The sequence below is a fragment of the Macrosteles quadrilineatus genome, unplaced genomic scaffold (assembly GCF_028750875.1).
Source record: "Macrosteles quadrilineatus isolate MER2022 unplaced genomic scaffold, UCM_ALF_1.0 Scaffold_1__1_contigs__length_201487025, whole genome shotgun sequence".
NCBI classification, from domain to species: Eukaryota; Metazoa; Arthropoda; class Insecta; order Hemiptera; family Cicadellidae; genus Macrosteles; species Macrosteles quadrilineatus.
In genome coordinates this window covers 147,244,459-147,316,547 of record NW_026542594.1, presented here as the reverse complement: position 1 = coordinate 147,316,547, position 72,089 = coordinate 147,244,459, and the positions used below count along the sequence as shown (strand labels likewise).

The 72,089-nt window shown below is 34.7% G+C and overlaps 1 protein-coding gene across 2 annotated transcripts; it reads right to left on the bottom strand.

Annotated features, from left to right (window-relative positions):
* Positions 1 to 47,334: 47,334 nt before the first annotated feature.
* On the bottom strand, positions 47,335 to 71,815 carry LOC128986875 (protein krasavietz). Of its 2 annotated transcripts, none has more exons than XM_054407474.1 (11): positions 71,612 to 71,815; positions 59,070 to 59,141; positions 56,322 to 56,498; positions 55,457 to 55,731; positions 53,783 to 53,916; positions 52,149 to 52,251; positions 51,183 to 51,323; positions 49,477 to 49,696; positions 48,867 to 48,989; positions 48,185 to 48,240; positions 47,335 to 47,587 (listed from the first exon to the last, which is right to left on the bottom strand). In XM_054407474.1, exons 2-10 carry the CDS (start codon positions 59,128 to 59,130, stop codon positions 48,212 to 48,214), a joined length of 1,263 nt encoding a protein of 420 aa, XP_054263449.1. In that variant the 5' UTR covers positions 59,131 to 59,141; positions 71,612 to 71,815; the 3' UTR covers positions 47,335 to 47,587; positions 48,185 to 48,211. The 2 variants fall into 2 exon arrangements, with proteins under 2 accessions (XP_054263449.1, XP_054263440.1); XM_054407465.1 differs by having other exon boundaries at positions 71,604 to 71,814.
* Positions 71,816 to 72,089: the final 274 nt, after the last annotated feature.

Below are 72,089 nucleotides of genomic sequence, written 5' to 3'. Positions count from 1 at the left end.
CTGGCTTTATGCTTGTGAGAGTTCGATATTTTACATGAAGTAAATTGACGCCCATTCGGATTAGCGGACACAGCGGCGGCCCAGCACCGAGCTTTACGGGGATTTGTGCCGTGTGATTGTCCTAATGTGGGGCCCACCGACGTCCGCTGTTCCACATTAGAATATATCGTCTAACTGGACATAATTGAGTATCAATTTCTAGGAATATTTATTACATCAATATACCTTTATTGTACACTTTGTATACTAGAGCACGCACATGTAGACTTATGCGGATTAATGAAGTATTGAGATCTCTATTCACACCTACTAATTGCACGCAGTACTGTACAGGGTGTTTATAAAATAATGCAGGGATTTCAAACGGTCGTTGCATGGGGACTATTCAATATAACTAGTTATTTAAACGTAAAATTGAAAGGGAAAAGAACAACGTTTTTTCTCATACTTTGATACGATTCGGAATAATTTAATGAAATTCAGATTTTCATCAATCTTATATGATTGCAAAACTGGAGTATGTACGCTTAGGGCGATCGGCAGGTTTATCTGATGTCTTAACTGAATCTCTTTGGGTACAACGTATCTACAGATAATACCATTAAGTGTTGATTTAGGTATGTTCAACTGAATACTTCGTCGGGCAATCGACCTTTTGAGGCTTCTGATGCAGAATTGTCGGATTTCTTCGACTCCTACCATCACTTGTTTTAGCCGGCCAGGTGAATGTCTTTTCAAAACACTACAGTGTTACCAAACTCATTAAACCATTAAATTTCTTTATGGAGTAGATTTTAATTTATTTTAATTTAGAAATCGATATAAACTTCAATAGACCTATACATTCTGTGCCTTCTGTTGCACCGTATTGCACTGGCGTCAGACGTGTGAGTCGCAATAGCGGCCTACCACCGCGCACATGTTTTTTCGCATGCCAAGGAAAAAGTTTCCTCCCTTGCTAAATGGGAAACAAAACTTAGTTACCTTCAATTTGACGTACAAAACGTTTAGTTTCCTTGAATGGTATCCAATCAATTACCATTTAAAATCCCGGCATTCTTTTATAAACTACATGCCTAAGCACATCATGCTGCTTTTATATTTACCCATGAATAAAAGTCGTTTTTGGAATTGTAGGCCTACTGTAGATATACAACTGATGTTTTAATTTGTAAATATAGTATAGTAAAATGAAAAAAGGTACCACTATTTTTAATTTTGACAACAGTAGTATCAGCTATTATAAGATATTTTGATAAATAGTGAAATGTTTGTTGAGTTTCTGTTATATTATGTTAGTTTGTAGTAAAGAAAATCACAGAAGGAAGCTCGTCAAGATGGGTCGATACTTCGAAATGAGTATTTTTAATAAAATATAAAGATTAGGCCACGAGATTGTTGTCCAGTCCTGACGATGATTGGCGCGCACGCACGACATGCTACTGTACTAGTGACTAGCGACTGGCAATATATCACGAATCTGAGGTCGCAAACCAAGACATTCTGAAACTTTAACAAAAGTTTTTTAATGAGTGCTATTGGATATTTTGCTATTTTATGTTTTGAAAATATACTTGGGAATGGATTGGGGATTTCAAATGTTTATGGAGTTGGACAATAGTATGGAATATTTTATGATAGTATAGGCCATGGGCAGGATTTTTTTTAAGTGGCTAAAAAACCCCCACCATGTTTTTCTTATGGGAAAAAACACTTAAAGTGACTTTAATTGCTATATTTCCCCTATTTTACTTTTACACCTGTGTGGGTCAATAAATGAAACAATTAGCTTTTTAGCTTGATTTTGAATATATATAGGGAATAAATGAGGATTAGTAATATTTATATAAGGTTGGACAATTATATAGGAATATGTAGGCAAAGATCAGGGGTTTTTCTAAAAATTTATCCCCATGTTATTCTGTAAAGGAAAATAAAAGATTCTTTACTTATTTCTTTTGTAAGGAAATATTACTACTTTTTTCCTTACTTAATTGATCATCCCATCAAGTATAAAATCATCTCACACCTCTATGTAATACAATTTAGATATTCCATACAGGTGTGAATACACTAAAAGTTGCCCCGTGGGGTTTGAAAAAAATGAAATTTAATTAATTTAATCAGACAACTGAGGACTAATCACAGAGCTGCGCAGTGGAAGTAAGATGTTGAATTGAGCCCTGGTAATTATATACCCCAGAAATCCGATTTATGGACCGTGAGAGGTCTGATATGTCCTCCTGTAAATACCTTCAATGATCTTATAATGTAACACCTCTTAAAATGCAATATATGGTGAACCAATACTCTGAATGCAAAATGTTCTCTTTATTGAACTTCTATTAAGTATGGCAATGATTCTGTAATAATGAAATAGTTATACCAAACACTGATTTGAACCAATATGTAGTAATTTATCTAATGATAGACAATTGACTAATATTTTATATTATTGCAATTGTTCGGTTAAGTCGATTACCTTGATAAAAGACCAACACAGGAAAATTAATAAAATTGTTGAAAAATAAACTTCATATATTAATCATTCAAATACTTACAATTGTTACATTTATCACAAATAATGCAGGTTTGTTCTACTGGACACTTCTAGGCAAACAATGCAGGTTTGTTGAATTGCTTGTGATTTTTGACCTTCCTTTTTGAATATTGATTGCAGAGCCTCGGGAACCTAGGTTTACTTTATTTAATTTATTTTTAGGCTATCAGGCTTCCCAAAATAGTATTTTTATTAACAACTGGCCAGCTGATTTAAATATGCAAAAGGGGCTATTCGTAGTTCTGTGTATAATACACACTTTATTGCTCAGTGGCAAACTGGGCCAAATCGACTACTGAGTCGATTATTTAATTTGTATTAATAAAATGACTTTTATGGCGTTAATGGAAGCCTATCCTTGTAGCCTCTACTGCAACCCTACCCTTCAACCGGGACTATGCTCTGGTTCAAAAACTGAATTTAATACACAATCAAACACTCTCAGATATCTATATATACTTTGGAAGTGATTTCAGCTCAAATATTTTATGAAAGAACGAAGTTCGTGATAATTATGTGATTAACAGCTTTATGTGACAGACAGATGATAATGTTAAAAATGAAATTAAATGTAAAAATTACAATATAAATTCGATTGATGTGAAAATTTCCTCAAATTATTTATCTAGTAAAATCTACAAATGCATTACAGTATATATTTAAAATAAGTAAATGACACTAAATTGAAACAATGTGACTGAGTTACGTACTAAGACATGAAACCTGCAAGAAACATGATCAAATATGAAATATGGACGGACTGGCTCATCTAATTGATATAAATACAATTTACACAGAACATTTACTCACATACACTGAAGACAATTTGACGACACTTAAACATATAGTTACAACACTGTACTTGGGGATGACTACGTAAAAATGGTCAATTTTGACGAATTTTTCCGGTCGATGTCGGACTCTAAGACTCGATTTGTTAATTAAATTCGTAATATTTAGCAAACGTTGTTTCGCGATTCAAATTTCTATGCACTCCGGAGATCAAACAATTGTTTTTGTCGCCGATATACACGTTACGATTTCCAAAAGTGAGTTTTTGCGAATTGAAAAGAGAATTTAAAGATTTCCGAACATCACCGATAGAAGCCTGGTCCCCAAGCAAGCGACCGTTGGAAAAACTTCTTCGACGTGATTGGCCGTTGTTGCATCCTTGCTTTCGCGCGGGTTCTGTTTGATTTGAATATAATCGGTACAATTCTTATGGGAAAAAACGCTCTAAGTGGGGTATCTTTGTCCTATTCCTTCTACTGCATTGTATAATTAATTATAACTAAATGGTGAAATAAATCTTAAATTGAAGTAAGAATTTGAAAATAAATCAAATCTATGTTTTTTTAGTTGAATAATACATTAGATAAACATATTCCGATGCTTGATGTGAAATCTGTGCGTGCATACCTTCAATTTGAGACATCAATCATGAAAATCGGTAGGTAGAAGAGCTAAACTAACTGGGAAAAGAAAAACCAAATTTAACTCCCCTAAGAAATACATGGGGAGCAAATTTCGTTTACGTATAAGCCAAGTGGGATTACAGATTAATATAATATGCCGATGTTTGATGTGAAATATGTGCATGCATACCTTCAATTTGATACCTCAATCATGAAAATTGGTCAGGTAGAAGAGCCAAACGAACTTGGAAAAGAAAAACCAAATTTGTTTAGCGCTCATTGTCACCGACGTGAACTAGACATGAAAACAAGCTTCGGATTTTACAATGAATGAGAAGTCTACTTGTTACTATTATGGTTGGGGGATAAATTGTATCACAAGTTGAGTTACAATCGAACCTGTGTATTATTTAAACAATAGAGCGTGCTGTGAAACATAACCGATCCAACATGACAACTACATGACGTCATAAAGAGATAACCGATTCATTGCATGTTCGTCATAGTTTTGTGTTTATTTACATATTGTGTTCAAACCTCTATGTATTTTGATGAGCTTTGATCTAGTCACTTTGACCTTACCACGAAGGTGATTTGTGTTTGATTACTTATTTCCAACACGATATAAATACTTTCAAGATAAAATTAGTACTATTTGTTACTACATATGATGTAAACCATGATCGAATAGTGTAATACAAATACAACTGTAACAGTAAACCAGCAAACTAAACCATTTTCAGTTAATTTGTTGCGTTTATATAAAAACAAGTAGGCTATATTATAAGGGAAATTATAAACTACCCGATGTTAACATAAACTCCCAAACATACTATAAGGAATGCCATCAAAATTACTTTTATTATTAGTGGTAAAATTTTATTTTCTTGCCAGGGGATAAGTTTCTAGGGAACTGACTGTCCGGGTCGAACATTTTTGAGCTAAACTTATGAGAGGGAAAAGAATCGAGGCGGTAGAATTTCGCTCCATATCTTCCAAAATATTGTTAGTTCCAATTATCTACAACAATAACAAGACATGTTTCGTTCCATAGTTAATTTATTGGACTCGTATTGTGTAATTTATGTGTTCACGGTCGAAATCTCACACTCCTTAGCTGTGATGAGAAATTTGCCCGGGGGATAAAAATCATGTTATTTGATCATATTAATCAAGCTTGAATCCAATTCTAAATCCAATGCAGGGGTTTATCTTACTAATATTATAAATGTAAAAGTTTGTGTGTTTGTTTGTTTGTTTATTTGAAGTTCAATCACGTATTAACTGCTGGACGGATTGTGCTGAAATTTGGCATGATGATAGCTCACATTCCCGATTAACATATAGGCATATTCTTATCTCAAAAATCCTTTCGTGCTCCGCCCCAGTGGCTCTGTAGTTCCCCATGTTAACCTGATGAGTGGTGCAGTGGTAGAACGGTAGAACATTATGGCTATGGTAGATGTGTAATACTATAGTATAACGTAAATTTAAAGAAGCAAATTTTATCAAACTGTGTCCTCCCCCATTGCAAACGCAAAGCTTGAGTATAACTGCAATAAGCATTTTATACTTATCTGCCAACCCCGTACGAAGGACGGGTACTCTGCTAGTATTCTATAATAATAAAGCTGGAACAATTTTGTTTTTAGATTTCATTCATGATTATATTATTTAGCTACTAAATATGACGTCCATAGCAGCAGAAAGATGATAAAGTGTTTCTGCTCTACAATACTGCAATATTGCAGTCTGTCTGTGTAATATAAGACACCCAAGCGCTCAAACGTATCACTACTGTACCTCACGCCAAGGCAACATACTAGGGAGAAAAATACAGATCGATAGTCTCTATGGTGTAGGGCAAAACAGCAAATAGCGAACACGATACAATAATAACTGCAACATTCCAGGTCATAAAGTATACATCGTAGTGTCACATCAGAAGGCCAATATTGTTTGGCTTCGACGTCGAATTATCCACATCAAAACTGCACGAGCATCATGAAATATTACCCCAGTTCTTTGCTTTATTGGCAATACATGATACAGAATTGCCTAACACAGTTATTATTCTGGATTTACGTCCTATACACGTTTTTAATTTTTTTAATTTTATATACACCGTGTCCCAAAAATAATTGATCAAATCTACAGCTAAATATACGTATTACCAGGGGTCGTTGAAAAGTCAACAATGGTTAATTTTTAAGATGGCATCTTTAGGTCATTTTTTTAGTACCCTTCAACATGATTCAGCTGTTCCATAACTGTTGGCACGTTTGAATTTTCAAAACGTACAGTTGCAATATGGACATAGTGCATAACATTATTTATAGATACGTAATCTGTGGTGTGGGGGTTTGTGAAAGATCGAGTGTATTTCTCGCCGATCTCAAACATAGACAAACTACAAGCAAAGATAAAGCAAAGGGAAGCATTTAAAAAAATATCTTATAAATGAGTTACAATGTGTGGTCAGAGCTGGAACACTGACTTGACTTTCTTGGAGCGAATAATGGAGAAGATGTAGTGTCAGGCGGTGAAACTATGTTGGGAAAGCTAAAAAAGTTAAAGGGAAAAAGTTTATGTAAAGTTGATTTTTGTCTTTAACAAATAAACTGTTCATGCCAGTTTACTTCTCATCCAATCTTTTTGGGACACACAGTATATTGAGTGTCCCACGAAGAGGTTGACATTTTTAATTTATTTACCAGACATTTTGAACAATGTTTGATTCTGACCAATCACGGGTAAAATAAAATAACCAAGTCTTTCAAAAACGCTCATGACTCCTGTTAACAGTTGCTATCGGTGTATAGCGATTGATCGACATTGGTTATTGTCCAATTTATTTTATCTATAATTTTGCACTTTCCTGTAAGGTATTTATTTTGTTTCATGTTGTATGTTGTTTTTTCTGAATCACTGAGATATAATATATATGAGGTTACATTTTAATCGCCAAGTGACCCATGTATTACACATAAATTACATAAATTACATGGGTCACTTGGCGATTAAGGTAATGTAACCTCATATATATTATTTTGTTTACCTGAGTGGTATTTAAAAATCAGTAATAATTTAAATTGGGATTGCATACATATAAACCTGAACAAAAAATCACCATTACTTTGATGCTCTACCATTTTCTTCTAATAGGTCGGAATCAATTGAGACTTGGGGGAGTTTTTTAACAAGTGTTCTGACGTTGTTTAAACACGTTAATTTCACGACATAAATTCTCTCTCTGTTTTATAAGGATAGCAGCGGGGCCAGAAAATAAACAAAGTTATCAGGTAATTTTGTTAGTTTCTCTTTGCGTAAAAGTTGTACAGTTAGTTTTTCACTAAAAATTCATGGTTAGTTAAACTTTTTGCGACATACTTTCCTTTTAGTCAGACTTACAAATAACCATAAAGCATGAATATACATAATATATGTATTTATAAAACTATTTGCCAAATAAAAGAGCGTTTGAATTTTTTTGAATTGTTTAAAAGATTTTCCTTCTTCAAAAACTTTTGCGCCTCTCTTCTTTTCCTACACCTTTCAAAAGAAACAACAAACAAAAGTTAGTTTGTTTCTTTAATGTCATTGGATTCTCACTGGACTAAAACTGAAAACTATACGAGCAAATTTCTCAAAGAAAAGTCTATTAATAATGGTGTTCTCCGCTAGTCACAGAGGACTTTTTGAGATTCAGTAACGCTCAAGTGGGAGACAAAATAACAATATGACTAGCGGTGTCTTTGTTTCCCCGCAGTTGGGTACTACTAGTCACCCATCGAGCGCATCATCAGAAGTGATCTCTGTTTCCTTACTTCCCTGCGACTAGCACATGTTGTAGAGATACAGCTCCACTCCAGAATGGCAATGATGGATGTGAGAGACTCCATGTGCTGGCTACCTCTCCATCAACTCTGTCATGTTCTCATTACACCAGCTTCTAACGAGTCTTACGTTTAGCTATGTTTCTATCGATAAAACAAAACAGTACACCTACAATAAAAGCCTGAAGAATATGTGAAGCAGCTTTTCTTTGAGGTATATATTCTGCTGATATAAGACTGAAATCGATCAATGTAATTTCGATTATGATTGGACAAATTTGTTATCATCATTTAAGGTGGTTACACTGGGATTTATTTATTTAAGTTACAGTACCTTTTACAGCCTTTGTTATTGCAGAAGCTTTTGCGTTTCTCAAATTTATTTCACCGCAGTTTGTGGCATCACCGGGGAGATTTTAGCATGTTCTTATTACAAAAATATCTACACAGAATCATTCGGCACTGCTAGAATTTCCCTGAAGGCGCCACACACACAGGGGGATAATTTATTGGAGAAGACGTAAGAACAAACGCTACAATACAAGGTACTGTAATTAAAATAAATGAACTTATAGTTCTGGCTGCTAGGAAGATAAATACAATCAACTAGGCTACATATTTTAAGCTTAACATGAAAATAAGATTAGTGCGTAATGAATGACATGGCCTTTGTAGCATTGCTAAAGACCAAGACTCTTTGATAAAGTTCATTTCAATGACAAAAAGTTTGAAATTAGCTTTGTGGCAATGGCATAACTTCCTTCAATTCCCAAAAGGTCACCATAGTTGTAAAGGATAACGGTATTTGAACAATTAACTTAATCTAAACTCTATTGACAAAAATGTTTGCAAGATGTTAAACAAATGTTCAACTCACATAATAAGTTCACAAAAGGAATTGTTTTGTATATTTTAAATATATTGCAAGTATAGCACTTTCATAATGTGTATTGGCATAATGTGTATTCATATACATGAATAGTGCTACTACACACTGACTGATCATGAATGCCAGCATTTATCAATACGAACAGTTAATTTGATTGTACAAATTATATTAAGTACATTCAGGATTGATCATTTAATAGGGCTACCTAGAAGCATACATCATAGAGAAAATGTTCTGCCTGTACTCTATAAAGGTTCACTTTTGGTCTGTATAGCGGTTTGTGAATTTTGTTGAATGGCGCCAACTGAATAATACATATTAGTTGATTACGAGTGTATGCATGGTTCAAACTCCATATACAAAAAGGTTCTGTGAACTGAATAGTGAAAATGATTACCATTTAAAAGACAGAAAGATTTATTGATTCAGGCCTCAAAAGGTAATATTTTTCATCAATTATTTAAGAGAATACTAACCTGTTCCATCCAAAAGAAATTAGCTTGAAATATAACGCCCAAAACTGATATTTAAGTTTACGTTTTAGCAGCGAAGGCTGAAGAACAATGCCATTTGAATTTCGTGGATGATAAAAATTATTTGTATTTGTTATACCGTTAGTTGGTTTTCTTTGTTGGTTAGAAACACACTACTTATAAAAGGCTATACCGACGCCAACAAGTGTCTAGGGCACACTAGAGTTGAGCCAAACAGTAGGATTAGCAGCACTTTGTATTACCACGGAGGGTTAACGTTTCTCTCAGTTCGAATTGAAAATCTATAACTAGATCTCTTCTTAGTGCTGATTGTTTTACTTTAATCTCAGGTCCTATGACACCTCAAATCTAAGTTCAATTTTCACTAGATGTTAATTTCATCTAAGTGTTTTATCTTTTTATCCCACTAGCTAGTTGAAAAACCTGTGTGATCCAACACTAAAAACTTGTACTCTTTTATTAAATAATAGTCTAAATAATGTACGTGTAATCTGTAATACTAAATAACTTTAACCTACACTCTTTCATAACAAATACTGTAAATCCAAAATATTGTAATATTTCGAAATTAAACTCCGTAAAAAAAATTTTGACAGTTTTAACAGTAGCGCACAGGTAACAGTGGTGTGTCGGTAGTGCCTAAATACAAACGTATCTCCGTAAATACGCGACGTTCTTGTGCTAACCTGGAACTTAAACAACACTTTACGAATTTCCAATTTGCAACAGCGTTTATTTAAAATATGTTTTCGTGGGGAAATAACATTGGTCAGCGTAGGGAGGTAAGAATATGTCTGGGAAATCAGTATGAAAGGAGGTAGATTTTCAAAGCTTATTTTACAAGGAATTATTGGCATAAAATCTCCATGCTGGGAGTTAGTGCGTCTAAATATACTATTTATTATTAAATACACTTATTTATACAGCGTCAGAATTGCTGACAAGGCAAAACAACTCGACCAATAATTAGAGGGTTATTTAGCTAATCTGGTTGAGTTAATAGACTTAGGTCCACGCATTAGTAATGGAGCCCCAGAGAGGTCTAATGTAGGCAATGAATAGATAATTACAAGAGCTCTGGAGCTACCCAGTCCTCGTGAGGCATTATCTGCTAGAATATTATCTAACGTGTGTCTTCGTTGCTTGGACTATTTGTGAGAAAAACGTGTGTTATTTTTTAAACATCAAAGCAAAAGAATTTTATTTTTGTTAGGGTTTATAATTTTTATTTAAATCTGTTTAACCTTACACTGACCTTAAATCATCTTCTTCCACTGCGTGTATAATATGTTTCTTGAGTTTAACACAGGGTTTATCTGCAATTTCTAATATGAGTCATAAGCATTTCCTTAGTAAAAATTGACTTGTCTCTCCTAACATTGTGTAGCTCATAATATTGTAGCTTGAACATATTGGATTATGTTGAAGCACAGATGCATGTGCAGGTCAACACAGCATGGGCAGATTATGTTTGTTGCTTGACTGTTCAAGCAACAATAGATTTTTAATTTCAAAAATATACTGTTAAAAACGCATATTTATTTGAATATCTTCCATTTGATTGCTATTTCCAGTGAATTTGTTAATTACACTAGCATCAACAGGAAATTCTGTAGGTAGTAAAGACAAGCATTTTCAGTTCATTCGAGTGTAATTTAAGCGGAATTAAAACTAAATAGTCAATGTTTTCAATAATAAGTACGTTTTGTGCAGTATTTTGCATTATGTATTCCGACATTGTTATTTCCAGAAAGAAGTTCGTGACAAACTATTGGCTACACGGGAATGACACGAACATGGCTTTAATGATTTGTAGCTCTTGTGATTTCACAACTGTGTCACCTTTATCAGGGGTGCCCACAAGGGGGGGCCGTGACGCAGACTGCGTCATTGAAATTCTTGGGGGGGGCTGAAAAATTCAATTGGGGGGGGGGCTAAAGTTAGTTGCAACAGTGTTCAATGTGACGACAATCCAAAATACATTACGAAGTCGCCAGATAGAAAGTCGATTAATTAATGACAATAGTTATATTATTGAATTAAATTAGTTAAAATAGGATTTTAGGATAGTTTAGGATTCGTGTAGAAAGTTATTATTTAAGATTAGCAAGACGTGAGATCTGGAGCGCACGGGATGGCTCAACTGCTGTGATAGGTAAGATAACGCGTGGTACAGACACGTCCAGCTACACCGCGACTAAACACAGCAGGACGCTTTGTTGACATAAAGCTCGTTAAAATACAATCAAGTAGCAAGTAGCATAGGCTACAATACTTTACACTATTGTGTAGATACTCGATTACCTGAGTTAATAGTGAGAGGGGGGGAATGAAAAATACGGTTAATCCAATATAGTATAAAAACAGATGACAAACTCATTAAAACACTGTAAACAGCCATTAACGTCACGATTTACATTTTTATAAACGAAATTCAATATTGCACAATCATTATTATTGTAAATTTCAAATCATTTATCTTTGTTCAGTTGTACAAACGGCAACGTTTAAAATTGTAGCTAACTCAAACTCAACTAATCAAACATTGCATGCAAACATTGCATTGCTATAAATAACGTAAATATTAAAGGAACCTTTAGAAAGTGTTATAAGGTACTGCTCATGATAGACAGAGGCTACCGATAGGTGCTGTATCACAGCATAGGAATTGATAGATAAGTAATAAAAAAGTGTAAATTATATTTAGAGATAATTAAAACACTCTTAAAAAAGGATGTAACGAGAACAATATTGTTGTTCTCTTTCTTTGTTCTTGTTCTTTAATAGGTTTCTCTTCAATTCATACACAAATTCAACAAGTCGTCATATTTAGGCCTACTCATTGGCCAATCACAGCCTTACTAAAGTTACCATGGTTATCACTCAATCACAGTGTACTAAGCATTATATCGTCATCGTTCCCCAGCTGTTGGACCTGAAATCTGTTGTAACATAGTGCACAGCAGACAGAAGTGTATAACGGAGCAGACGATTGTTGGCGCAAGCGTTGTTTCCATTTCATTTTCATCAAAGGAGCTGTGATGTTTCTAAAGGGAGGGAGATAGGATCGTTACACTGAGCTATAATTCTAACTGGAGGTAGCACTGAATGTCAAAAATGCGTGTCGCCAGCCGCCATGTTTGCGTGAGGTGGGTGTCCATAAGAAGCCATATTATTGCTATAACTATTATTATACTTGGCTTAAAATACCTACTTTGTATGTTCGCCATTTCAAAGAAAATTATTAAAGTATTAAAAGTATTCAAGTATGACAAAAATACTCACTGCTATACCAACCTAGTTATAAGAAGCCATGTTATTGCTATGGTAAGAAAACTTACTGGTATACCAACCTAACAAAATCAGCGACTCGCTTTTGACAGACTTCTGCCATGGCAGTGCTACCTCCAGTTATAATTTTAGCTCAGTGGATCGTTATATCGAGAAAGACGCTGACAATTCGTTAAGCAGAGGTTACGAACGCTATATAGATATTCTAGCAATAAAAAAAAATCCTTTAATTGATGTGACTTATAATACTCTAATTTTATTTATATAGGAAGATAAGTTTTCCAGTCCTGTACAACACTGATTCACGGTCTTTTCCCTGTAATCAAAATTCAAGTACAACTTGATACACACAGAATCTCCGGTTTCCGACCTGGATGATGGCTAGTTATTTAATTTAATTTACAGTTACATATTAGTACTCGTGATAAATCAAACCCGTTATGTAAGCCAAAGCCACATGGTTATTAATCTCACTTGGTTTTGGATTTGCTTACAAACGTGATCGGAAATGGTTAGGGCCTACACAGTATTCTTAAAGAACTTATGTAAAAATATCAGTGACAGCTAGGAAAAGGAATCTTTATCAAAACAGCTGTTCGTAATTTCATATATGACGTGTTATCTTAACAGATTATTAGCATTTCATAAATTAATGACGTATGTATTAAACATGGAGAAAATAAACTAGAAAAATCACACAAAATTGTGTTTTTGATCGTCCGTTATTTTATTTCCAAAATAGTGAGGCCATATTTTAATGGCTATAAGGACTCTCTCGCCAATCCTGTGGATACAATTAAACCATTAGAATCATAATCGGTACTCTAGTTTTCTTTAGAGTAGGCCATGAGTAGGCTGCATAAAATGCCTTCTGGGCCGTGACAGACGGACATAAATTGAGATAAGACATGTTTCAACTTCTTCAATGTATAAAACATAAATAACCCAAAATATGTATAATTCTGAGCAATGTACAGACAAAACTATAACTTTATTGATATAGATTACCTGGGTTTGAATTTTAAAACTTCTTTTATAGTTTTACAAATAGTGCTGGGCGGGGGAATAATGTTTCTCATTTGTTGTGTACATTATTTATGGGGGGGGGCTGTTGCTCAATTGGGGGGGGGGGGTGCGTCATGAGTCTAGGGGGGGATGGGCACCCCTGCCTTTATTGGTCATTATTGTTAATTTCCTATTTGTATCGTGTTATCAAACCTGTTGAAATTATAATTTAATAATAGTATGCATAGATGTGGTATTGACTATCAAAACTCATGGCCATGACGTTGTTAAGGAGTAAAAGTTTTGATATTTGAATTTGTTGAATTTAAACTTAAAAAAGTAACACAATGCCCAGGTTAAAATTACTCGTACTTATCGATCACAAAATTGAGATTAACAACGATTTCTAGCAATAAGGTACTATTGAAAGTTTTAATTAGAATAACAATATTCAAATTATAAATTCAAATAAGAAAATTGTATTGCATCGTACTTCTTTTTATATACACTGTATATACGCGGTCAAAGATGCTTTATTGAAAAGTAATATTCTCAACTACAAATTTAATAATTTAATAAAGTTGTCAATATCAAGAGTTTAAAGTTCACAAAGGAAAGGTCTCTAACGAGCTGGCCAATCATGGATATTTCAACAAGTTCATTCATTTTGTTCAGTAACTCATCCAAGCTTGCCTGAACTCAAAATTTGTTGCACTTTCAAGGGATTCTTTTTCTTTTAATATTCGTTTAACAAACTAGTTGTAGCTAAAGGCGCATGAAATAATTTTATTTTAAGTTCGTATTTTCTAATTACTATTCGAAAACCGCTTCAATTAGTCCACTTGTCAAGTAAAAGTTAAACATATTTCAAACTTGGTTGAACCCACAATAACCAAAGTAAATCAGGTTTAAAGAATTCCTAAAAAGGATACATAGGTTTAGTATAGAATGAAATTCATACGGATCGTATTTTACTGGTCGATGTATTTTCAGAAGCATCTGTTGATATCATCATGTTCAACAATATTCCCTGCATATGAGGTTTAGCCTATAAGTACGACGTTGTAGGGATCAACTAGGCTGAACGTAGGTAGGCTTAATGTTCCGTAATCTTCTTAATCTCCTGTCAATTTCCGTACGTACGATACTGGTTTTTTATATTTACAACGTCATTTACCCACATCAAGTTGGAATTTGCTTATCCTATTTAATGCACTAGAATCAGTGCATATGCTCTTATTTTAGGGAATCTCCCATTTAGGGAAGAAGCTATTACCATCGGTCTCATGGAAAGACGTTTGATTTTGATCTCCCTGGCACCATCAAAAAACACCATCCGTTCAAATTCATGTTTAAAACCATGTCATGTTTATTATTATGTGTGTGTGTCCGTAAGTACGACAACTCAAGCAAACATTATCCGATTTAGATGACATTTTGTACATATACGTGTAAATCTACATTTATTCAAACGAGTTCGCGAACCAGCATGATCTTACTATGGGAATGGTGTATTTGGGGGCTTTATGGGGTAAACATTGGGTTTCCCCTTTTTGACCGTAAAAAACATTAAATTTCACAATTTATTTTCGAAACCTTTCTGGAGAGCTTAAAAAACAAATAATTTAGTATATGAAAGTGTTTTTGCACAGTTACTGTATTGGTATATGGTGAAAATAAATAAATAAATATATAAATGTCCATGTTATTTTTATGGCTAAAAGATAATATACAGACTGTCCCAAAAGTCCCGGACCGGTTTAATATTTCCTAAACGACAACAGATAAATCAATAAGATTTTGCACATCAACACCATACTTAAAAATCTACTTTTTTAAGGAACTATCAATTTTCTGTCATATCATGGGGACGTCCCACGAGGAGTCAGAAGGAAATCTTAAATAGAAGCATAGGTCAATATGCACATCAGTTTAAAGGGCTTAGCTAGCAGAGTTCAATGCCGGAAACCGCGCCTCGAAAGGATCACCCGTTACAAAATGGCGGCCGTTCAAAGATTTCTTGAACCCGCCATATTGAATCTTTGAACGACTGCCATTTTTTACTCAGGCGTTCTTTTGAGCTTGAATTTACGGCATTGTAATCTACTAGTGAAGACCTTTAATTTGATGTGCATATCGACCTATGCTTAAGTTAAAAAATTTTTTCCGACTCCTAGGGCTGTGCCCCCAAATGCAAATTAAATGAATCTTTGAACCACTGTCATTCTTGACTTGGTTGTCCGTTTGAGTTTAAATTTGCAGCATTATATTCTGCTTGTAAAGACCTTTAATTTGATGTACATGTCAACCTATGCTTCTATTTAAGATTTCCTTCTGACTCCTTGCGGGACGTCCCCATGATGTGACAGAAAATTTATATTTCCATAAAAAAGTAGATTTTTAGGTGTGATTTTGATGTACCAAACCTTATTGATTTATCTGTTGTCGTTTAGAAAATATTAAACCGGTCCGGGACTTTTGGGACAGTCTGTATATAATAGTAAATGGAAATACACTTGGTCTGCAGGATTGCTGTCGCGGGGGTAATTTTGAACAATACCGAACAATGTTGAACCATGCCTGCCAATGTTGATTTATAGTACTCAACATCCTTCTATTCGACTGTGTATCGCATTCCCGGTGTGTAATACAAGTGAATTGAGGACAATGCCTGGTCATTGATTGGCCGAGTCAACAACAATGTAGAACAATGTCAGTGGCCTACGTCACCATAGAATGTAGAAGTGGTTGTAGTGCACAGCTTTCAGTACCCTTCGAAATCCCAGTCATAGCAGTTACTTACCTAGGGATATAGTTAACAGATAAATAACAGATTTGGGATTCAAGTTATTTAAAAAACCCATTGTCATATTGTAATTATGTAGTCGTTTTGTACACTCTTTTGAGGTAAATTTCACGCAGTATACCATATTAGACTTCTCATCCCATTGTAAATTTTGAGGCTCCTTTTTCGTGTCTAGTTCATGTTGTTTTCATCTGTATATGACTGGTCAGAATAATAACAATTCTACATTTATATACATAAGTATTTATGTTGGTGACACGGATCACCAACTAAACGAAATTTTGCTTCTATTATTTTAGGGGAAATTTCATGTGTGGGCTTAACAGTTTGGTTGTATAACTAGGGGACGAGTTGTTTTTTATGATTGGATAGTTTTTTTTTTCAAACGAGGTTTTAAATTACTGAAACAACAAGAAACAAATTGTAAACAAAACACGACCACTACAGTGCATGGGCGGAACAAACCATAAAATTGTCTTCAGCTGATCCATAAGGATGGGAAATCTACTAAGAGAGTACGTATTATCTACGACAATATTTAAACCAATATGATTAGTCTACATCATTATGGATAATGGCTTATTTTGTGCACTATGTATCGCTGGATACCAGCTGGTTTACTAATTAGAACCATTACAGCTAGATACTCTTCCCACAAAAGCATTATTAAATAGTTTATGAGCTGTAAACTTGCAAGGGATCGTATAAGTAGACATATTTCCACAATTTTCATGAAATACTTTGAATTTTTAGCTGATAAGATGAAACTGTCAAAAATACGTAATAATCAAATTGAGTTCTATCACAGATTCGCTATTTTTTTTATAAGTCGTATTTTTTTCAACTTTAAAAAATATTCCAAATACGATTCGCATAGTTAACTATAAAAAACTATAAGTTTAAGGGATTGTCCATTGCGGACTTAAGGTAAACATTAAGACCGTTTATCACAGATTCGATTTTTAAAAAAACTATCTGATGCGTCTTCTCAGTTTGTTAAGAAAGTGTCCTTTTAAGATATAACCTTGAGATTGCAACACATCACGTTTTTTAGTAATTATTAAAATTTCAATGAATACCTGACACAGTAAAATATACAATATTTTATATCCAAAATTGATTGTAGGCAACATAGCCTATCAGTTATCCATATAGACGTATCGAGTACATAAACCGATTTGATCTTTACCTCCGTGTTCATATCGGTCCGCGGATATTCAATCATCCGATGTGAAGTTGAGTTTGCAACTCGCCAGTATGATGATGTATCATCTCTCTCCCTCTCTCTCTCTCTCCCTCCTAATGATACAGTATGGCTCTCTATGTATGTCACCACTGGACGATCAATCACTAAATACATGGAGAGCGCACTTTATAAACTCAATAAATATACGATTTCGATTTGACAGGAGGTTTAAATAAATCATGAATTTAGTTATGTCTATAGTTTTTTTTTCTTAACACACATATGAATATTCATTAAGCAAGGGTTTAAATAGAACTTTTTGTCCGTGTGATTATTTGTACGTCACAATGCAGAATGATTGATTTGATTGAGGTGGATGGATTAATATTTGAATTTTAACTCTACGTTTTTTGAATAAGTTTATATTGAAGTTTTCCAATATTATAACAGTAAACTACAGCTTAAAAAGTAACAAAGTAAGCAGTAACAAACAGCTTAGGGCAGTTTCCTAAATGTGTATTAATCCAAATCCCGTTCGCTCTCTGTATACATTGTGTATTACACGTGAAATAAAATTTTCTGCAAGATTCATTTTTATAAATAAATATTTAATAATACAAAAGTTATTGCCAAGCAAATGTAAAAAGTGTTTGGTCAAATGATTTCACATTTTCATTCTTTTTCTCGACAGCTACTCCTTACGTACAGTGTTTTAAATAATTCAAACTATTTTCCCTGCATTATTTTAGAGGGGAAATGAGCATCTGATGTTCTCGTGCTGGGCTGGATTGAAATATCGACCCGCAACGCAAGAACTAAAAATGCAGTTTTTGGCTGCAGTGTGAAATAATAAAATTCATTGGTAGAGATCTTCATCTGAACGATGACCGAGGCGGAGCCGAGTCAGGTAAATAAGTAATGTCGAAATACATAATTGCAGCCTGTGTTACAAATTATGTACCATATTTTTTTCGTTATACTGCAAAATTATTTAAGCTAATAGACCCACAAAACAAAAAGTTCGTCCTTTTTGCTTTGCCAGTTATTAACTCTATGGTTTCCATTCCACCATATTTTGCTATTAAATACGAACAGCGGTGCATTGAGTATTACTCTGCCAAAACAATGATGTACTGGAATGTAAATAATTTAAATATTTTAATTTGTCAGTATGTAGAATTTCATTAGTTTATTTCAAATTATTTAGTAATTTGATTTTATTTTTTTATGGCTTTACATTAGCATTAGAGGAAATTTTTTTCATTAAACTGTTGGATACATGTGTTAATTTTCAACCAAAAGGTGACTGAGCGTAGCGAACGAGCTTCAACCAGGACGTGATTGAGCGATGCGAACAAGCTCATCTTGAAAATAAACGAGCATTTTTGCCATAAAACTACATTAGGACAGGACGACGTCTGTCGGGCCAGCTAGTACTTAATAACGATAGGATAGTATTTTGATCTTTATCTTTGGACTTTTTCTTGGAAGAAATCAACAGATGAATTTTAATGTTAGAAAAACGAAACTCCGGATTATGTTTTTTTTTTGCCTTCGGGACAGAAATAACTACTTGACCCCCCCCCCCCCTATCTAGTGCAAACCCTCGTTTTCATTTTAATATAAAGATAAGGTGTTTTCACTCACTGACTCTTGTCTTCGAGAAGGTGCATACCTGTAAGAAAACATTGGTTATATTTCGAGTTTATTTTATGGTTTGGATTTTTTAATTTGAGACAAATCTATATTTTAAACTAACTAAACAAGATTAATTAAGTCATTCATAATATTACGTTAATACCCTTCATAAAATGTCCATACTACCGATGTTGTTGATGCGGGACAGCTGAGGAATACACTAAAGAATTTCAACACATTATGTTTTTGTTCTTTGAAGATAACCACTTTTACTCAATCAAATTCTTTAACCTCAGTCCTATGCCATCAATCTCAACTCGAGTGTCAGTAGGTCATGGAGATGTAGGAAATATTCAGTCCTATGTCAGCTATCTCAACTAGAGTGTCAGTTGGTCATGGAGATATCAAAGCAAGGAATATTCAGTCCTATCTCAGCTATCTCAACTAGAGTGTCAGTAGGTCATGGAGATGCCAAAGTATGAAATATTCAGTCCTATCTCAGCTATCTCAACGAGAGTGTCAGTTGGTCATGGAGATATCAAAGCAAGGAATATTCAGTCCTATCTCAGCTATCTCAACTAGAGTGTCAGTAGGTCATGGAGATGTCAAAGTATGAAATGTTCAGTCCTATCTCAGCTATCTCAACTAGAGTGTCAGTAGGTCATGGAGATTTAAAGGAAGAAATATTCAGTCCTATCTCAGCTATCTCAACTAGAGTGTCAGTTGGTCATGGAGATGCCAAAGTATGAAATATTCAGTCCTATCTCAGCTATCTCAACTCGAATGTTAGAAGGTCATGGAGATATCAAAGCAAGGAATATTCAGTCACATCTTAGATGTTTGATGTTTCCGCTCACATGTTAGAGGGTCACCAACAATTAGTACGTCCATTGACTATGCACGTCTGTGTCTTCTTTAACTATATTCAACTAAAGATATAGAGTTATATTTGTAAACGATAATTGCATGGGAATATTGAGAAACTCGTATTAATCTGGCGTGTAATTAATTTCAAACCAGTGCTTTGAGCTCAGCAAAGTGTTAATTTGAAAATCAATAGTAGTGGTATTACAGTTTTCAAGTAAATGATTTCAAACCCTGATCTCATAAATAAATAAGTTTAAAGTAAACACTTGTGTTTCAGATATACACTAGCTGTCTGATAATACAGGGTGGTCATAAATTATTAAACACATTTTAAGATTACATAAACCAATAGCCAAGCAACTTAGAAACTTGGGAATTGTTTTATTGAATGGCAAATTTAAAATAGTTTTATACAGTAACTGCAAAAAAACAATTACATGAATGTCAATAATTATAAGAATTGGTTATAAAAAATGTTCAAAAATCACTCAAACAGTGTGTGTAAGTTTTTTTCCCCTCAATGACTCGTGTTGTGGCATAGTCAGCATGGCAAAACCAACAATGGGCCTTTCTCCACCAGCTGTGTATGATATTTGGCGAATCAAACCTTAAACTGACTTAAAAGTAACAATTTTACTAGGGTTCAATAAAAAGCAAAGTCTTTGGTTTCATGAAAGTAAATCTGCAATAACTGTTCGAAGAAGGTTTTGTTTAGAGTATAGCCGTAATTCTCCGCGTAAAAATTTTATAAAATGGTGGTACAGTCAGTTCGAGCGACTGGGAAGTGTCCAACATATAGTCTAAAGTGTCCTCATCTCAAAAGAACATAAATTACAAAAACAGTTTAGGTGATTTTTAATGTCTTTTTATAACTAGGCCTACTATTCATAATTTCTGACATTATAATAATACATTTTTTGCAGTTACTGTATAAAACTGTTTTAAATTTGCTATTTAATGAACCAATTTCCATGTTTCTTTGTTGCTTGGTGTTTTATTTATTTCATCTTAAAATGTGTACAATAATTTATGACCACCCTGTATTTTTGAATTTCGCTTTTTTACGTGTTCTTCAAGTAGTTTAAAATAGTCAATAGTGTAATATGAGTATGAGTTAAAGCACTGCTGTTTTCGGATATATATCCGATATATATCTAATTTACACATTAGACAGCTCTCATGATTCAAAACTTCGATGAGTATCATGCTAAAATATTGTGATTATCATTATCCTACATATTTTGTATCCTTGTGGTTAATCTAGTAAAATGTCGATGTTAATTTCAAATTACGTATAATCTCAGGACAGTAGTTCAGTATAATCTCTGTTAACTAATAACAGTTAAAAAAGATGGTTCGTGGATGCATGGATGCTTGGTTCGTGTGTATTAACTGCCTGTATCTTACGATAGGGATACGCAGCCCCGTAGCCTAATCTAGTATTCTCCCAATGGCCGATATACTGAACACACCTACCACACGCAACTCTATATACGCTACACGCAACACGCCTATCAGGGCTACAGGGCCAAGGTCAACTATACACAATAATTATATTTAATTTAAAAACTGGAGCAAATTATAGATGGTGTTATGCAAATGATTTTATAATGTTATAGATGGAAATTGAAAAAGGAATAAAAAGTGTGTAAAGACATACTGTATACAGTATTTGTTGAAGAGTAAATGTACTATCTTTAGTTTGCTATACACTGTACCATAAGGATGGAGCGATGCTTCCAGGTATTAAACGAGGAAACTCAACCAATCACAGATTATGGAACTACGAAGAACTTCGATTCAACTGTTTTTTGCTAAAAACTCAAATGAATGAGATTTAATAATGAATACTACTCAAACAATGAATACTAATAAAAATAGAACTTGAATTTTAAAAATATTCAACTGATGTACAACATACTCCACTGTATGAAATGTGTCATTAACGGATGATTAGTAAGGAGGTGCATTACTGCAACTACTTCACTACAACGTCATTATACAACCTCTATACGTATTCAACTAATGTAAGGCACACTCCACTACATGAGATGTGAACTAACGGATGATTAGTAATGAGATGCATTACTGCAGCTACTTCACTACAACGTCATTATACAACCTCTATACGTATTCAACTAATGTAAGGCACACTCAACTACATGAGATGTGAATTAACGGATGATTAGTAATGAGATGCATTACTGCAGCTACTTCACTAAAACGTCATTATGCAACCTCTATACATATTCAACTAATGTAAGGCCCACTCAACTACATGAGATGTGACATTAGCGGATGATTAGTAATGAAGGACATTACTGCAACTACTTCACTACAACGTCATTATACAACCTCTATACATATTCAACTAATGTAAGGCACACCCCACTACATGAGATGTGACATTAACGGATGATTAGTAATGAGATGCATTACTGCAGCTACTTCACTAAAACCTTATTATACAACCTCTATACATTTTCAACTAATGAAAGGCACACTCAACTACATGAGGTGTGACATTAACGGATGATTAGTAATGAGATGCATTACTGCAGCTAATTCACTACAACGTTATTATACAACCTCTATACATTTTCAACACACTCCACACATACATACATTTACATACATACATACACACATACATACATATATACATTTTCAACTAATGAAAGGCACACTCCACTACATGAGATGTGAAATTAACGGATGATTAGTAATGAGGGACATTACTGCAACTACTTCACTAAAACGTCATTATACAACCTCTGTACATACTCAACTAATTAAGATGTGACATTAATAGATGATTAGTAATAAGATGCATTACTGCAGCTACTTCACTAAAACGTCATTATACAACCTCTATACATATTCAACTAATGTAAGGCACACACCACTACATGAGATGTGAATTAACGGATGATTAGTAATGAGATGCATTACTGCAGCTACTTCACTACAACGTTATTTACAACCTCTATACATATTCAACTAATGTAAGACACACTCAACTACATGAGATGTGAATTAACGGATGATTAGTAATGAGATGCATTACTGCAGCTACTTCACTAAAACGTCATTATGCAACCTCTATACATATTCAACTAATGTAAGGCCCACTCAACTACATGAGATGTGACATTAGCGGATGATTAGTAATGAAGGACTTTACTGCAACTACTTCACTACAACGTCATTATACAACCTCTATACATATTCAACTAATGTAAGGCACACCCCACTACATGAGATGTGACATTAACGGATGATTAGTAATGAGGGACATTGCTGCAACTACTACACTAAAACCTTATTATACAACCTCTATACATTTTCAACTAATGAAAGGCACACTCAACTACATGAGGTGTGACATTAACGGATGATTAGTAATGAGATGCATTACTGCAGCTACTTCACTACAACGTTATTATACAACCTCTATACATATTCAACTAATGTAAGGCACACTCCACTACATGAGATGTGATATTAACGGATGATTAGTAATGAGGGACATTACTGCAACTACTTCACTAAAACGTCATTATACAACCTCTGTACATATTCAACTAATTAAGATGTGACATTAACAGATGATTAGTAATAAGATGCATTACTGCAGCTACTTCACTAAAACGTCAATATACAACCTCTATACATATTCAACTAATGTAAGGCACACTCCACTACATGAGATGTGAATTAACGGATGATTAGTAATGAGATGCATTACTGCAGCTACTTCACTACAACGTTATTATACAACCTCTATACATATTCAACTAATGTAAGGCACACTCAACTACATGAGATGTGAATTAACGGATGATTAGTAATGAGATGCATTACTGCAGCTACTTCACTAAAACGTCATTATACAACCTCTATACATTCAACTAATATAAGGCACACTCCACTAAATGAGATGTGACATTAGCGGATGATTAGTAATGAGGTGCGTAAATGCAACTACTTCACTACAATGTCATTATTTATACACTATAAGTATTAAACAAATTTCAGCTACTGACTTAAAATATAAGTATGGTTTTCTAGTAAGTACCTTTTTCAAATTAAATCCTATAGATGCAGTATGTTTAAACATGGGTCATTGCCATTTATTTGGTAGGTCACTTTGGAACTCGTAATGCCATAACTGATTTTAGCTTCAAATAGTATTTAACTAAGAAGTGGTTCAGTTAATTTTGGATTTTAAAAGCGATCATTGATGTATAATTATTCCATATACTTGATCTAAAGAATGGCATTTTACTCTTTCGCGTCCTCTTTCCGCTGCGAATCACGGATATAGCGGTTCTTTTATGATAAATAACACAAATCAAATACGTATAGAATTCAGGGGAAAGCAGTTTGAAATGTTGATCAAAGCGATTTATTTAGCGATAATCATTTATTTTAATAGGTATAGTTTATCCTGAGGTATTGAATTTGGTTATCAACCAATATAATTATTACTGGATCTAACAGGAAGCCCAAAGTTTCTAAGCTGCTTGGTTGGTCGCGGTTTTGGGGAAATGATTAGTTGGACCAATATAATCTGCATTTAACAAGCTGCTGAGTTCAGTTTCTCATTAATATCTATCTGGTGAACAGATCAACTCAGATAAACTTTTTACATTAGTAACTTTTTTAATATACTCATACATTATAAGTTTTTATTATAAATCGAAGAAAAATTATTTTATCCGTCAAATTTAAACTAACCTTCAACAATAACAACCGGTCTAAAACGTAATAATTGTAAAGAATTACAAAATTCACTACTTTCCAATGAAGCTTGATTATATCACTTTTAATTAGTTTTAGGTGTTTAGAAAGCACAATAGAACATTCGGAGTAAATAATGATAAGTTAAGAATATAAGCATCTTACGAGGTGCATATTTAATAAGCCAAGAAATCATCCAACCACTGCTGATTCGAGCTATATCTGCTTCCTTTCTGTGCTATCGGTAGTCGACATGTTTTGATGAGGCCAGATTAATCTGTTTTCTTTAAGTACTATCGATAGTCGACATGTTTTGATGATGCAAGATTGACCTGTTTTCTTTATGTACTATCGGTAGTCGATATGTTTTTATGAGGCCAGATTAATCTGTTTTCTTTAAGTACTATCGGTAGTCGACATGTTTTGATGATGCAAGATTGACCTGTTTTCTTTATGTACTATCGGTAGTCGATATGTTTTTATGAGGCCAGATTAATCTGTTTTCTTTACGTACTATCGATAGTCGACATGTTTTGATTATGCAAGATTGACTTGTTTTCTTTATGTACTATCGATAGTCGACATGTTTTGATGATGCAAGATTGGCCTGTTTTCTTTATGTACTATCGATAGTCGACATGTTTTGATGATGCAAGATTGACCTGTTTTCTTTATGTACTATCGGTAGTCGATATGTTTTTATGAGGCCAGATTAATCTGTTTTCTTTACGTACTATCGATAGTCGACATGTTTTGATGATGCAAGATTGGCCTGTTTTCTTTATGTACTATCGATAGTCGACATGTTTTGATGATGCAAGATTGACCTGTTTTCTTTATGTACTATCGGTAGTCGATATGTTTTTATGAGGCCAGATTAATCTGTTTTCTTTACGTACTATCGATAGTCGACATGTTTTGATGATGCAAGATTGGCCTGTTTTCTTTATGTACTATCGATAGTCGACATGTTTTGATGATGCAAGATTGACCTGTTTTCTTTATGTACTATCGGTAGTCGATATGTTTTTATGAGGCCAGATTAATCTGTTTTCTTTACGTACTATCGATAGTCGACATGTTTTGATGATACAAGATTGGCCTGTTTTCTTTATGTACTATCGATAGTCGACATGTTTTGATGATGCAAGATTGACCTGTTTTCTTTATGTACTATCGGTATTCGACATGTTTTGATGAGCCCAGATTAATCTGTTTTCTTTATGTACTACTGTATCAATAATCGACATGTTTCGATGAGGCAAGATTTATCAGTTTTCTATATGTACAATCGATAGTCGACATGTTTTGATTAGGCCAGATAAATCTGTTTTCCTTATGTACTATCGACCTTTAGATATGTATATTGGAGGATCGTTGTTATATAAAACTAGCAGAGTACCCGTCCTTCGTACGGGGTTGGCATATAAGTATAAAATGCTTATTGCTTATACTCAAGCTTTGCGATTGCAATGGGGGAGGACACAGTTTGATAACATTTGGTTCTTTAAATTTACGGTATGCTATAGTTTAACACATTTACCATAGGCCATAATGTTCTATAAATTATATATTTATGTAAAAACATAAATTATCAATCATTATCACAATATCACAAATTATTCATTAAATTAAAAACATAAACATAACTCTAAACAATCCTACTTTGATAGTTCTCGTAGTCTATCACAGATTTTTGTTGCTGCTTAGTTCAAACATCGATCTCTATTGATCAGTTCAAATTAGCTGTGACCATAAATGAAAAAAAATAATAAATGTGCTGCACGCTGATGAAAAACTTTATAAGTTTTTAATGCTATTGCATATATTTTTCTCCTAAGACGCTAGGCACGAGCCTGGAATTGTTTTTCACATTACTTCAGGCTAGACCACAACACAAAAACACACAAACTTTCACGATATTAGTAAGATAATGTAGTCAATGTCAAGATGTAGGTTGAAGGTTGGATAAATCTAAATTGAAGGTTGTCTAAATTGAAAAGACGCCCATCTCGTTGTACACCTTTAATACATGGAGTGAGCTAAGCTAGTTTCACAAATCAAAGTGCCATTGTCTCAACATGGAGTAAAATTATCAACATAGAGTAAGCACATGCCTAGGTCTATCACTATATGATGAGTACTAAATGACACTCAATATTACCATTTGTCTCGCGAAATAGGTTATAAAAATGTTGCCCGTAGTTACGGTAAATGTTTAAAAAATGTTTATTAAAGAAAATAATGAAACGGGGATCAAGTATGTTTTAAATTTGAGACAATTTATAAGTTGATCGTTTATTGTGTTTACTATATATCGATATCAAATTACTGCAGGCATTGTCTACCACACTCCATTCATAAAGCATGCAAAAATGCAATAGCTAATGTTTGATACATTCCAAGTTTCGTCCCAACTTGTACATATGGTTGTCGGAGAGAAGTTAACTGCACAAGTTTATTGTTCTAGTTTTATGTCCATCGTTTCCCACTAATGCCACGCCTGCACGAAGCCAACCCGTGTATTGTGTGTTCCTAGAAGTATATGTTTTATGTGGAGTGTGCGAGTCAGAATTGCATGTTGCAGCCAAACACTGCCCGACTGAGGGAAGCAATATGCAGCGAACGGGGCATTATTTGCCTCTATTACCTGCTCTCGTATAGTTTTCTGAAAAATATAATATAGATGGTGGGATTATTATGTCGTAGATAATTAATTGCTATGTAACTGAAGAGTGCAATGTTCACTGTAGGAATTAGTAAGAGTCTTTTTTGTTTTTTTTTTTACTTAAAATTACTTTGGTTTTAATACGTTTTAACATACTGAACTTCATATTATCTACTTAAAATCCGTAAAAACAAATCAATGTATAAAGGCACGTATCCATCGAACATGCTTATTAATATTCTAAACATAGGTCGGTGTTATCAAAATTTCTGACTGCAACCATCCCTAAAAAGCATCATAACATCTTATTTTTGAAATTCTATTTTAAAGCTATTTTACTAGAATAAACTATTATTGAAAAATTGAAAGTCAATCAATGTACGAGCTGACAAATGTGGGGATTACTCGAATAATTACTCTGTGAGCACTTGCTGTGTCGGGTGGAGAGGGATTAAAGGTACCGTCGAGTGGTTGCGGGGATGTGGGAGGCTGGGAGGGGGGGGGGTTGAGAGGCCTACACAGGGGAGGTGGTTCCCCTCCACACCTCACTCTAATGCGATCAAATTATGCATTAAGTGTAACGCTTCCAAACAGTTTTACAATCAAAGAGTGTTGTTTTCAGAAGTACGATCGTCGTTGCAGCGAGTGTTACAACCGAGGTGTGGTTTAATTAAACCTTGGGTTGAGTCTAATATATTTAATTAGTTAGTTCTAATGGTTTAATTATTTATATATATTATTTCCTAGAATATAGGGACACATACGTTTATATACTAGTTGCAGCAAGCCTGCGTAATCAGCAACATCCCAGTTCAGTTTAAAAGCACAGCATCAAGTCAATTACAAAATTGTCTGTCCTGTGAAAAAAAAAACTGTTATATTATTTTGTCTTAAAGTTCTCTTTACAATCCGTTCCAAGCATCTACAACGATCTTCCAACGTAATTTGGCAGTTTTTGCACGAGTATATAGAATTTCCATGAGTACCACTACTTAAGGGACTAAGTAAAAATAATTTAAATAATTTTAGGGTCTCCATGATAGTGACGTTTTGTTATGTACGCAATACCAGTTCTACACAACGACTTTTGAGCTCTATCTTTACACATTACATTCAATAAATGCGTTCTTGTAACTAATGGCAGTAAATTAAAAATGATAGTAGGCCTATATGAGGTGAACGCATCATGCCTCCCCTTAGGCGGGCATGAAATGTGACATGTTGTGTATCATTTTAAAGCGTTAAGTGTAGAGAGGTTTTTCTATACTATTTGACAGTTTTTAATAGAGCGTATGAAAAAACTTGCTTAAGCATGTTGTGGCACCCTTTTTATTGATTTTTCCAAATTCGTGCTTCACGTAGAATTTATAAGGCTTAACATCTCTATAATTTAACATCTCTATCTAAAATCGCAATTTCGATAAAGTACTAAAGGTACCTGCTTAGAATTGATGTTCAATTGTTTCAATTCTTTGAATTTTTTTTACCCCCAACTATACCAGAATTTTGCGAAAATTACTCGTGGTGTACATTCCGCATCATGTAGCTCCTAAACGAGTAAGTTTATGGCGAAAAATCGACGAGTAAAAGAGTCTTAAAATTGCATTTACATTCAAATAGCCATACAATACACAGTTCCTATTTTCAAATTTGCTGCAATGAAATAAATATTTTTAATGTATTTCATGGTCTTTTAAGAATGTAGAAGCATAGCAATTTTGCTCTATACTTACTCGTTTAGGAGCTACGTGATGCAAAAGGTACACCGCAAGTCATTTTTTTCTTAGAGTTGTAACACGCTGTAACTCCTAAACGAGTAAGTAGCTTCGGAGAAAAAATGTCAAACGTGTTTGAATTGCATTTAATTTCTAACAAAAAACATATAATACAGGGACTTCCATAAGAAAAATCAAAGTTGGCAGCCATATTGGAAGAATGGCGGGGTATTTTGAAAATTCAAATACATACCGAAAAGCAACATAAAAAAATGAATGGGGTTCCTTATAAGCAGTTTATTGTCAGACATAAAATACAAAAAGCTAGCTATTGGAACACTTTAGCCTGGACACCCTGTATATTTGGGCTAGTTAAGTCATTTGTTATGTTTATGATCCACACCGTTTAGTGTTCTAATATCAGAGATTAAAATCAAACGACTAGACTAATGTGTTTGGACCTGTAGAACATAATTATAAATGTCAGTATGTCACACGTGCAACAGTAATCTAAATTCCTTGCAACTTTGCTGTGTCCACCGCACTGACACGCGTGTCACTCACACACGCAACCAACGTGACACGCCGAGGCAAACAACTGGGACAAGGTTACAGTAATACTTCACCACGCTACTTTAGACTTGTCAACACATTTTTGAATTGAATTGAACAATTCTTTATTGTTCTTTTAAAAATACATTTACATGAAATATTAGAACATCGAGGACTTGTATTTTCTTATATTGGTTTGGTATGTTTTATCAAACGAATGATATGCTAACATAAAATCTGACTTATCCTAGATAGCTCAACTGTCACTTAAAAAAAATATTTACAAGTAACCGATTTGCGGCGATTAAATGAACTAAAACTCCGAGATTCGGCGCCATTTTGGATAGTGAACTTTTTTAAGCAAAGGGACGAGTAACACCAAAGTAAAGCTAACGCAAAATAATACGTCGGATCATTTTTAATTTGTCGCATCGATGAATCACTCGACTTCAATAAGGGGAAAATAGAACTTAACCGCAAGGGAATGTGATTCCTGGTGGTAAGAACTAAACTATGTTTTATGTTCTACACTTGTACGTTTACTCTAAAGCGCGAGTTGTTTGCCGAGTAGTAGTTCACGAAACATTTACTGACGTTTCTATACTCATTTATGATGTTCAGCCCTGGAATTCACATTGGTTATCCCCTAAAGACTTGCACTGAAAAGTACAAATGAAGCAGATGTAAAGTTTGCGAGTGCGAGTATTCCTTCATATTCAGTTGAACCAGTGCATGTTACGTTGTAGGACACCGGGCAACATATTTGGGCACAGTATCTTCTTTAGTAATGGGTATGGTATTTTCTTTTGTATAAAATCGCTCTATTCCGATTTTTTTAATTATCAACCACTTAGCATATAATAACTTAGTACAGTAATAAACCTACAACGCCCAATCATGGCACAAAGAGATTAACAACACAGAGAGGAACGTTCTGTCAAAAAATTAACTAAAACTAAGTAAAATCAATATTAAGATTTTTTATTAGATTATACAGTATACTGTTGGGCAATAAGAAGCATTTGTTGGTCGTTTGACTAGTTATACAAGTCTATCATAGTGTATCATACAATTCAAGAGCACAATAGTATTAATATGATCACAGGCATGTCAGTAAACTATATTCTTGTAAGAGTTTCACACTGTAGATTCTAAAAAAAAAAAAAAAAACAATAACTCAATTTAATGAATTGACGTTTTAAGTATTGTACCAACTTTATAAGATCCCTTGCTATTGCAATTGATCGAAGGGCTATTAGTAAATGGAGTTTGCTAAAAGGTCTGCAGACATCTTGACCAGACAAGTTTCGGTCTACATTGTTTACCTCTATATAAATCTTTTATTTCCTAATTTTATATCGGTTAATTTAATTATGATTTTTGGAGCTGTTGGGGGCATTCAGTATCAGCTTTAGTGTTTTCAATGTAGGGATAGTTATTTATGATCGTTTTATATATTCATGAATGTTTATTTTACTTATAGCATATTTATAGAACACACTTTTTGTCATTTTCAGCAGTTTAGATCAAAACTCTATTTTATTTTCATGATTAGTTGTGGATGAATTGGAAATGATCCCTTGAAAAATAAAACCCATTGTTCTTAAATAATCTTCTCATTTAAGCCGGCTTCAAACAAAACAAAAGGATATCCAGATAATTGAGCACGCGGGGGACTTACAAAAGCGACGCTAAAGGGATTAAAGGTAACACGGGGAAAGTTCGCACAGCATCCCTAATCCTTCCCCCAGCTACGGCCATGCTAAAAGTGATGATCAGGCAACCTTTAGCAACTGATCGGTAAAATTACTCTATAGTAAATAATTATAGAATTGAATAATTCGACGATTATTTAAAGGTTCTCATGGCAGCAACCCTAGTGTACGGTACACAGTGAGAGCGGTATTGTATATGGATATACAGGATATATAGGATTTGCAAGGTTCGAACATCAGGAATAAAACAGAAATGTAATCAATTACTTACAAAAATATATGGGAATACGCAAATCGCTTTGTTTAATGAGTGGAAATAAAAAAGTGCGTAAAACTGTTAATACCTTATGTGTTGTGAATTTGATACTTTAACCCTTACACCCCCCCTCCCCCAGTACAAAAAAGGTAACGTACATGTTCATAACCAAACACGCAAAAATATCAGAATTCCCTTGAGGATAACATTATAAAAAATGCTGTTCTATACTGCAGTTGGCGTTTTAACACTTTAATTTCTCCTGGAATATCAAGTGCATCAAAATACGGTGGATGGATTAAATGTTCACCCTTTTTGTATATAATTGAATTTGTTATTTTATTAATTCATGTTCAATAGTAAAATTATGGCAACGTCATTTTGGTTAACTTGGCCTCCCGCCTTGAATAAGGTACTTATTTGCAAAGTTAAATCATGCCTGATGCTCATTCTACTTTAATCACAAAATATTCAACCTGCTATATCATGCTATGAATGCGTTTGTTTTATCTATCACAACTGGCCTGTTAGTAGTTTTAATGTAAATTGTTTGAATGTTCGTCGTCTGTAGTGTTAGCCTCACATGCTAAGGTTCCAACCGAGTAACTTCACAAGTACAAGGTGTGCTAACACCGAAACATGTCCTGAACAAACGTATCGTTTTTGACTCTTTGACCGAAACATACAATGATCACAGGGTACAATGTGAGTAATTTAGTCCTTCCTAAATCAAGAAATAACACACAGGCTAAGAATAATTGCAAATAATTCTCGTTATCCTATAAAATACCTACAGCTTCAATACATTCTGGAATCAATTATTTACATTTGTTAAACTAAGTTGTAGTGTGTATACTTAAGTGATATAATAAACATCAAAAAATAGTTAGCTAATGCTACTTTATGCACAATTTGACCGAGTTTCATAGCTGGGGTTACCTTTAGCTTCGTGAGAGGGAGAAGGTCGAATCTAATATTCTGTCAATTAGCTGTCCCTGGCCACACAGGCAATTGATTACGGATATTACAGGTTAATAGATGACTGCAGCGCTGCAGCGCAGGCGAATATGGGCACAAGCAAGCGGTTGTCGATAGGTGTAATTAGATTGTAGGCTATAGCTCCGTGTTATAATGTGAATACAAGGTTTTGCCCTGGTGCCTCATGGAAGTGTGTTGCATCATTTTGACATTCAATTCCCATGTCTTCGCCAGTTAAGAGTGGGAATGAGTTGAATCGAGCCACCAACACAGAGCCAACCATCGTTTACAAGGGAGAAAATAAAACTTTGAGGGCCCTGCAAATTATAAGTACTGTAGCGGATTCAACGGTAATCAATTTAATTTTTTTTATTTGTTAAAGTTGGTAGATATAGAAAATGTTTGTACTTCAGTGTCTAAAATTCAATGGTTGCAATGAGTAAAACCACAGAAGAGGTGATAACATAGATTGATTCTTGCTGTATACTAAATTCGTACAGCTTTATTTGCATTCAACAAAACCAACCCCTTAACCAAGTTTATTTTTCTGATTTACTATTAGTTCTATTCTTTTTATTCATAATTTTAAATATTTTTTTTTCTTTGTTTGTTTTGGTTTTAGTGGAGCAGGGTCCTTAAAAAATAGTAGTATTTATTCAGCCTGTTCCAGACCTAATTTCTTAACTTCAAACATGAGTCAATGGTGAGTCTACCAAACACCGAAAAGGCGAACAAAACTGCTGTGCCTCCTCTATTATCTATTTATGGACATATTTTTACAGCAAAATACTGAAAGGAAACAGTTAAAAGTTTGTATGTTTGACATTAGTAAACTATTGTAACCAAAAGTATGTTTGTATGGCAATGGGAGCCAGAATTACGCCAAATTCGTTGAAACGTTCCATTGTTAAGTTAACTGGAACTTTTGTTCTCATTTTGTCATTTAGAAACAATAACACTTTCCAGCAGGCTCCCCCCTTCTGTGCCGTCAATGTTTTTTAACTGGAATGTTTGCTTGAAACGGCAATTTCGTGGCAAATTGTAGGCATCAAAGTCAGGTGTTCAATATCGCACAACAGGGGTGTCACGCATATTGCCCCAGCAGCGCTTGTTGTACGGTACAATGTGGATGGCATTAATCAAAGTGTCTTCTATCGATCACATTGTGAAACATCGCCGCACATGGCCTCGTGTGTGGACTGCCACCGATAACCAGTAACACACAATGTCACAAATATTACAATTTCATTGAAGGTATGGGTAAGTATTGGGCTGTATTTGGTGACAGCACAACAAAACGTTAAACCAGTTTTATATGTAAAGATTCTTGATGGTTATCTACTTGAGCATCCACGAGTCAATGGTTGTTGTGAATAAAATATTGACAGATTATTTCTGTATAGGCGACTAAACTTAAAACTTCATTTGCGTTCAACAAAACGAACCCTGTACTAATTAGCTCAGTGGTTATAGTACCCCACTGGTAACGTCACCAGTTCGATCCTAAAAGAGTGTAGCTTTTTGGTGGTTCGAATCTGGACCCCTGTTCATTGGGCGTTTAATACGTAGTCGTGACTAATGAAACAGCTTGTCTTCGCCAGTAACAAAGCTACCAAATGCATCACACTCAATTCTAATTATCCTTCACTCAAAATACGCACACAGGTGGCGTCCCCATCTCAATTAATATTTATATAACCCCAAGTATTTTAAGCTCCTGGGTTAATATGAGTTCTAAATAGTCAAGCAATGAATCTAGCCTCTCTAAAATCTATAGGAATTGCATTTACATAACGGTTGTTAAAAATAAATAACTTAAAACAATTTAATGGAAAAGAATGATTACTTGTTACGAGAGTTTAGACAGTTTCACAATGGTAGGTACATGTAGGCCGGGTTTGTATTGTAGTACGGTAACCTGCAGTCAGTAGTGGGTCGATAACCGCCCCCTCACCACCCCCCACACCCCACACCACCTCAGCACGCTACGATTCATGCCACACCGCGATTTGACAATGTTATTATTGGCCGAGTTGTAGAGTTCCATACAACCGCATCCCGTTTACTGAGAACTTGCAGAAGAATCTTCAGTGACGTATGTACCTCAATCACGACGTTTACCGTAATTTCTCACTTCATAATTAGGTCACGTTTTATTTGTTGTTGTTACTAAATCCTATTTGTCTTATCACACACGGTAAAATCCATGACTCGTTGTATGATAATTGGTAACATGTTTAATTATAATTCGAATGAGGGTTCGCCTTGCTATTTTTATGGTTTTGACTGAGATGAAAGTGATTTAGGTATTTTTGTGGAAACTACGTGTACATTTGAAATTCACACGTCAAAACTGTCAACAAGCAACATTTCTACAACCGAGTGTCAGAGGTTTGCCGCTGTCAGCCTTGATTGTAACATCACAAACATAACCCTCGTTAAATCTCAATTGATTCATGTAAAACTACCACTAACTCAATGATCCACTTGGTTATAGTCGTATGATTGATAAGTATATAAACCAGGATTTTGAATATGACTAGTATGATTTTTTACATGGGGAGCGAGAGCTGGTCTAGTGGTTAGAGCACGAGACTCCGGTTCCTGGAGTCCCGGGTTCAAATCCCGCCAAATCACCAATGGATTTTATCTAAGTGATAATGCCGTAACCCCTAGGTCTAGCCTGAAGTAATGTGAATAACAATTATGGGCTCGTGCCTAGCGTCCAAGTACAAAAAAGTATGATTTTTTACATAAATAGCACAACATTTTAAATAATTAACTGAAACTGTTACATTTTAGTTGTCCACAGGGTTTGTAATTGTTTGCAGCAATATTAGATAATTATTGAGGTGTTGAGTTAATACGAATGCGGGTAGAGAATAGCGGATAGCGGATGAAGGACTGCGGATAGCGGATAGAGGATAGCGGATAGCCACTAGCCAGTATTGTGTAACAGCAGCAGTCTAGCAGTCCAGCATGATGGATGAAGGTCCGGTAGTTCATAACGCTAAAAGCCTAACCCTTGCTCTTATGTGTACACTCACTTCATCCGGCCACTGACCACAGATTTTGTAAACTATAATCTACCAACTGTTACAGGGAAAATTAACGGTCAAAATGTAAATGCATAATTTAGTCAGTTAATTACAAATTAAAGATAAAGATACAGTCATAAATTTGCTGATCTTCTTCTCAACATACTCGTATTACAGTTAACAAATAATAAAACTATAATTAGTTATTTAAGTTTTGCAAAAAATACTTAAAAACCAGCTACTTGATCAATCAAACTTATCAAGGCCAAAATTGTAATATAATAAACGCATTTTTGGGAGGTCAAATCTTTGACTTAATTTAAGTCAAACGTATTGAATTGATAATAATCACGAATACTAATATTCGTGATAATAATTTTGAAAAAAGTGTTGTTTTCATAACTGACATGTACAATGAGATGTTTAATTAAACCATAGACTCAAGAGAGTAAGATTGAGACGGAATAAAGACCTTCCTCTTTTTACTGAGGTAACATGTATACTATAACTTTTCGCTAAACGAGATTTGATTTGGTCAATAGCTTATCAACATCTTGTTTTAAGATTGCCCTTTTTATAGTTGTATATTTTAATAATGCTTTGCATCCAATATTTTTCGTAGAAAAACGCAAAGCGGCATGTGAAGTACTAGCCTATTAGCCTATACATTAAAAATAATATACTAGGCTACCTATGTTTAGTGATTATGATTTGGGGTTTTTTAATCCATTGTACAAAAAAAATGTTTTAACTAATACAGTACATTTCATAAGTAGTGCCGAAAGTAGTGTATATCCGGCGCGCTTTCAAGTTTCATATTTGAGGCAAAGCTGGACACAGGAAAACCAATTTTCACGTGCGAGGAGAAGCAGAGCATGTGAGAGTAATTTTCACGTACAAGGCGAAGCCGACGACGGGAATATTGGAGCAAGTACAGGAAAATCTCTTTCGATATGAGTTATGGACGATACTTTTAATCACGACGCAAACTAAACACATACCTATAACATAACAGACCTCAGTAACATTAAAAATATGAAATCTTTTAGTTAAAGTTTTTTAATAAAAAAATAAATAACATTTACTATACTTAACCTACATAAAAATATAACAATTAGAAGATGGAGGTTATGTTTGTTGTGATGTTTTATGTTGGTGACATTCGCTCCTTTGTTCATAAGTTTTTGGATATTTTGAAACATCCATATCTTCTTTTAAACCACTCTTTATGTTTTAAAATCAACTTTGGTTGGATGGTTTCATGATTATAGATTTTTTCGATGAATATATTAATAAATGTTTCGTCACTTATTTTATTTGATTCAACATTTTGTATTCCCCTTCATACCTTTCCCGTGATTTAGGTGGAAGGTTTTTTAGTTATCTCTGAAGCTTTTTCATCAGATCATCAAGAATGTTGGACATATTTTGAGCAATTTCAAACACGCACTGTGCTAAAAACACAGCAATACAGGCTATTTGTGTACCTAAATTCAATCAGCAGCATAGTGGTAATTAAAATGAAGCAAATTATATATAGTGTGTGGGTTTTCTTGTCGTTGTTACATTGGAGCCAATCAATATTCACCTTCCAATACTCCTCCTTTAGACTTTGGAAGTGTGAGGAACACAACGTCATAGTCTAAATCCAAACTGGAATATGCCTATTAAGTTCTGAATAAGTACATTTATATTTGTGCAAAACGTCAGATATATTGTTTCAGTAATATTTGACTGATGAAAAGATAGTCAGATACATAATCATTAAATGAATATATATCTGGCTATATTTCCATCAGTCAAATATTTTGACAAAACAAATTTTGTTTTCTTAATGAATCTTTGAGCATTACAAAACTTTTTACGAGTAAAATACTCAATGTTAAAGTAAAGCGTGGTCGCCATAGCTTTGCCGAGGATGGAATGTGTGATTTTAAGCGTAGACTAGTTGCTAAACCTTAAACTTTTATCAAGCTAAATATAAAGTGCTTAAACAATTAGTTTTGGTGAATGTTGATATGTTACAAAAGTAGAGCAATATGAAAATAGTGCAGAAATTAATTTACTTAGTCAATTATTGATATACAAACAATTAGTTTGAGTATTTAATGTAAATCTGTTACCCGTATATTACACGGTTAAACGCGTGTGGTGGGAGGCACTGCTATACATACATACAATACATGTATTCTATATGCCCGTGCCCGGTAAGGTACATAGCATATAAGATAAATACAATCTTCGGTCATTAACGTTTACTGGAAATTATACCATTGGGTGGCCTGATAGTAGTGAATGCTAACCAATCATTATGAACTATATGGAAATCGCTAATAAATCTAAAATGCATTGATATTAAATTGTTAATTCTAAGCAACACTGTAATTTCAGTGGATGTTAAATCTCTTTGAAGTATGACTAATGCATAGAGTTGTTTTAGTAAGTAAGACAATTGTTTAATTTCTATAGCCCCCAATAGGAAAGTGTGGCTAGAGTACTTAATTACATTGGCCAGTTCTAGCTAAGTCGATCTTACCTTGTAATCCTTAACCCTCATCTCCTGACGCCGCGGCAGCGGACTCTCGTCGTCGGCGTACACCAGGTTGCGAATGGCGCCGCCGAACCTCGGCTCGAAGATGACACTGGGCAGCGCCAGCAACGTCAACTTGGTGTTGTACCACGACGGCATTCCGCCCACATACACGTCACTGTTGGACGCTAGACGACCGAACTGGAACTCCTTCCCTCTGGAGGACCTAGTCTGTGTCACACCGTCCACAGTCAGAGACGTCGCCTCCACGTTGCGACGGACCTGCACCTTGTGCCAGTGGCCGTCGTTGAGGTCGCGGCCCACGGTCAGGATCTGTGCTCCTCCGCCCAGGTTGAACCTTAACCTCAACGCGCCTTCCACTAGTTTTATCTCGAAGAAGTCGTAAGTCCCTCCGTCGTCCGTGTAGAGCAACAGACCGTTTGCTTGCTCCGTCTTGAACTCGAACTCCAACGAACCGTTCAGGGCGGCGTTCCATTTCCGGAACTGAGCGTAGGAGGTTTGCGAACCCTCCAGGACGAAGGTGAACGCGGGGGTCGCCGAGAGTAGGAAGCCGAAGAGCTTGAGAAGGACGCACATGGTTGGTTGCTGGAGGTTTACCTGGGACAGTGACGGGGCCCGCGATGGGCCGTCATCGCACTCGCACACTCGCACGACTGTTGATGACTGGAGCACATCCAAGATGGCGGCACACTGACTGACATCGAGCGACGCCTTCTGCGCGCCGACGCGGCAATCTCACCCCTTAACTCCCGCCAACACAACGTCCGCTAATTGAGCACATCTTCATTTTCGGGTCTTTATTTAAATCTATTAACGTTGACCTAATGCAAGTCATTGTAATGTTACATTATTAGATTTTTATACAGATTGGAGACAAATAGAGTTTAAAAAAGGCGATTTGTTGGTTTACTTTAGTAGCCTATTGAATCATGAAAAATAGTATTACCTATTACTATCATCCTAGTTAAAAATTATTTTAAAATATGATATCAGCTCATTATGCATGATCGCCATAGTTAAATTGTCCCTCGTGTGTACATACTCTTACATGATCAATCATTTAGTGAGCCATGATGTTAAGACAATTATTGTAACAAAAATACCAGTGGTAAACCTATGTAGAGCCGTGCACTATACAATGTCTTTGTATACTTGATAACCTTAACATCAATGTGTTTTTAATTGTGCCGAAAATAGATCGCGTTCTATATAATGAAAATGTGTGAAATTTGGATCACGAGACTGGAGATTATTAGAACATTGCAATTAATGTAAAAAAAAATTGCAGTCTTTTATCACAAACCCTATTGCCTGGTGGCTTGTTTTGGGAAAGTGTCTAGATGTTAGATATACACTTACATAACTTACAATGACTATGGTGACTTTTCTCGAGAGGCGGTATGCTTTTTGATGCATTTTTAGTTCCTGTCTCAACGAATACAAGGACTTGCATGTAACGATCAAGTACAATTGCTAAATAAGGTAGGCTCAATGCAGATTTATCTACAATACAGATTCTTTATCAGATAGTGTTAAATACACTACTACTAACGCCACTACAACTAGAATGTATTACGTTTCCCTTCATCATTAATAACAAGTTACATACTAACAAAACTTATTACTTTGGTTATTTAATACACAAAAAGCTAGTTATATGTGTCATTATAATTACTACTGATTGTCCAAAAGGTTATGGGTTTTAACATTGAAACTGTAAAAACTTGTATAAATACATTAGTAAATTATTTAAACAACTACCAAATAATATTTAAAACCTAAATTAAAATAATACAAACATATAAAACAAATCCTTACTGAAAATCCAATCTACTCTATTGAAAACTTCGATGAAAAATGCATCAAAATTTAAAGAGTTTTACTTAATACTAAACTTAATAAATTGTACTGTCGATACGATTTATATTGTCAAGACAATAAAGTATTTATTTATTAGGTATACGAAAAACAGATAACATACTATATCTTCTCTTCACTTTTGTAACGGAAAGATTCTACACTAACAATTGAGGAACTATACAAATTATCTCATTATATCATCATCGATGTTCTATATTGTATTTAAGTTTGATGAGGTTCTGACGTTTAGTTTACATAGTGCGAATTTTCAAAGTCATACAATTGTTTTGGATACCTATTCTAAAAACAGGGTTATTTTACTATCCAAATGTCATAAAGACTTTTTTAAACGGGATATTTTTTTCGAAAGAATACGTTGAATAAAACAAAGGAATTTGTTGTATACTCCTTGATTTTCCAAGTAGTTTGGTTGCTTTACAGTTCCAAACTCGCGTGTCTTAACATTTTTTGCCGACAGAACACGAACTACTATTTTCCTGACCGCCTTCTGTACAGATGTAGGCAGAATAATATCTGTATCTATATTGCGTCTGCAGTATTGAAGGCGTCTAATATCGATCTCAACTATTTTATCTAGTGCGGACTTGTCTCAACTCCAATAGCAGTTTTATTTTACCGCCTTCTGTACAGATGTAGGCAGAATAGTATCTGTATGTATCTATATTGCGTCGGAAGTATTGAAAGCATCTCATATCGATCAAAAGCTGTTTTGTTTGACCGCCTTCTGTACAGATGTAGGCAGAATAGTATATGTATGTATCCTATATTGCGTCTGAAGTATTTAAAGCATCTCATATCGATCAAAAGCTGTTTTGTTTGACCGCGTTCTGTACAGATGTAGGCAGAGTAACATGTGTATCTATATTGCGTCGGAAGTATTGAAGGCATCTCATATTGATCACTACTCGTTCTGTTTTACCACCTCTATACAAATTTCGTTATTATTTTTGTTGACTAATTGGTCAGTCGATTCGACTGACCAACAGCCATTAATTTGACGAACTAAAAATGTACGTCGATTGAAGACTTATTAATGTTCTCCCTGCATGTCAACTAGTTTTGCTTGCGTTTTTTTCTTGGAAGTCTCTGCCGGCCATCGCCTAGCTTACGTCGGCTAGGAAAAGAATCTTGAATTTGATGCTCATGCTTCTACTGTAATAAACTCTTTTAAGATCAACTGGTCAATCTTTTTAGTCTAAGGTGTAATGTCAATAGAGCTAGAGCAGCATATGTGAGAACCATGTGTTAAGTCCCGTTATTACAGTGGAATGAGCAATCTCCATCTTGGCTTTTCAATGTTACAGAAGGAAAATTTATCTCCTGTTTCCTTTATGTGACACAAAACAGAAGTTAACTTTTTTTGTCTGCATGGAACTTTGCCCTGGACCCCAAAAATGTTGTATTTTAATTTAAGATTTTTAAATGTAGCCCTATCGAGTACTACCTCATTTTAAAGGTATTTATAAAAGAATTTAAAAGAAAATAAACTGTATCAGCAATCTGACACATACTTTCTCCCAATAGCTTTGCAACAACTCTTTATCTTGGGTAAGTGGTCGGGGTAAATATGATATTATAAGAAAATCACAAAAGTTGCAATAACTTTTGAACCTTAATTTTGTTACAGCAACTAGGGTCGTAACATTTTGTTTGAAACTAAAAGAACTAAATAATTTTAATCAAAAACTGTAGATAATTTAGTTTCTATCCGATTTTCCTGATATTTAATCGGTTTTTGTGGGGAAAATACTTAAAAGTTGCAATAACTTTTGAACCCTTATTGTTCTGTAATTAGGGCTGTGTCATGTTTAGAGTTAAAAGGATTATAACATACAAGATTTTAATCAATACCCACGCCGCAGCAAACCTGCCGACTAAGCGAATTTCCATTTGTCTGAATTGATTTTCAGTTAAATATATTTTAATAACATTAGGTTTAACGAGTACCTAGGTTTGCTGCTACAAGGAAACTAATAAAGTGTGTTTTTGAGTAAAATATTGATAGCTTAGTACAAAATAAATAAATTTGCCAAGTTTGATCAAAATATATCCATAAACAAGCAAACTACAAAATTTGACAATATTCTCCATAAGAATAACATGGGAATTTTAAATTTACAATTTTTTTAATTTTCTCCGTTACTAATAATTTAACAAAAATTCTTTTATATACTAAATTACTTGTTTTTTTAAGCTCTTTAAAAAGGTCTAAAAAGAAATCGGGAAATTTTGTGTTTTGAGGGTCAAAAGTGAGAAAAACCAATTTTTACCCCATAAAACCCCCCGTAAAGCCCTGTTCCCATGGTCCGATCGTGCTGGTTCGCGAACTCATTCAAGTTTATCCCGCTTTACACCTTTAAACCAAATTTCATCAAAATCGGGCAAAAATTACTCAAGTTATCGCGTTCACGGACGTATATATATATATATACTAGCTGACCCGGCGAACTTCGTATCGCCTAAGTTATAGGTTTCCCCTAAGACAGACCGATGGAAAGAAAGTACCGTTACGTTTAATTTTCAAGATGATCTCGTTCGCATCGCTCAATCACATCCTGGTTGAAGTTCGTTCGCTACGCTCACTCACCTTTGGGTTGGAACTCGTTCGCTGCGCTCACTTGCCTTTAGGTTGGAGCTCGTTCGCTACGCTAACTCGCCTCCAGGTTAGCTCGTTCGCTACGCTCACTCGCCTCCAGGTTGAAGTTCGTTCGCTACGCTCACTCACCTTTTGGTTGCAAATTAGCTGTTGTCATAAATGTAAAAGAAATAATAGTGCTGCACCCTGTTTGTAATCCTTGTAACTTTAATGCTATTGAACATCATAGAACAGAACCAACTTGTTTAATTGAAACAGCTGTTAAGATTCATTAATTCCATTTCTCATAAGGTTAACATGGGAAACTCAAGAGCCACTGGGGCGGAGCCCTTTTAAGAATTTCGAAACGGGAAATAGTTTACGTCCGATTCGCATACCTACAGAATTTACACACCAAATTTCATTACGATCGGTGAAGTCGTTCCGGAGGAGTTTGCAGACAAACACTGTGACACAAGAATTATATATATGATATATATATATATAAATATAAGTCTATATATATATAAAAAAAATTAAACGAATGGTGTTTTTAGCCTCTGGGGACATCAAAATGAAAAAGTAAATCGGTCCCGGGTGTAGGTCTTACCGTGCCACCTACGGTAATAGCTACTTCCCTATACGGAAATTCGCTAAAATCGGTCAAACCCGTTTTTTAGAAATCCAATTTTCTATGATTGGGTTTTGACGGAAAAACCACTAAAGCTGCAATAACTTTTTAAGCCTAATTTTTACACAATGGGATTAGATTCTAACCATTTTGTTAAGAGTAAAAAGGGCTATAACATATAACATTTTAATTTTAATTATTGTTTGAGTAGTTTTTTTATCAAATCTTTCCATTAAATTTGGGTTTTATGGACAAATCACAATTAAAATCAAATATTTAAGAAAATACCTGGAGATACCATGGATTAGTACCTAACCTAACCAGGCCACAGGCGTAGTATGTATCTCTGTAAACATCCACTCGGACATCAATTCGAAAACCACTCTTTTTTGGACTAAGGGTCCAAAACATTTCCACCAAAACCTCAAACTATAGTTCCCTACCCTCTAAAGCACAAACTGTTTAAGGGGGTGGGGGTAGCTTCAGGTCTCTATCTGAACCTTTGAGTAGTCAATGATCTGAACTCAGTGCGAAATGATGGTAATTAATAAATGCATCAAAAAACACATGGGTTCTCCCAAGATAATAAACGGTACCAGCAAATTGACACATACTTTCTCCCATTATCGTGTTATCAAATTTGAACATTCTACTACATTTTTTTATGAAACTTTATTGGTTGATGGGAGAAAATCACAAAAATTTTGAACCACAATATTTCTAGCATTTGTCTTGTGCAATTTTGTTCATGGTTAAATAAACTATTTTCAATAAAAATTGTTACAGCCTTGCCGTCTGTAATAATCAGATATTTCTGTTATTTTATAGGAAAATCGCTAATGGAAATCAACATAAAAATTAAATTTAAAATACCCCCGCCGCAGCAATCCTGCAGACTAAGCAAATTTCCACTTGTCTGATAAAATTTTGAGTTTTGAGACCTAATTCCCTATATGGGAAATTCGCTAAAAAATTAAGACATCTGGAGATAACAACATATTAGTACCATACAGATTAAACATACACTCCCGTGGATATTTCTCATCTTTATGGAACAGCTCTGAAGACAATTTTAATGTTAGTTCTGTAGGTGTGTACTGAAGAGTTTGCGTTTTGTTTATTATTTGTTTCTTGTTATTTCAGTCAATTAAACCGTGTTTAACCAAATAATACGATCTAATCATAGACAATAACTTGCCCCCTAGATATATAACCCAAGAGTGAAGCACAAATCCAGAAATAAACCCTAAAATAGAAACAAAATTTCGTGGACACTAGCCCCCAGTGTCACCCACCGTACATGATCTATACACAAAAAACAAGCTTCAAAATTTACAATGGGATTAGAACTCTACTTGTGTTGCTTAGTCTATGTTAGTACCTACCTAGATTCCAGATTTCACCTAAATTGCACCACGGGTTTAGTCTGTTGCTCTACACATCAACATCCGACAACCACTTTTTTTGTATCCAGGGGAGCCCAAAAAGGGCTATCCACTCAAAACTTAACTGAGATTTTACAAAAAACAGTACTTACCGTTTATAATAAGTATAGGAATAAGTAAAAATTTTAAATTATTGCCATTTTGTACAGGGTTGACTTGAAGACCCCTGGTTTTTAGCTGATTTTCTTCTTCAAAATCGTAAAACCCTCATTTTGGGGTCCCCGACATGACTATTTTCATACCAACCAATAAGTGCACTTTGATTCATATAAAGGTATGTAAAGTTACGTTTTCCTGGTGTAGCAAATTGAAAAGTTTTGGGGGTATCCATACTTTAACCTAAACCTGTAGTTCCTATATGTGTACTGTATTCGTGAAAACAAAAACTTGGGCAATTGTGGTCATATTTTGATTAAATTAAACATAAGTTTGGATGAGCATGAAAAGGTTTACGAACCAGCAAGATTGGGTAATGAAAAGGTGTATGGGTTTTAAACATTTTTTACAAAAATTGTTACTTGAAATTTGACCCTAAAACATAAAAATGGCAGCCTCGTATAGAGCTAGAAAACTCAGAGTTTGGTATACTGAATGAATCACTGTTCTACTCTTCATGTGTATAGAGAAAATTCAAAAAAAAACTACAGTAGCTATATATTTTAAATTCCCACTCTATTCTTAGAGAGATCATAAAAAATGATTTTGATCAAATATTATTGCATAGGGCCTATCAAACAAAATTTTTTTGTAAACAATTACTCACCTGCCTACTTCATTCAGTAAATTATGTTTTATGAAAGTATTAGTGGGTCACAGATGTTTTTGGATAGGATCTTGTTAACACACAAGTTTGAGATTTAGCCGGATTGTGGGAGATTTTAATGATTTTACTGCTACATGGGGAAGATCATTTACACTAATATATATATAGCCCCAGTGCTTGATTTGATATTAGCATAAATAGGTACTTGTCACATTAAGTTAGATTAGGTCTACAGTTCCGGCAACTCATTTTTTACAAATCAAACACTGTATAAACCTATTGTGTTATTACAATTTACAATGATCTTAAAAATCGATAGTGACCTCCAAAGAAACCCTATTTTGGCCTCACACAATTTTGGTTCGAGATTCAAATTTTCAACCCCACCTGACCTGAAGTAAATTAAGTCTGGGCCCAGCCCCTAGTTTTGAGATTGAAAATCTGGAGTGCAGCGTTACAAATTAAAAACAAGTGTGGAAAAGTTAAAGGAAGTATTGCTGGCTTACTCAATTACATAACACAAGTTTTTAATTTAAAGCATTGTCATTTAGAGATGTTTTGAATTACTCTTAGTGTAGTGTAACAAAAATGCCAATAAAAGCGCAAACACCATTACTGCAATTTATTAGGACTAGGGTAAATGTGTTACTTAAAAATCCATCATAGAAATTTGACACTATAAATTTTTGTTATTTTGGTACCTGTGAGGGCCTTTTAGAGAAATAATGTTCTTTTTGGCAATGACTAACAACCCTAAAATAAGATGTTTGGTAGGGCATGTGTACAAATTTAGTACTATATAAACTAGCTGTTACCCACGGGCTCCACCCCGTTTACTACATAAGTATTAATAAAACTATTGATTGGTTAAGTTAAGCTGAAATAAACAAAGCAGAATACAGTAATGGTAATACAAACAAATAATAACAGCTGAGGTATTTTTAACATTAGGTAAATGGAAAGTTTCCTTTGGAAAGCAATTACGACCTTATAGGGCAATTTATGAAATAATGGATAATTTTGCGCAAGGTTTCTCGTCATGACGAACATTTTAAGTATATGGTTTATGGGGGTGTGACTTGTAGTTTTCTCAAAAGTTCATGGGTACTTTTGGCTTTATATATAGATTAGTAAATAGTGCTGTCAGATTAAAATAATAAATCATCTGAACACCGAAGAGAAAATGAAAACACAATGATTATTTTTTAATTTTATTACAATGTTGTATTTATTTAGTAACAACAACTCCTGACACACTTTCAGTATAATTATTGTTATATATTACAAAAACCCTATCCTTAACCTATATGGAAATCATAAGTATCGTAAAATATGCAACTGTCTATTAAATTAAGAGGTTTTCTAGATACACATGCTACTTAAGTATATTTTAAAATACAAATAAGATACCAAGTTAATACGAAACAATATCTGAAATAGTTTATAAAGAATATCATACCAAGTGAAAAAAAAACTATCACAAGAATTCCTGTATTTTCACCTCCAACTTTAGACACGATGAAACCAAAGTGAACAATTAGGGAATCATCATGTCCCAATATCGAAAAGTAACATATTTAAATTCAAGCAGAAATTCCTTTATGGCAGTAGAAAAATAATTTAATTTCTTTAAAATACTTATTTTTACAATAAATGACATGATGCAAGATTCGATCGACTACAATTCTATTGATCCCAAACAAAAACAATTTTTGTAAGGCACCAGAGGGTTGTAGGTGAAGATACAAGGAACTGGAACTGTCGACTGTCACTGATGTTCAGGGTCACATTCATAGGCGAGACTCATATTGTAAAAAGTCTTTCCAACACAATAGATCAGTATCAAAATATATTTCGTAAAAACATTACAATGATAAAAAGTTGTAAACACGCACGAGAGTCTGGGTTATGTGCACAGCAGTATTCACCTCTCACATCAAGCAGCCCTAAATAATAAATAAGTCGAACCAACCACCCTGGATTTGTTTGTTTCAGTGTAAATGTCGGATGAGACACATCTGGAAGAATGGATCTGTGATGTGTTGATGTCCTGCATCAGTACTTGAAATTTACGTTCTATGACCTGCAACTGAGCACACAAGTTTGTTAACATAACCAATACAACCTGTTGGGGACTGTGAAATTGGAGGACATTGATAGTGGTTCAAGCATTTCTAGTAATATTTGTTGATTTTACCGTTTGGTGTACATTTTAATAAGTAAAAACATAATTATATAAAAAATAAAAATTAATTACTCTACTACAGTACAATAACAATAATATAGAACCCTAGTAAATACATTGTATGGTACTTTAATTACATTCAAATTTAAATTCTAAAAAAAGGTACACATAAAGGAAAACAACGCGAACAGCGCTGGTCGAATGTTTTTAGAAAGCGTAGTCCGACCAATGCCACGGAAACTTTGGCTGTGGTGGGAGATTGGTACCACTCCCGCACACACAGCTCGCAAACAAGTCGTACGCTTACAGTACTTAACACTTCTTTAAATCATTATTCATTTAACAAACTCAATTTCTTGTCAATATTTTAATTTAAAAAATCTGAAAAGTTAAAATCCTTTAACATCACACCAGGTGTATTCACTTGTGCGGTAATAGGCCTACTGTATGTTTTAATAACTTATTGGAAAACAAACCAAGTAATAGTTACTATTTTCTTACCTTGTATACATGCATTATATTGTTAATTTAGTCTTCTTCTTCACCAGACTCGGATTCTGAAATAGAAAATAATAATTTAAATAGAAAAAAAGTAATTGATTTTGTAAACTCTTAACATAATAGTGTATATATTCATCAACAACTAAATCCCCTGTCATTTGCAAAATGAGGAAACAATTTTAATAAGTCCATCTAAGGGTGTTAATATTACAAAATGCAGATTAAGTTAGATATTAAGAGCCAAACTTAATTCGAAAACATTTTTTTACCAACACAATCTGCCAACTCTTCTGTGCACAATACTAAAGTCTGTTCACAATTTCAGGTTTGAGGGGAAGTTTTATCGAGTTCCCCACCACTTTTTCAGGAATATTTTCAGGAATATTATGTATGTAACTAACAGCTGATTGACGGGTTGAGCTTATGAACAGCTGTCCAGCTGTTGTTTCAAAGGCAGGTTAAAGTGGAGGGAATAGAATATTGTTTCCCTACAACCGCCCAAACTTTGTGAACAAAGTATAATCATTACCATTAAGGTATCATTGTGGTAAGGTTTGATTTTTGACCCCTTGCTCACTGATACAGTAATTAGGCTACATAAAATTTGAAAGGATGACAATGGTATATGGAATTTTGTTGTGGTTTTAAATAGATCAAATAAATCACTTGAGTAGAAACTTACCTTCTTCGGCGCTCTGGAGCCACTCAACAAACTTCTTCATCTGGTCCAAAAACATCATTTTCCCCTTCACTGAGTGTCCATCCTTGTACCACTTCATTACTACTTCTTCAGAGATCACATTAGCTGAAAGAAGTTATACTATTATAAGAACAGATTAAAAAGTTGTTATAGTAACAAAGAATTCAAGTGGTATTTGGGACATCGCCCAATGGCATACTTTATAATGAACGGATTACTTTTTTATGCCACTTTAAAAGCTCTGAATAGTTTATTAATAGATTGAGTGCATGTTACTAACTGGCTTATCTGACATTTGCGACCCTGAAAGCAATCCTAGTTATTTACTTTTAGAGGTTTTGACTTAGTGTTGAGGATTTAACAGCTAACTGATGGTGGGTGCCCAAAATGAACTCCAAAGAAATGAAGAGAAGATGAGCTGCAACCAATGTGCAGGCATTTGCTCGCAACTATGTATATGAGCTAGGCCATTGATATAAAATCAATCTAGTAATAACCAGCAATGGACTGATGCACTAACTAGTGACACAAAAGTTAATATCGCCACAAGTATTGTACTGATCCACCATAATGTAAGTTATATAAAACTTACTTTTATAATAAAGGAGTATTATTTTCTGGAAGATCTTCATGAAATTCATGTTTTCGTAACAATATTCCTGTATCTTGAGCATGAGGGCCATTTCAGACTTGGTTGTACTGGTGAACGCAGCAAACAGAGGAGTATACTTTTGCAAATGTTTCAAAGCCTGTTCTGCAACCAACTCCTCCTTCTTGTTCCATTCGGCAAGGTTCATCACAGTTGTCCACACCTGAAAAAATATATTTTGGTCAACATTACTGTTAGCAGCAACTAAACTGCCAGATAATTAATTCAACGGTTTGAGAGTCCCTTCTCAAACACAAAAAAATTTACTAAAGAAAAGTTTAGATTTCAGCTTTGGTATTTGTATTTCATCTATTTGAACTTGGTGTCGCTTGTTAGGAAATTGTAAATAGCAAATAATAATTCATAAATTCAGCTGTTCCCCAAGTAATTTAGGTTATAAAAGTTCAGTTAATCTAATTGAGCAACCATAAGTTTTAGCTGCAACAAAATTTGAAGTTTTCATTTCTTGTTTGAAGGCATACTGACTAAATAATTATTATTTTCTTTGAAAAATTACTAAGCCAAACGTTTGCCATTTTTTAAACGATATCAGAAGCTAGGCCTCCATATGGCTTTCTACAATATTAATTGCATTTTTTTTTTTATCACATCAACATTCAGACTGGAGTCGGAGACTCTGATGCTTTTATTGTTAGATGGTGTATTACATAGTTTACAAGTACTTACATTAGAAACACCGGTTTATTTCTTTGATGTGCTAGTTATTTAAGTTATTTTAATAACTTAACAACAGTGTTTATCAATAAGATACAAAATTAAATGAGGAAATAGTGTAGGTATAGCATTCTCACCTAAAACTCGCTTCTCCCATCATCTATATTTACTCAAACCGAATAATTATTGTCTTTAGTCTTATATTTTTTTACAAATCTAAGTTCATATTCGTGAAAATGTTTCACGCAAACACGAGAATTGTTTTAAGGTGTCTAATTTAACCAAAGAATAGCAGGAAGCCATTGTTTGCTTACACGGCGGATCACTTAGAATCTTAAAACATTGTATGTATCATTACGTTTTAATTGAACTTTTGTAATTAATTACTCTTGTACCCAGGCACAACATATCTATCTGGCATGCTGTAGTAACAAGTTCAATGTAATTAATTATGATTAAAGGTAATAGAAGCGCACATAAGAAAGTCGGTACGCAACTCTTCCATTTACTGTAATGGTAAGATGATCGCGCGCAAGACTCAGATGCGACGTTGCCAGTTTTCGCTCGCCGGGGCCTTGTGTACTAGAGAAGGCTATGGTAGCGTATAATAGGATTGCAAAATAAATGCATCTTTGAATAGCTGTCATTTTTGACTCAGTCGTTTTTTTGAGTTCGGATTTGCTGCATTGTATTTAACTAACAAAGACCTTTAATTTGATGTGCATATCATCCTATGCTTACATATTTAAGATTTTCTTCCAACTCCTAGTGGGCCATCCCCCTGAAAAGGTACCGCATCACTGAACAATGTGTTAAAATGATTTTAATGCCCAATAACTGTATAGGCCTATCAAGTTTTGAAGCTCTATCTTTATTACTTTTCAAAATATTTTAACGTCCCGGGACTTTTTTTCCACCCTGTATAAATATTATACATATACCACCATCTACTGATTGTTAGCACTATCACCTACCAGAGTGATGACTTCCTGTTCTGGGATAACATGTTTTTGAGCAATGTCACGCACGTCTGCAATGATATCTTTTACTGCTTTCCCGTCTCCAAGCTCATCCTCCAGATGTTGCTGCAAGTCCCTCTTGGCTTCCTGACATGCCTAAACAGAAAAACAATTCTTTCATTCTCTGACCATTTTCTTTGGGCCAAAATCCAATAAAAAAAGTAGGCTATGTCCTCTCTATACTAGCGTATAAAGAAGCTAAGCAGGTGTTGTGTTTGCAATTCCTATTTAACTGACCAAACTATTCTCAACTTCTACCCAAGTTGGAAACGGTTTTTGTAAGGTAAGCCCTCTTATAGGCTGAGTGACACATTAGTAGTCTTAAAACTTAATATAGATTGCAAATTTAAGTGAATTGAAACCCACACTCGTGGAACAACACTCTGTCAGTGCAACACGTTAGTCAACTCAGTTATAATGCCTCTGTAGGCCAGACGGGACAGATGCTGCTAATCAATGTGACACTTGTAAGCGAGGTTCAACTAATTACTTGAAGTGCCAGTGGATTAGCAAGTTGACCAAACAAAGTAGGGTTTACCAAAGCATATTATGGGGTTGTAATCATACAAAATATGTTGTCCATCAGGCAAAAGGAGAGACAAAATAAAAATGTAATAGGTTTCATGATAAGCTTTCTTGAGTTGTTTCTTTAGTATTCAGATGAGGATCTTTCTTTTAATTTTAAATTATATGGAGTAAAATCTAATGAAATTCATTTGAAAACATTCTAAATTACAGATGTAAAAAAATATTTTTTATTTTTATTCATTTAGCTGTCTGTACATATTATACATATTATAGGCCGTCTGGGAATGCTTAAGATCCATAAAGAATAAGGATTATAAATTTGATTTTTCTAATTGTAAGTTTGAAAGTTTAAGTTGTAGGATTTGACTATCGCTAGTTAGTTATTAAACTTACTTGAGCCATATGCAGTTTGACTACTTCTGCCAAACCTTTCTCTTCAAAGGCTGTTCGGAAGTAATCCTCAGTACGTTTGTTGGGTGGTACAAACTCCATCAGCCTAGTAACATCAAAAGTATTAGTGGAGTTAGCAATGTATACCAATATCCATTTGTCACATTACTCCAATATCTATTTCTGACTTGGTTTTTTATATTTTTGTTCATCTGTCCAGCCATATTATATGAATGTAGATTAAATTCTTTCTGATTGTGATTTAAAAAGGATTGAATGTATTTAAGTAGGCTTAGTCTTAATTTCTGAGGTGTTGCCTTCCAGATTACATAACAATTACTAATCTAGAGGTTAAATACCTTGTTGCCAACGTAATCTTTGGTAGACTTAATTAATGGCTACCGGTTTCAACACACTTATGGTGTCATTGTCAAGACTAGACGTGGTTGTCGCTCCTAGGAGGTCGTCACAAAGTCTTCAAAAACACACAACGAGACGAATAAATAACAAAAACGAACAGGGAAAAACATTTTAACGAATAATACTGTATGGCCATACAACTCTCGGCACGGCCGCAGGTTCAGGGTGTAGGTTTGGACTATCAATACAACTTAACTTCAGTATCCAATAGTCAATGGTGTAGGTCTAGACTGTCCGTCGCCTTGTCCTTCCCCTCCCCTCCTATCCTTCGCATTGTTGTTATCAGTGCCATTGTCTTCTGATAAGTTTTGTATGAATGAGGCTGCTTCATAGATAATGTTCGACTCAAACCATGTTTTTTCACTCAATATGAATCGAAGAATATGAGATAGGCCTATTCAAAGCCAACAAGAAACATCCCCAACACATCCTTAATGAAAAAACATTGTTTGAGTCGAACATTATCTACGAAGCAGCCTCATTCATACAAAACTTATCAGAAGACAATGGCAACAATACGAAGGATAGGAGGGGAGGGGAAGGACACACGACGGTCAGTCTAGACTACACCCTGAACCCGCAGCCTCGCCGAGAGTTGTATGGCCATACAGTATTATTTGTTAAAATGTTTGGTCCTGTTCATTTTTGTTATTTATTCGTCTCGTTATGTTTTTTGAAGACTTTATGACGACCTCCTAGGAGCAACAACCACGTATAGGCTTGACAATGACACCATAAGTGTGTTAAAACCGGTAGCCATTAAGTCTACCAAGGATTACGTTGGCAACAAGGTATTTAACCTCTAGATTAGTAATTGTTAAGTAATTGGGTAACAGTAAATCATTATGAATTTGAATTATGGTAAGCTATCAAGGTATTCAAACATAACTTTTTATGATCAGATATTACATGATAACATTTTTATGATTTGAGTTTAAATAATTCTTGCAATAATAATCCTATTTTAACTAAATTTTGTGGGTAGTCTATCGTAACAGTTTTTATACAGGAGGATTAAACTTTAATATAAACACAAAACTTGAACCTATTTGGCATTTTTCAACTATTTTAGTATTTGATGATAAAAACTTTACTATTGGATTTTTCTGTTGAATTTCATGGACCAATGTATTTAAATGCATTGATAGTGAATGCAATTAAGTAGTATCCCAAAATGTGTTCACTAAGAGTAACACGATAACGTTGCTTGGGCCTACCTTCCTTCCAAACCACCTCTCTTGAGGGCAGTTAGCAAACTCTGGAGCCCTTTCTCTTGCTTCCATGTTACGAATACTTCAATGAGGAAATCAAGAGCAATGCTATCTTTGACAAGATGTTCGTTGATTAATACCTAAAATACAAATAAATTTAGGTTAAATTATGTAATACTTACATCATAAAGGAGATCTACAAGACATGAACATTTATATACCTAATTGTGTTTATTAATCCTAGCAGAGAAAATACTTTACTGCCAAAACATGTATTGGGAAATATTGTGTTGTAGTAGTTTACGCAACGATTGTGTAAAGATAGTGTTATCGACACAAGTAGAAAATTTTAGGTACAAGCGTTGGCGAGTGCCATTGGTTCATTGCCCGTGTTCTTATGAGTAAAGCTATGGTTCCACAGGATGCGGAATCTCTGCCATGCAGTGCGTAATTTTTTGCAGCGGAAAATTACGCAGCGAAAAATCAGAGGGGTGGTTCTACAGACTGCGAAAATAACGTTGCGGAGATTCAGTTCTGTCCAAACTAGCGACGAGTATGGATAGAAAGAGGAAAGCCCTTTTGGCTTTTTGATGCTATATGATGACATTGATAATGATGTTGTCGATCTTTTATCTTTGTTAGTGAGAAGTCGCAGTGACCGAAGTGACATATTTAAGAATCGGGACAGTGAAGGGGCGTATAACATTCTGGTTCGTAATCATTTAGTTGACAACGAAACTAAGTTTAAGCGGTACTTCGGTGTGTCAAAAGACCAATTTTTCTTTACGGTTGATCTCATCAAAGATGACTTAAGTTACCCACCAACGCTACTAATCGAGACAAACAACCATTGAATGCCGAGATGAAACTAGCGGTAAGGGGTTTCAACCACGATCAGATCCCGTTCAACACTTGATACCCAAACATCTGCACGATCACAATATTTGGATGGCTCTTCTCCGCTGGCGGAATCCGCACTGCTACTGCTCTCAGACCAGTATGATTTCTCCGCCATGCGGAACGGAAATTTCGGGATGCGGAATCGCAAGTCAGTGGAACCGCACACATGGGAACTCCATTAAACCAGTGTCGTTTTAATTCCGCAGCGGAAAAAATCGCACCGCATGGCAGAGATTCCGCATCCTATGGAACCAGGCCTTAAAACTATGCTGTTACGAATGTAAAGAATGGCCACTTTAAAAAAACGGTAGTAGGCCTAGGTAAAATAAATTCTTTGATTGATTGAATAAATTTGAGCCGCACATGTGTAATAAGAGTTCAAAATTGGTCTTATGCTGATATAGTGTGATAAGGAAAGGTAGGAAATATTTCAAAATCATTGGATTAAGAATAAAAGGGTAATGAAAAATGCATGGCTCATTTCGGCTCAAATTATGGTTCATGACACTTAGAGAGAAATCACGGACACAGTTCTGTCTTTCAAAGTGAACTAAGCCCAGTACCAAATATTTATTGTTTTATTACCTTTACACGGATGGTGGGAAATATTAAAATAATAATTAAAATAACTATTGGTAAGGTTAGGTATTTCCCGCTATTATTTAAATTGAAATTTTGTAAATATTTTTTTAGAAAAGACTGAGATTATAGCAAACTGAATAAAACAATTATACCAGCCATGTCTTACAACGAAATACTGTAGTAATAAAATATTTTCACCTGCAGAACTGATGGGGGAACTGAACCGTTGGAGATCCATAAGGCAGTCATACGAGCTAATTTGATACGTTCCTGCTCATTAAACCCTTTGATAAAAACTAGAATCTTTTTCATCTCATCCTCGAACATTTTTTCCAAGTACTTGTAACGGCGCATGAGCTTGATGAAAACCTGTTCATAGCTCCGCATTGACGCCATGTCAGCAGGTGCCTCGAAGACACAAGCTTTGGTCTTACACAACTTGTCTCCATCTTGAGCTATCGACCCTCCAGGCACTAGACGAGAAACACAATGAATTAAAATCCATGTAGTTAAATAAATAAAATAAATAAATGTAGCCAACAAGACTACACTAATGTAGATTACTGATTTCTGATGAATAAACTTTTAAACCAAACCGATTAATGTTTTGAGTTGATTAAACTAAAGTTTCACGGACTTATTTTAAACTATAACAGTTGTTATGAGATTTTAAAGTAGGTAGCCTAATGTAGAGTTCTAGATGACACATTCAAAGGGTTATGGAGTACAGTTTAGACTTACATTGATTGACTTTCAAGCATTTCAAGAAGCTCTGTCAACGTTAATTTTAACAGGTTCAACAGATAGTTTTAACACAATATATTTCACAGATTCAAACCCCTTATCCTAGTTAAATTATCACAAATAGTGGCTGCCATTTATTAAAGTAAAAATGTATTTGAAATGGTGTAAAATAAAAAGTAATTTAGTAATATGCTGTAAAATTAACCCTATAAGTCACATTAAGCACTGCTTTATTAAATTATTATTTATTTATTATTAAATAAGACTTAGTATACTTAGATCTTTATACATTGTAGGCCTAAATATTAGTTTCACTTACCTAGAAGTCCACCTGCAATGAGGATGTCGAACAGAGGTTCACCATAACGCCTGTAGTCGAGTTTAGAACCCGCTGAATCTAAGAATTTTGAAATGGCCTCTAAGTCAGTTCCAGCCTTGTCCAGTCCTTGTATAATAGAATCTCGAAAGCCTGTTGGATCGTATTTTTCTTTTTCATCTGAAATTAAGGAATAAACTGTTCAATACAACATGAAAATTATTCACTTGTAAAAACTACATTTTTAATATATATTTGTGTCTACCGGTAGGTACCAGGTTCCAGTAACATAACCTTAACAAGTAATGTGCACCAAAACCAGTTACAAATAGAGGGAATGGCGTAATTACTTTAAATTAATCTAGAGGTTAAAAGACCTTTAATCTGTCAATGTGATTAAATATCACCGATGAGCGGCGACCGGTTTCAGCCCAGCTGTGGGGCCATCTTCAGGCGATGAAGGAACATAAATTCACTCCGAAGAGGTCGTCATAAAGTCTATAAATACATCACGAGAAACAACACATAAATACATTTTTTTACAAATATACGTGTGGCCACAAATTAACTGCGCGGCGGACGGTACGCGTACATTAAGTTGCTAGTCCAGACTGTCGTCACTGCCATCTTGTCCATCTAGATGGACAAGACGGCAGCGACGACAGTCTGGACTAGCAACTTCCGCCGCGCAGTTAATTTGTGGCCACACGGGTATTTGTAAAAAATGTATTTATGTGTTGTTTCTCGTGACGTATTTATAGACTTTATGACGACCTCTTCGGAGTGAATGTGAATGTATGATGTGTTATGTTCCTTCATCGCCTGAAGATGGTCCCACAGCTGGGCTGAAACCGGTCGCCGCTCATCGGTGATATTTGATCACATTGACGGATTAAAGGTATTTTAACCTCTAGATTATTAAAGGTATTTTAACCTCTAGATTAATTTAAATTTGTGATCAGGAGGCAAAAAACAACAGAAATGTAACTAGGCCTACTTTAATTTTTAGTTACCACATTTCAGTATTTACAGTGGATAAATATAAACTTTGATTCTATGTCCCGAGAATAAAATGAAAAATTTTGAGTTTGTTCATCAACATTGTCTTTAAAACTTATAATAAGTATAAAATTCAGGTTTTGAGATAACAATAGCCTTCCAGTAATAATTATTGCATAGTTTAAAATTATTATGGACTTATGAGAATACTTGACTTCCTCCTCTATCTGTCCCATAACAAAAAAAAAACAATTTGTGGATTGTGGTAGACCTATTCTGGCAAAACTCATTAGGATCAATTTGAACAGGACACAACGGAGGAAAAACTTTAGACAAAATAAATTTTAATTATCCCTAAAAATATACGAGGGCTACCCAGAGAGTTACAGATGTTTCTCATAGGTGCTATATCCGCCATCTGAGTATCACATCGTTCCTTAACTCAGTGTGCATCAAGCCATGGGAGCATGCTCATCATATCTCTCGTACCGTATGCAATGTAGTGTTATAATGAGTAATCGGATGTCATTGCAATGTTGGGACAATTATAGTGGGCTATTTGTGAGGTGGGTGGGCTCTGTGATCAGATTTTTGTTGGCAAAAATTTACATGCCAATTGAAAGTTATTGCCAGATTTGGGATCTTAACGGCAAAGGATTGAAAATAGGAAGAGAGAAATCATGCATTGCTTTTTAAAATGGCTCAAAATTTGTCTCCATTTTTGTTATAGTCTCCCAGAAATGTCGGTGCTGCAGCACATCTCCATGTTTTGTGATCATCCGTTAAGGTCTTTGGAACCCAACTTATAAAAAATTGTGGTGATCAGGTTTTTGCACAATTATGAACCAAACTCTGAAAAATTTCAAGAAAATGGTCCACAAGTTCCATAATGTTCCATGACTTCGATAATTATTGTGAAACTGGGATTTTCACAGATTTTGTTGTTGACCTTTCCTATCAGACCAACAGCCACTAGACTAGGCCTAACACTGCGGTCATGATCGCCAACATTTGCTCAAGTTGTTAATGCTCAACCGTCTCACATAGCCTTCACTTATAAATCCTTTGCCATAGCCCATACTTCATAAACCTGATGAAAAGTACAAGTTATTGTACTATTAATTTTTAACCAACAAAAAAAATTGATTACAGAGCACACCTCACAACTGACAGGATTTGCAATGACAGTTCTAATTTTAGTATTCACATTTTAATATCACAAGGGATAAACGAAAACAGGGATAAATGAAACCACAGGTGAACAAAACCAATCAACAACTAAACCTTATTAAATCCAAAAAGAAACAGTGGTATAATTCATTTACATGTCACATAATTTTGACAAAAGTTGTGTAAATGAAATTACAAAAAGACTGGTAGAAAAAGGATGCAAGTTTCGTGGTGTTTCAGTCCAGGACGGAGCCGAAACATCACTGGACTGAGCCTGTTCTAGGACCATGTCCACATATATAAAATTAATACAAAATAGTCTAGGCCTATTCAAAGACAGCTTCACTGAACAGCTAGTATTATAAAATACAAATTAGGCTAAAAAATAAAAATATATAGAACTAAGATAGGCCTACTAGCCTAAGTTTGATTTATAAGTAGGCCTAGCCTACTTGTAAGTAGCCTGAGTTGTGAGTTGTGATACACAACAGGAAAAAAATAAATGAATTTCTTATGTCTTAAATAGAATAATAGAAATTTCTTATACGGTACCAATCCTATTTCTGTCTACATCTAACTTACCTCTTTTTCTGGTCTTGATGCGCTGACCTGACAGTACTGGCTTTTCTACTTTTTGACTCATACAATAACTGGCTGAAAATTAAAAAAAACTATAGTAAGTCATCAAAAAGTCAGTAAAAGATTTCTACAAAATTAAATCCAAAGCAAAATATTTCCTTGCATAGGTATGTATTTTTTTTTTTTTTGTTTTGCTAATGCCTCCGCAAGTACCATTTTTTGTATGATAGTGCTACCACAGAAAACATACTACTATAACCCAGAATGCCAACCGCATGGTAAAAAGCATTAAGTGTTTTGAGAGAGCTTTGCCTGTCAATTGGTAGACAGCGCCACTAGCGTTGCTATGCTGAGTGCATGGCAATGCTGGTGGCGCTGCCTACCAATTGACAGGCAAAGCTCTCTCAAAACACTTAATGCTTTTTACCATGCGGTTGGCATTCTGGGTTATAGTAGTATATTTTCTGTGGTGCTACCTACCTTGTTTGTTTCAAGATAGTTCTATTTTTGAGACGTGTTAGATGTCATTATATATTTTTGGGTTTGACAAGTTGGTTTCAAGCTTTGACAATTTACTTTTACAACCAAACTAGTCGGCGCAGTGTTTTGTTGACAAAAATTCAAATTACAGACAGAGGTTAAGAATCTGTTTTGTAAAAACTATTTTTACTTTCAACTATTAACTAAGACACTGATACACTAGGGTGCCTAGTTTAAGACAATGTTAAGTGAAATTTAAGTCTGTCAACAATGATCAATGATATTAAAAATTATTTCAAGACATCTTCTCAACACGGTAGCCTAGGGCTTGAAAATGGTTGTAGCTTTAATATTGACCAGAAATGTGAATGTGTGTAGGAAAAAACACCAGATTTATAGTAAAATAGTTTTTTAACAGGGAAACTAATTGACCCATCTAATTGAATTAGAGATGCAGTTATAAATGTTGCACAACGTGTGGGCTGAAATAGATCGTCTGGACATACATGTACAGCAAGAAATGGTGGCCATATTGAAGTTTATTAGCTACGGTATGTATAAAATCTTTTTAAAGGCAGGAATTCCACAAAATAAATAGTTTTCTCGTTTTCTTTTAATTTTATAATTAAACTCCACCATTATTTTATGGAACCCTGTAGGTATATTAGACTACAATTATTTTTTCAAAATACAACCATTCAAAGTCAAATACTGTTGCAAATTACTATTGTAAATTCTAATCCCAGCTCAGCTGAAGCTTAAGTCAACATATCAAATAAGGCCAATTAACATATCAGTTAGTGGACTGAGATTATCAGTTAAACACTTACACTAGGCTACTTATCATTTATTTGTTGGCTTATCATTGAATCATGAGGTCAATAAGTCTTAGTGGTTATAATCAAAGTAATAACAACAAGTCCAGTATATAGAATGTTACTAGTATTTCATCAGGTCATTGATGATTTGCTGACATCATAAAAGTTATTTACATAAATATATCCAGTTGGATTTTTTCTCTGGTGGTTAACTTAGTCCTAATTGGGTCTAAATGTGGTTTAGATGTTAAAATTGTTTTGAATGTCCTACGTAATTGTCCTCCTACAAGTTTAAAACTAACTAAACATACTGAAACACACAAAAAATGGACAAAGAATTCACCTAAAAATTTCATTTATTTATGAAAATCTTAAAACCGTTAACTTATTAGAAACAAAAAATAAGTTATACCAGGCTAGGTAAAATTTACGTAATTTTGGTTTTCTTTTCTTTTGTGTTTTTTTAGACTAATGATACATTACACTTTATATTAGTTACTAATTTTTTTTCAAAACACCAGTCAATACACTCTCTCATGTCAACGCTTTGTTGGATAGTGTTTAATTAATTGATTACTCGATAAATGGCATCTGAGTCCAGAGCTGATCCGTTCCAAAAGCGGACTAGAAAGCTAGATTTAAATACTGGATATTAATTAGTAGATTGGTACCTAATATAATACTGGGGTGAATATAAGGGGCGGGGCCGAGGGGGCCTGCCCCTCCACCAAAAAATAATGGACATAAAGAAAAAATAAGTACCATTACATGAATTATTTAGCCTATAATACATCCAGGGCCGATTTTGATTAACCAAATAGGCACGTGCCTAGGGCACGAGACAATTGGTTTTTTGTGGAGCGCCGTTAAGTTGGAAATAAAAATGGTTGTTGTATTTGCATGCGATAGTGGTAAACTTCTAAAAATTCCTCGTGGCCGTGTAGACATCGTAATTTTGTCTCCCGCTATCGCGGCAAAATTCTGACTGTTTCCCACGGTCATGATTATCGTTTTCCATGATCGCAGCAATATATGAACATATCCTGCGGTCGTGAGGAGATTATTGTCGTCTGCCGCAAATGAGACAAAATTTTTATCGTTTCCAGTGTTCATGTAGACATTATTATCATCTTGTGTGATCACAGTAAAATTCTGATAATCCCTCGCAGCCGTGAAGACATCATTATATCGTCTCCCACAGTCGTCTGAACATAGTAATCGTCTCCCGCAGTTGCGGCAAAATGGTAATCATCACCCACGGTCGTGTGAGATCGTCATCTTCTTCCACGAATGAGGCAAAATTCTAATCGTTTCCTGGGGCCGTGTGGAGATTATCATTGTCTAGCGTGATCGCGATAAAATTATGATCATACCTCACTGACATTATTTTATCTATGGAGGAGTCAGGTGTTGAAGGATGTGGCTGTATTGGGCACTACTCCCGAGGCAGCGGTGGATAGAGAAGAGTGGAGAAGCATCGTTGGCGAGGCCAAAAACCTTCTGAGTTTTCAATGGCCAAGGAGGTAAGGTAAGGTATATATTTGGTCCTCTTTGTTTCGCTTGCAGCAGTGACCGCTAGAGACCAGCATATCTACCAGCGACAGGGGAGGGGAGTAATGAAGAATTCAGTCAGTTCAGTGGTAGCCATTGTTATTATTGATTGTAATTTACATCTGTTCGACATATGATGTACTGAAATGTTAACGTTTTGCATTCGCACAAAAGAATAATTATAACCATAACTTATTAGGATTCAGGAGATAAATAAAACTATAAAATAAGATATCAAAATTAAAAATTTAGAAAAGGTACCTACTGTTTCAAAATTTAACAAATAGGCCTACCTAAAGCCTAATTTGATTTCTCTAAAGCCTTTGACTGTGTAAATCACAAGCTCCTCTTAGAAAAGCTAAGGGCCATAGGGTTTTCAAATGGTGTATTGGACTGGCTGGGATCCTATCTGTCAGACAGGCGGCAGTGTGTTGAGGTTGATGACTTACGATCTGACTGGGAGACAGTTACTAGTGGTGTACCTCAGGGGTCCATCCTTGGTCCTCTGTTGTTCGTACTATACATAAACGACTTGAGCTCAGTCCTCACAAACTGTAAATACCACATGTATGCTGATGACTTACAGATTTATACACATTTTTCACCCAAACAGATCAACGAAAGTGTTCAGAGAGTGAATGAAGATATTGAGAAAATCATTACTTGGACTAATAAACACGGACTCAGACTCAATCACGAAAAAACTAAACCTATCATAATTTGTCATCCACGGTTACGGAACTCAATTGACTTTCTCACGACAAATCCAATAAATATAAATGGAACAGCTTTGCTTTACTGTGACAAGGTCAAAAACCTAGGACTTACTATGAACTCGACACTTACTTGGGGCGATGCAGTCTTAGACATCCGTAAAAAGGTGTTTGCATCAATCCACACACTTAAAAAATTACAAAACTTTTTGCCAATGCACATAAAAATACATCTCGTCAAATCACTTGTCTTCCCCCACTTCACTTACTGCAACTCTGTGATCAATGACATGACTGTAAACCTCGCTGATGCTCTCCAACGCGCTCAGAATTACTGCTTGAGATTCATTTATGATCTGAGACGCAGTGAGCGTATCACGCCTTACTACATTAATTCTAAACTATTAAAGCTATGTGACCTTAGATCAATTAAAATCCTTTTGCTAACCTATTCAATAATAAAATCAAATTTTCCAAAATATTTTGTAGATGATTTTAGGTTTGTAGCTGAAGAAAGTGTTAGATTTTCACGCTATGCTTCATTGACTTTGCGTATGCCTCATCATAGGACTGCAGTTTACGACGGGGCGTTTGTTGTGACCGCTTGCCGACTTTGGAATGACCTCCCCTTAGCCATCAAATCCCTTGATAACCGTTCCCGGTTTGTGGCAGCGCTAAAAAATATGTATTTTGAACGTATGGCCATGGTTGGTTTGTCCTAGGGGCTTGTACGCGTGGTTGGTCACTGACAGATGTGCTTGGTGTGTGTGTGTGTGTGTGAGAGAGAGAGAGAGAGAGTGAGAGGGAAAGAGGAAGATTATTTTTGTACAGTTTAAAATGTAAGTTATTTTCTTTTGTTTAAGTTTCTGTATCCATGATTTAGATTTTGTTTTTGTTGTATATTAATGTAATTGGTAAAATATGTGTGATATATTTATGACAGGTTAAGTGTAAGAAAGGGCCATGTGGCCCTAACTTTTGCCTGGATAAATAAATAATATTTCATTTCATTTATTTCATTTCATTTCATTTCATTACCTCCTAGTCTAGGCTTCTGTTTCTTCAGATGAATGCTCACACGGTTGCACCGGGAATATAACTTTTTGCAATTAATTGAGAAAACATTCCTACACTAGATTGCTCAGAATGTACCTACCACATTGTTCTAATTCCTCTTAATTTATTATTCGTACAATATCGAGACTCAACATGCACAAATTTTGCTGCTCTGTCACTTCTCTGGCGTCGTTCTTGATGAGGACAATGGAAAAGATAAATGTAGACATGGCATTTAGCTGCAGATCTGCCGTCATTCCCCCTTAACCCTAGGACTGCCTTCCGCCGACTTGATGTCCGCCGACTTGATGTGTGCGCTCAGTGCCCGGGGTTAGTCAGCGGTTCAGACATTTTTTTTTTCAAACGCTTACTACGCAATGAAAATGATCCAGAAGCGTAATAATTTTGATACCGTTGGAAAGAAGACTTTTATTTTCTTATACAAACGAACCTCGTAGCACTAACAGATCAATAAATATGCTATTATAATTTGAACAATATTTTGCACACGTAAAATTTTTGAGCACGATTGACAAAGTCTCGTAAAACACATTATCTTGAAAAAAATCTACAAGTCGTAATTTTGGCCTAAACAGGAAGTGGTTGGTACCATTGGAAAGAACTTGAGTTGTTCTTTATTTTCATACTAGGTAACCTCAGGGGCGTCATTTGGAGGGGACAGGGGGGGGGGGCATTTGCCCCCCTGGGTCCTGGGCTAGAGAAAAAAATATGCTGTACTAGCTTATATACAAATATTTTCTTCTGTCAAATCCTAAAAAGCACGACAGACAAAAATCTGCCCATTCTTGTACAGTAATTTGACACAAAAATATTATTTTTTCATTGTCTTAGATAGATAGCACATTTTGAGTTTACTTGTTAGGTAGGTACATAAATTAGTAGTTTTGTTATTCATTTACTTTTTCTGTTTGGTTCTGTACGATCAACCACTTAAGTTTATATATATACTAGCTGTAGCCTACCCGCGGGCTTTGCCCCGTTTTACTTCATAAGTGAGCTCGTTCGCATGGCTCAATCACGTCCTGGTTGAAGTTCGTTCGCTACGCTCACTCGCCTTTAGGTTGGAGCTCGTTCGCTGCGCTCACTTGCCTTCAGGTTAGCTCATTCGCTACGCTAACTCGCAAGTATTATTATTTACCCTATGTCAAAATTCATGTTATTGAAATGGTGATTGTTTAGAAGTTATGCCATTAGGCTAGGCCTAAATCCTAGCCTAGCCTTCAAATCGTATGTGTGTCTCACGCCAGAATAATCCATCTGGAACCTTTATTTGTTTATATTTCTGTATGTATAGGCTATGTAGGGCCTATAGGCTATTTTCTTATTCAGAAATATATTTCCTACAAATAAATAGCCGATAATATTTAACATATAGTTAGGTACAGATCTAACTTTGAATAGGCCTAACTAATTTTTGTTTTCGGAAAAACTACAATTTTGTTTTCAAGTCATATAAAAACTCATAAAAAAGTTATAACTTTGTTCAATCCTATGACATTATTCTGAATAAATGTAGGCCTATTGTTACCTTAGGTAATAAAACAACTTTTGTACATAAATTGTATATAGCCTATGTTTTTATGTTTCAAATGTTTGGCGCAAATTTGTTGATTTTCTCCAATGTCTGTATTTTCCCCTGTAATTCCATGGTAAAAAGATTATTTGAAACAAATCAATCACATTTCCACGTAGGGAAATAAATTACTTAGATTTCATATATCTTAGATTGTCTGTAAAAAATTTGGTGTAAAAATGCTAGGCCTCTGCTTTCAAAAATTATATTCCAAAAATTTTTCACATTTTGCAAAAAAACCACCAACAACAGGGATTCCTGATATTTAATTTTATTCTAAATCTTCTTTCTTTTCCGAACAAAACAAGTATGAATATGACTAGGTTATCAAGAGTACCACCCTGCCTACTTTAGGCAAGCTGCGAACTGATAAAAAAAACCCTCTGCAAAATGGCCAAAATTGCCAGGGCACCGAGCATTTTAGCATAAATCAGGCCAGGCAGTCCTAGGGTTAAGTTTTCTGGGAGTTACTTTTCGCGAGGCTTTTTTTACCTATGTAAGTAGGCCTAGTATTTTTGTAAAAGATAAAGATGTAGGTAACTTAAGCCGAAAACACTAACTTAGGTACCGGTACTTAAAGCGGTGATCTAGACGTAAGTTATTTCTCCATAACCTCACATTTGAAGTTTAAGGTGAAATCTCCTGTGGCTGTAATCTAGGAATTTAGCGAACCTTTAACTTAATTTGCAAGATATAAGTTTAACTTAAAATCTTTTGTTTTCCTTTGTCAGACACTTGAGTTCTTTCAGTTAAAAACTTAACTTATAAACCTCAGTTAGCTAAGCATTTACAAATTCTGCATGAAAAACTGTGCAAGTAGACACATATTAGTTAAGGGCCTAGGCTATTTAGGCGGCCAGCACACACGGTGTGACTGTTTTACAACTGTCGTTGCAAACCAGTTGCGCGTGCAGTTTTGTGACCTCGGCAATGTTTTCCAGTAAGAAGGCGCACACAACGCAACTGGTTGTATGCAATTTCAAAAAACGTTTGAAATCACATACAACCGTGGGCCCAACGTTGCAGTTGCGTTGCAGACTTCAGTTGCACGAGACCACGGGGTGTTTTTGTGGTGCTTGGTGGTATGTTGGTGGCATTTTGTTGGCCGTATTGTGTTTTTAGTGTTTGTAATTTCCTATCGGACTAGCTCTAGGCGTAGCTGCTACAAACAGCCTAGTACTAACATTCTTGCTCAAATAAGGGTAAACCCAACGCTCTCTCAGTACCCTTCGCTGTCTTCAGTATTGATAATGGCTAATAACGTCTTCTTCGTCTGAGTCTGACGTAGTAGCGCACTTAAGTTCTTAAAACAATGTAGCCTAACTTTACTAAATTGACACTCCACTGATTGCACGATAGAACAACTGTAGTTGTAAAACAGTCACATCGTGTGGACAGAAGCTTTGTTTCAGTTGCAAACTGGTTACAGAGGCAACTGGTTTGCAACACTTGTTGTAAAACAAGTCACACTGTGTGCGCTGGGCCTTATTTTATTCATCGGTTAAACTATGCCTTGGCTAAACTAACACGCTTAAGTACGGCCTACATAACTTAAGTTAACTGTATTAACTAAAAAGTGTAATTTTAGTTTGACCGATGAATAAATAGCCTAGGCCCTTAACCCTAGATCTGGCTGTCATTTTAGTCCTAAGTGGCGGGTGGTGTATTTTGGCCTTTTGTAGTGGTACCGTATATTTTGCCACAGAGCAGATATTTGTAAATATAAGCTCACAAACATTTACGTATGTTCTGTTTCAGTGATAAATGTAGAATGTAATGGTATAAAAAAGAAATTTTCTAGCAATGCGTTTAGGCGTAGTGGCTACCCTTAGTGGTTTGGAAATTTTCGGATTATGCAAATTATTAATTTCAAAAGCAACCCACAAGAAAGCCAACAAATAATTTTTTTAGACATTTGATCTAAATGTAAATGTTGTGTGGAATATGGTTCCCTATGTAGAAATATCAATGTTTTTAAATGGGTAGAAGGGGGGAATTGGGTACTAGGTTTTGTAAAATGTACTTTGTATGCTAAAACAAATTGCATCACTTTACAACTTTTATGCCTTCATTTAAAGGCTTCCAATAGACATCTTTTCACTTATTTTCAGACCTGCAAGTTGTTTTGTTCTATTAAAAAAATATATATATATTTTTCATTCCAAATTACCCCAAAGGGGGGAATTGGGTACTAGGGTCAACCGGGGCTAATATGAACAAAAAAAGTAAACTTTTGACATTAACTCAAAAATGGTAAATGACAGAAGAAAAGAAAAAATAGTAGTGTATACAGTTTTTTTTAGCTGAATCTATTTATTTACTAACAAAAACCATAAATGTAACCATTATTTAAAAAAAAATTAAAAACCACTGTTCACATTAGCCCCGCTAAAAGGGGCTAATGTGAACAGCCCATGGGGCTAATGTGAACACTCTTAATAACTCTGTTATTTACAACACTAGGCATATGTGGGGGCTGTTGTGAACAAGCCTAGGGTCTAGTCTACCAGTTGCAATAAGTCTCAATATTTTATCTTAAATAGTTTTTGAGATATGAAGGTATCTTTGGAGAGCCGCGGGTCGCCCTACGGTAACCCTTTTTTTTAAAACCATTTATAAATATTATACAGGGCTAATAATAAGATATAAACAAGAAAAAAATTATCTGTCAACATACCTGAGTATTTATAAAAAAATTTCTTCCACATACAAATTGTTTAAAGCACTTAAAAAAACTATAATTTAAGACAATGCAAATTGTTCGTTTAGGCAAATGACAGTTTATTGCACTTTTAGGCCTATTAGGTAAATATAAAAATGTGGGCTAGGCCTATTCAACACCTTAACTGTTGTCTTTGTAAAATTAAAACTGTTTTATCACTGTAAGGCCTTCAAAGAAGTTTATTGAGGAACTTACGCCTCAAAAACTTCGACAATTTTGTCGAAGACATACTTATGTCTATCACTGGTTCCACATACATTAGGGGCTGGAAGTTTCCCCAAAATGTCAGTGGTAGAAACAATAAATATATCATCTTCTTTTTTCAGGAATGATTTTTTTTCCTCATCACAGAATTTAAATCCCATCACTTCGATCTCCCCGTCAGCCAGTGTTTTTATTTATTTATTTATTTATTTATTTATCATACGGTAAACACCATTTTTACAATCGATAATACATGAGGGCAATACAATAAAATATTTATAAATATATATAAGTCAGATTCAGATTCATCTTGCTGAAAAAAAAAGATTGCTAACATGAAAAAATGACACCAACAGAATTGTCCAAAAATGCTTTAACAAAAATTGGATCATGCGTATTATAAATCCTAGTTAACAAGCATAAACATTTTTAGAGAAAAATACGATTACCAAAACTAGATAACAATTGATAAATATTTCAATATAATAACAATAACAAGCAAAAATATAAATATATTTGACAGACAAGACAAAAAAAAGAGAAAAAATGACAACAATTAATAACAGTGACGTAAACTTTTTTAACACTGTAGCGACATAGCGGAAGGTGGTACTTTGGCGGGATCCACCTTTGCATTTTACTAAAATGAAGTCACCAACCTTTAGATTTTCTGGGCTGTCTAGATCTTGATAATCTAATTCTGAGGGTTGAATTATGTCGTTCAAATCTGCTACTCCTAGACTGTCCTCACTGTCACTGCTCTCAATGCGGAATTTAGGCCTAATTCTTTTGTATTCTTTAACAAATTTTAACCCTTTGCATCTAGGTTTAGTAGGCCTATTTTCTTGTGCTGCTTTCTTCCGCTTTAGGTCAACGTTTTTAGGCCCAGTTCCTTTTGGTTTGTTGTTTTTTGCATCATTTTTAATCTGCTCGGTGGTAATTTTAATCCATTCTTCACTCGTGATGTCACTGTTCACAATAGCCCCCATTCACTGTTCACATTAGCCCCCCAACTTTGAAAGCTTATAACTTTGGCTGTTATTAATATATTTTAACTTTGGGAAAAGAAAAATAATCCCCAATTCTTATTTAACAAAATTCAGGCTTAAGATTATTCCTACAACCAATGTAAAAATTGTTATAACAAAAGTTTTCACTTTGCGCGGAAAAGTTTTTTGGGCGGAAAAAAAGTGTTTTAACAAAGTATTTTTTTAAAGTACCTAAAAGTCAAATTTGAAGTTTTCTCATTATGGACACAAAAAATACAATAAATTTCCTTTCTAATTATATTTTTTTCATGATTAAAAATCCCAGATAAATGACTTTTTAAGTCATTGTTCATATTAGCCCCAATATTTTGGTGTGTTCATATTAGCCCCGGTTGACCCTATACCTATTATACATTAAAATGACCTATTAAAAATTCTGGGAAAATGGGTGTTATTAAGAAAACACAAATAAGCATTTTAAGACAAGTTTTAGTCTCTTATCATTATTTTTGCCAATTTTATAAAGCGTTAAAGTTAATTTTTGAAAACTTTACAGTTTTTCAAAGATATTTCTTTGTAATAAATCCTTATAACCTAGGGTTATAAAAATTGTATTAATTGTAGCTTCTTAGACATACTTAAACATAAAACAAGTTGGATTATTCTAACTTATTACAAAAAAAAGTTATAAGAAGACAAAACTGAAAAACTCTTATGGTCTTCTGCCTCTAAGCCGATGTGACGGGGGAATTGGGTACTAAGCCATAATTTCTTTAATATTCAATGTACAGAAGTCATACCAACCTAAAGCAATTCTTAACTAGGTACCCCCTAAAAGCATATTCTAACTAAAAAAAAACAGATGTATTGTTATCAGGCAAAAAAAATATAGTACCCATTTTCCCATGAGGGGGCAATTGGGTACTAACATTTTCAACCCCTAAAAAATACACTTAAAAGTCAATTTAAAAATTCCTAAACTTCAGAAAATTACTATTAGTATGTATATACTTTGCTCTTATGAGATAAAAGTAAATATTTTACAGTAACTGAAATTTTTATAGTGTTTCCAAGGTTACTCGGGCCAAGTTTGATAGGCACTTTAAAAATTGAAAAACGTAAGGGGTGAACAAATTATTTTTTAACTCGTTTCAATTTCAAGATAACTATCTAAAATAAATTTGAGGTTTATAAAACATAACTAGCTATCACTACAGATTTTTTAATTCTTTCTAATAAAAGGCATGTATTTTTTAAAAAATTTCAAAAAAGTTCATACCCAATTACCCCTAATACCCAATTCCCCCCTTCTACCCTACTCCTAAAAAAACAGCTGTTTTTGTTGCCATGCGACTAAAACTTTCCACCGCCAAAATAAATTTTGAACACTCTAGTTTTTCAAACTGTTTTTTCGCTACATAATTCTCGCTCAATGATGTTTTATACATGCAAATTAATCCTCAGAATCTCATCTTTCTAATGGTATAAGATTCATTTCGGTTTTAAACTGTTTCAGTACCGTATTATAAAAATAGAAAGTTCCAATCTATGTCGTTCTGGTCCCTAGCGGACCACCGCCACTGAGAACTCAACATTTTCTGGTCCCCTAGGGACCAACGCCAGATCAAGGGTTAACTAATATGTGTCTACTTGCACAGTTTTTCATGCAGAATGTGGAAATGCTTGGCTAACTAAGGTTTATAAGTTAAAGTTTTTAATTGAAAAAACTTAAGTGTCTCACAAAAGAAAACAAAGATTTTAAGTTATAGCCTATCTTGAAAATTATTAGGCCTATACCTTATGACATGTTTGTGGAAACCTGTAGACTTCTAAGTTAAACCTAATCTATTCTCATGGCAGTCAATTTTAATGTCATAGCCTAACTTAGGCCCTACTGTGAATTTAGCTACCAAATTAGCCTAGGCAGATTTTAATCCAATTACAAAGCAAGGAAGCATGACCTAATAATGACTTAAAAAGGGACAAGCAATTTTTAATATCGATATTTAATTTTACATAATACCAAATTAAGTGAATGCATTTGAAGTTGACTAGGCCTAGGCCTAGCTTACATCTGTCAAGCTAAGACTGATGTTTGCAATTTTGACTTGTACCGTAGCCTAACTTCAGTAAAGGCCAAGGAATAAAGATTTTATGGAAAAACTAGGCCTAAGTTAAATTGTGTGTATAAGTAGAACTGATCAGTGGTAAAAATGACAACAGAAGCCCTACATTGTCGTTACGGTGACTCATTGGAATTAAGTCAGGCTTACCCTTATTATGCCTCAAGGTTACAACTTAGAGCAGAAATGTTCTCTAATATCCAATATACAATTTTATATTTACGTTTCCCCTTAGACTTAATAGCAGAAGACAGCATAAGTTGAAAGAAATACTTCAAAATACTTACGAAAATACCTGTTAACTTGCACCAAAAATTTCTTGTAGAATGTCTTCTTGATGTTATTGAGGTTGGAAGGAGGGGTTGAGCAACGTGTGACGGAAGATCCGGTGGCCCTTTTTTTTGTGGTCAAAACAAAACTTATCTTTGTTAGAGTATTTATTTCTTAAAATAATATTTATTTTTCGCGAAGTATAGGTTAACTAAAATTTTGTATGATGTCGGGGTATTTGTTGAACAACAATTTTAATGACGAACGATTTTTAATTCGACACAAGTCTGATTACAGACTCTCTAAAACATACTTCCTGTTTCGAGATTGATGGTAATCATTACACACACAGTACACAGTACAGACAAACTGCGAAACTGCACATCACCACGGTTAGAAAAATGTTAGCCTTTGATTAAAAGCACGGAGCTGCTAAATAATATTATGCCTACTTTATTACGCTATAATATTATTACAACCTTTAAATAGGATAAAAAGGACTG

Coding starts and splice junctions, on each gene's coding strand:
- LOC128986875 (XM_054407474.1), bottom strand. CDS start 59,130: ATGAGTCAAAAAGTAGAAAAGCCAGTACTGTCAGGTCAGCGCATCAAG. Junction 55,732..56,321: donor CATTGCAGGTGGACTTCTAG/GTAAGTGAAACT, acceptor TTTCTCGTCTAG/TGCCTGGAGGGTCGATAGCT. Junction 49,697..51,182: donor AACAGGAAGTCATCACTCTG/GTAGGTGATAGT, acceptor ATATTTTTTCAG/GTGTGGACAACTGTGATGAA.